The sequence below is a fragment of the Helianthus annuus genome, chromosome 10 (genome assembly GCF_002127325.2).
Source record: "Helianthus annuus cultivar XRQ/B chromosome 10, HanXRQr2.0-SUNRISE, whole genome shotgun sequence".
NCBI lineage: Eukaryota > Viridiplantae > Streptophyta > Magnoliopsida > Asterales > Asteraceae > Helianthus > Helianthus annuus.
Genome location: NC_035442.2, coordinates 45,251,958 through 45,324,046, shown reverse-complemented (window position 1 = coordinate 45,324,046; position 72,089 = coordinate 45,251,958). Strand labels below are relative to the sequence as shown.

Here is a 72,089-nt window from a genome sequence, read left to right as displayed (position 1 = left end):
ACTGGTCAAAAGGAAATGACACACATATCAAGGTCATGTTAAGCTCAAGTTTGGTAGTAATAGATTAAAAATTGATTGCAAATTAATTATGAACTACAGAGACACTCATGTTCTAGTTCAAGTAATTAGAAGCAAAATGAGTTGTTTAGTAGTAAAAAGGACTCATCATCTGGGATGCTAAACCACTGTCTGAAAAATAGACAGATGGTAAAACCTTGAACAAAATTTCTGAAGATAACTGCTGACAATTTAATCTTGATATTATACATCTAAAATGTGTGGTGTTAAGAATAGCATTTCTGGTACTCAACAGATGATAGACAAGAGATTGTGCTTTTACAAGAACAAATCATTTTCTACATCTGAACAAACATGTGCTAAAAGTTTTTGTCAAAAGTCAAAACACTGCTGCACAAACAGTTGTTAAACATATGATCCTCATTGGTTTTTATGCACTGTTGTATCTAAAATGTTGTTGTGCCTTAACATCTGCTCACTAAAATCTGTCCACTGCTAAGTGTCAACCTCTGTTCTTCAAAAACACTGATGTTTAAAATCATTGTTTCATCCACTGATACGTCCACTGTTTCTTTTTATTACCGTTGTAACTACTGATACTTGATCCATCAGTAGTTGTCAAAACAACTGTCCTCCATTATTTACCATTCCATCAGATGTTTGACACGTGGTCAATTTTTAGCCTTCAGATCAAAATAACCGCTGCCACATCAGCAATCACTTTTTCCCTAAATAAAACCCTGATTAAATCCAAACAGAGGATTACACTGTCGAATTGAATTCCAAACATTCTCTTCACAAAGCAGTTTCCCTCCTATAACTCCAAAATCTTCTTCGATCTTCTTCATCTAAAATGACGAAACCAAAATCGAAGCCATCTGCAAAACCAAAATCAAAACCATCACCTTCTTCCACAACAACAGAGGCCACTCAAATGGCTGCTGTAACCACGGAGATTCGTTACAAAGCTCCACACAACTATGTAGGTATTCTCACAAAACCTACCGATAACCACATTTTCGACTCCATCCTTGACATCCTTTCTGCATCAAAGTACAAAACTTTGATAACAGCAGACGCTCCTATTTACCTTGATACCCAGAGAGAGTTCTGGAAAAATGCCACCCTTGAAAAACAAGGAGATATCATCGCCGCCATCAACTCCTCGATACAGGGTAAGAAGGTACAAATCTCACCAAAATCCATCTCTAAAACCTTTAAACTCGATGATTTGAAAGGAAAAACCTCATTTACTAAAGACGAGTTGGTAAAGGATTTCATGAACAGGGGCTATGCAGAACAACCAAATAGGGATACCCTACAAAAGGGTTACTTCCCTTCTGCACCCAGATTTTTATTCCACACACTGCTCATGTGTGTTTCTAATAAAACAACGTCTTTTAATGAGATACCAACAAAAATCCAATGCCTGGGGTATGCAATTTTAAATGATAAAAACTATAACTACTCCCAGGAAATATTTGATGATTTGGTAAAGAACGTTGATAATAAAGCATTTCTGCTCTTTCCAAGATTTCTAAGCTACTATTTTGAACAACAATTTGTTGAGAAAGATGCAGACTTGCCCAAACAAGGTGTCTCATTCAAAATAAACTGTTTAACAATTGAAAAATTTTCAAGAATGATGGCACCAATAAAATTAAAAACAAAGGAGGCTGAGCAGGTTTTAGAAACTGCTACTGATCCTCAAGCAACCACTGCTGAGCCCATTGCTCCAGGTGATCAAAGTAGCACACCCACTGCTTTGAAACCAACATCTGCCACCAAAAAGACCAAAAGAAAAACATCCAGAAAACCCACCAAACCCACACCAAAGGCAATTCTGGAAGATGAGATCCCAGAGTCAATGCCAGTGACAACACAAAAGTCACAAGAAACCACTGCTGCTACTTCCTCACAGCAGTTGGAAGAAAGATCTCAACCCCAACCTAAAACTCCTCCTGCATCCTCACAAAAGGATCAGGTTGTAAGCACAGGGATACCAAATTATAAAGCTCTGTATCCACTCGGATCCATCTTCCACAGTTCTGATCCCAAGGACATGTCTCTTTCAACACCCATACCCTCACCAATCATATTGCCACAATCGATAATACCCCTGTTGCATGCAGTTGATATGGCACAGACACAAACCAGTTTCTCTCTATCACCTATTACTAAGAGTATACCTCCACAAGTGACTGGGTCTGATGCTCATACCTCTGTTACCCCTGTAACAGCTGAGGAGGTTACACCCCCTGAGTTACAAGTAACTCTTGGTGGTAGTTCAAGTGGAGCAGCAACTACAACTGATGGATCAACAGATCTTCAGTTGGACAGTTGTTACATTACTAAGACTCCCTTGAAGGCAATTTCTTCCATGACAACATCGGTAACCACCAGTGAGTTAACTTTAACCACCGGTACCATCAAAGGTTTATCCGTTGCTGAAGAAAGAAGTCCCCAATACCAAGAAAAAGGGGCATCAATGGATGATTTTTGGGACTCTGTTCCTAAGTCACACATTGATACAACCACTGCTGGTGGGGATTCAGATGATCCTGTTAATTCAGGTGATGATTCAAAATATAATGAATTGACGGCCAGAGTTGAAAACCTGGAATCTTCAGTCGCAGAAATAAAAGATATGGTGCAATAGCTGTTAGAAGCTCAAAAAGCCCAATCATCTGCCCCTCCTGCTCAAGCACCTGCTCCACAAGCATTTGCTGCAAATGAGCTTTGGAATATCTTCCAGCCCATGCTTGAACAACAGCAACAAATGGCTGCTAAAAAGCATGCTAATCAAGTACAAATGCTGACCAACATGGTAGAATCTTGGTTCAAAGACACTCAAGCAGATATCAAAGCTATAAAGGCTAGCATACAACAGAATGCTCAAAGTGAGAAAGGTCCATCTACCATCTTCTTCATGGATACACCCCTGGCAGATAATGCCAAAAAGGGGGAGAAAATCAAGCTGAAAAAGAAAGGTATAGAAGATGGGTTGTACATTGAACCAGAGAGACCAAAAACCTCAAAACCTTCAACTCAAACAGCTGATACAACAGCAGTTACAAAAACTGCTGTCAGTAGCCAAACAGCTGCCATCTCATCAACACACACACCACCAACACACACCACCACAACTACTGTTCCACCACCACCACCTGTGTCCACAGCACAAAAACCTTCATCAAAACCAAAAACCACCAAACCATCATCATCTAAAATCATACCACCACTGCCTCCTGCCATAAAGCAGAAGATAGCAGATGTTACAACATCTGTTGTAATGACAACAGTGATTGAAACACCAGTTGTTTCAACCACTGTTAGTCAATCACAATCACAAACCACTGCCATCAAATCTCAAACCACTGATCCACCCAAAAAATCATCAACCTCTCCTACATTAAAAAGGAGAAGGGTTCTCATTCCTGATGATGATTCACCACCACCATCACCATCATCCCCTGCTCAAAAGCAGAAGACATCTGCTGACATATCAGCAGTTGTAATGACAACAGTGGATGAAACACCAGTTGTTTCAACCACTGTTGGTCAAAAATCCACCACTGATCTCATCACTCCAACACCACAACCTACAAAGCTTCTCAAAAGAAAAAGAGAAACAGCACAGGCTGCTGATGAAAAGTATGATCCTGTTGCGGCTAAGTATCCATTGGAATTAGAAGCTGTGAAAAATGAGATGAAGCAGTTTTACACCATAGATGATTTTACAAAAAGGAAATTTCCTTCTCTCATAGGTTTCATAATTCCAGAAAACATGAATGAATATCTTGAAACAAAAGCAAGACAAGCAAGGATAAGAGCCAAAGTTGAATGCAAGGATCAAGGCGATGAAGCCATTCTGGAAAGAAGGGAATTCCTGCTCAATGAGGTCAAACAAATAAGTGAATTGAACAAAGAGGTGTCAAGCTTATTTCCTGAAGCAGAACAACGAAATGAATTAAGAAAGGAATATCTTGCATACATAATGAAAGAAAAGTTATATTCTGCTGAAGAAACATAGTTCAAAGACTGGCCATTCATTGCATTGAAGCTTGAAGCTGACAGAATTGAAAAGATTAAACTTGATCCACGGAAGAAAAAGACAGCTCCAAATTGGAATAAATACAACAAATTCATAGCTGATCTTATTTCCGAGCATAAAAGGAAGAAGCAGGAGTTGGTGGATGGAAAGGTGGATACTGCGGAGGCCATAGTAAAATGGTCAAAGCAGCAAATTGATGAAGCTTATGAAAGGCTTGAGAAGCAGAGGTTGAAAGCCTCTAACCCTCCCAAAAAGTCTGACTACAAAAAGCTGCAGGAGCAAGTCAAAATTTTTGAAACACAGATCAGCACAGCAGAAGATTTTGTCACAAAATTGAGAAAAGAAAAGAAAGAAATGCTATCTGCTGGAGTAGAAAAGAACAAAGAAGCTGAACAGATAGAAGAAGCTATGAAGAAAATAGCTTCAGATAAAGAAAGATTGGCAAAACTACAAGCCCTTGCCAAAAAGGTCAAAGTAGTAAGCCAAAAGTCATCAGCAGGTGTCACAAACAGTGAGCTGATTGACAAAGAAGTTGAAGCAGACATAGCTGCAGCCAATAAGATTATTGAACAAGCATTCATACGAGTGTCTGAAGCTCATAATACTGCTCTGCACTTCTTTTCCAGGCCAATCATTTCAAGTTCATCAGTAAATAAACCTCTCCCAAGAAACCCATTTGGTTTTAAAATATTAAAGTGGCTCTCTGATCAAAAGACCCATGTATTGACTCTGATCAGAACCAATGGAGAAGTGAGACATATATCAAGGAATCAAGCACTAGGCCTAAGTGTTGAAGATCTACAAGATCTCTTTGAGCTCTCACTGTGCAGGGATGAGGATGATACAAGTTCCAAAGAATTTGAAGAAGAATTTAAAAGAAAAGCAGAGGAACTTCTGATGAAGAATAAAGATCCAGAATAAAGACATGTTTTGGCATTATCTGTTCCAGGGGGAGATTGTTGGGATTGAACCCTATCAGAGGAATAGATAATGTAAAGCCAAAACCTGATCACAAAAATGGATTCACTATAAGCAGAAGTTTACTCTAAACTCTCCCCTTGACAGTGGTTATCTAACAGCTGATGGATCTTAAGTGCTGCTCAACTACAACAACTGATAAACCAAACTCTGATGATTATCCAACGACTGCTGAAGACAAACACTGATGCTCTATCTACTGCTGTTTCCTAAGTACTGCTGAAAACTCAAGCACTGCTCTCTCAAAGACTGATCACCTTTGAAGAATGCACTGAAGATTCAACATCTGTGCTCAGGCTACAACAGTGGAACGTGAAGCAGTAGTTTTCCTTAGTTTTGCTTTTTACTACTTATCAGATGCTACATGTCAGTAGTTTGTATAGAACAGTGTTTATAGTTTGTTAGGTCGTTAGATGTCACTATCATGGTGACGTCAGCTGAAGCTCATCAGTAGTTTGGTTTGCCTATAAATATGACAGTATTCTGTACTGTTATACTTGATCGTTTTGAGTGAATTCTTCTCCTCAATTCAATCCTTTCATCTTGTGCAACCAACTCTGGTGTATCAGGCTGAGGGGGAGTTTAGATTGTAAGCTTGCATTGTAATCTTTTGCTCTATTGTAAATCTTTTGACTCAATGAATAGCAATAGTTTATCAATCTATACTTTCCTTTGATTATGTTTACAAAGTTTGCTACTCATTTCCGCTGCACTTATTATTCGTTTTATGCAAACAAACACAATCATGATGGCCCCAGATCCTAACACTTGTGTCCTTGGACGACGTCGGTATCTTACCAACGCTATACTATGCTCACGATGGGTGCACTTGCCCATATGTATGTTTAGTGTTAGTAAAATATCGTGTTTTATAAATTTAAAACTTGACTAAAGTGTAAAAAGGGCTAAAAAATATACATAAAAATATACGACACTCACACGCATCAAGTTTTTGGCGCCGTTGCTGGGGACCCAAGGATTTTAAGAAAGTTAGGAATCAACGGCCTAATCTTTTTTTTTTATTTTTCTGTTTTTTTAGGATTTTTTATAAATTTTCAGTTTCTGCAGAGCTCAGCACGGGCCGTACCTGGTCGGACACGGGCCGTGCCCAGCGTTGTTACTGTCAGTTTTTATTTTCCGAGTTACAGAGAGTTGAGCACGGGGCCGTGTCGGTGCAACACGGGGTCGTGTCGAGCTCCCCAGTAACGGGGATCAGGAAAACAATTACTGTGTCTCCGACCACGGGCCGTGTTCACCTGAGCACGGGGCCGTGGTGAAACTTCTGACCAACATTCTTTTTTGTTTTTTATTGCAGGACTTGGAACCCAGGCGCCACATCTGAACTTTCTACTCAGTGTATGAGCTCCAGTTCTAGTAGAGACATAAAAGAAGCTCTAGACGAACCCGAACACTTTCTAAGAAAAAGGCTTAAAGCTAAAAATCAAGAGAAAGTTTCGGGGGACCCACTTCCAATAGCGGATCAACGTACCCTCATTGTAACAACTCTCACTAAAATTACTACTTAGGATGTTAATTATCTAATAAGAAAACTCTAATTGAGAAACCCAAGTAATTCTGCATAAACCCTAAAATTTTCAGAACAATCAGAATCAGGATCAGGGCCCCTAAAACTCAGGGGGGGTAAACCCTAGCTGACGATTATCTTCATAATTTGCTGTAGAATGTAAATTTCGTCGAATATTGACTCACTAAGGCTATGTTGGACACGAACCTACCCTACCCTAAAAAGTGACCCGTCGCGCCACGCGAAGGAGACAAGTCTCCCTGTCGCGACACGCGAGGAAGTCGAAATTTCAGTATAAATAGAGGAGGTTGGCACTTGAATTCTGGTGTTAGTTCGACGTAAAAACTCAAAACGTACACTGAGATATAGTAAGAACAGTCCAACAACACACACGATTCACGAAGTGCTGCCACAATACAGGGTAATAACTCGATCGCTGTTATGATTCAACGTCCGATCGATTGAAACTATCCAACGAATGTTTAAGTGCCGCTCAAATTGAGTTTATACTTTGTCATTTGTTATGAGGGTTTTAATCTCGTGAATTGTCGTAAATGTTGTATTAGTTACTAACCCGGTTCGTGTGCATTGTTATTTAAATTAGGTTAACAGGCTAATCAGTAGATTAAACTCCGCCCGCATAAATCTGCAATGTGAGTTATTCTCTTTTTATCAACTGTTTTACAAAACTCCAAGTTATTTTCAAAGTTATAATTACAGGGATTAAGTCTGTGTAATCACCAAATTACAGCCGGTATGTGGGGTTTTGTATACATTACTTGATAACCGTCACCATTGGACAAACGGGTTAGCCAAGGGGTGATATAACCATAGTCACAAACACCATTGGGCACAGGCTACCGATGGTTGGTCGAGTGACACATACTGTGGGTAGTTGGTTGATAAACAGAAACATTGTAATCGCTCTTAATACTGTATATTATAACAATGCGTCGTTTTAAGTAAAACGAATGATTCACTCAGTATTTTCCGCTGATAAAACCTTTTTCAAACATGTTTCAGGTGATCTGTTGTGATCCAGGAAAAGTGCCATGAAGCACTACAAGCTTAAGGAAGTGGCTTAAAATAAATAAATAAAGAAGCATGTTTTGTAAAATAAAGATTTCCCAGTGAAATCACCTTATTGTAAATTACAGGGTTTTATCCCTAAATTATGTAATAAAGTAAAACAGGCATTTTTAGTAGTAAAAGATCCTGTATTAAAGACTTCCATTGTCGCCTAAATTAATTACCACGGGGTTCCTGTTCCGCGGCTCTGGACCGGGTCAAACCGGGGCTAGGGCCCTGACAGGAAAAGGTGGTATCAGAGCCACTGAATTAAGCAAATTAAGTATTCAGCAAAATACTTAATTTTACTGATTGCTATTCTGTGATTATGTGTTTTATTAACTGATTATTTGTTAGTTACAGTATGGGTAAACAAAGACTTTCGGCTATCTATCATAAATTAGATACTTCACCTAAAGAAAAAGGAACTTCCTCAAAATACCCATCAGAGATGGATGAAGGAACATTTGTCCGTAAAGCCCAGTTTGAAAAGCCACTTTCTCCTAATAAAAGAAGTTTGATTATTAGGAAAAGTCAGGAGGAAGGAAAGAAATCACAACCAAAGAAAGTGAGGTTTAATCCGGAAACCCAGGAAATAGGCAGTAATCCACCTTGGGAAGACAAATTAGATGAAAAATGGGCAGATCTTTATATGTTAGCAATGGTAGCAGTAAATATCAACCTGTAGAAAGCTATCAGTACCCTGAACCAGTATTAGCACCTATGTTACTTACAAGCTAGAAACTCTAAAGAAAAGTTATCCAGTAAATAAATAAATTACAATAAACCCTAGTGTGTTTCGAATTTCAGTTGTCCTTTGTATTAAATTAGTCATATGGTATGCAATAATACTTAAATGTTTATTTGTAAAATTTTGTTATGAAATTTTAACTTAGCATTTTGTGCATTTTGCATATATGCTAAACAGCATGAATGAGTTATCTAAAGCCCTTTAGAATCACAATCTATATCCTGTACCAATAGAAGTTTCCAACGACTTCACTGGTTACATTGCTGATTTGGAGGAACCTATGGAATTTCAAGTTCCACCTCCAGAGAAAGCAAAGCTTAAGAAAAGAAGAAGATATGTAGGATGGAGGAAAGTGCGCAGAAGGAAACCAGCAATTAGGAAAATTCCCAAAATAGAAAATCCCATGGATAAAGGAAAAGGGATCGAGACCGGAGAGAGTTCTAGGTAAGCAGGGATAGAAATTGGGGGAAATTCTAGGCAATTGGGAATGGAAATCGGAGAAAGTTCCAAGCAAACTCAAGAATTTACATTCCAGGAAGAATTAGATCATCTATTGGCAAGCTGTGATCTCATTAGACCTATCACCAATAATCTCTACCCTTATCCTGCTGAAACCCAACTTCAGATGAATTTAGAACCAGCTATTCCAGACCCTCTAATCCACACCCGACCTTTAGGAGAAATGGATGAGTGGTGGACTAATGACTGGTAGTTTCAAAATCTTCTTAATAATCCTTATGACTTTTTCCCTCAGTTCGACCCAGAACCTATACCAAACCCACCGATGAGTAATGAGAACCTAGCCGAACTCCGCCATTTTGGCGAAGAGCTGATAGGCATAGGGAATAGGATCCGGGAAATGGGAGAACAAATCTCCTGGAAATACGACGAGAGGGAACGTCACTATTAAAATGCCAGTTGACAAAGGAATAGAGGGTTGGGAGACTGTATTTGTATAATAACAGTAGTAACAAAAATATAACTCTGTAAAATAGCTCAAGAATAAAACGTTGTAAGATAAACAGTGTGTATGGATGCCTAATATAATCTATAAAAAAATGGAAGTCGAGAAATCGACAATTTTGGTTATACGTGTGTTGTAAAAGTTGTGTGGTTATGTGCAATTATTTTATTATGTTTGATTATTGATTATTTGACACTAATAAATTATACCTATAATAATTACCAGATGGAAAATGCTGGTAATGAACCAGTTAATGAAGTAAATCAATCTGAGCAAAATCAGGAAAATCAATTTATGACTAGGCAAGATATCGAGAATATCGTTGCTCAAGGGATAGCCAATGCTATTCCAGCAATCCTGGCTGCTGCTAAAAAACCTGCTGAACCTCAACAGATTATTCCTAGTAAACGTACTCCGGAAGATAACGGCAGTAATAGCATAAATGGAGGTGGCAATCATGACGATAATAATCCACGACAAGCCCCACTTCCTAAGAAAATGAAAGCTGCAACGCCTGGTTGCACCTACAAAGAATTTCTTGCCTGTAAGCCAGTAGAATTTGCAGGAAATGTAGGGGCAACTGCAACACTGCGCTGGTTAGAGAAAACCGAACCAGTACTTGCGATAAGTAAATGTGCCGAAGAAGATAAGGTGATGTATGCGTCGCACGTTTTCAAAGAAGGGGCGCTAGAATGGTGGAATACAGTACTTCAAGCCAAAGGAAGGAATGTGGCTTATGCCATGAATTGGGAAGAATTTAAGCAACTAATGGAAAGGAAATTCTGTCCCGAATATGAAAAAGAACAAATGGCAAATAAGTTCCTAAGCCATCGTATGGTGGGTGTAGATTGTCGAGGATATACTTCGACATTCTTTGAATATGCGAGCGTGGTACCAACCCTGGCTTTGCCAGAACCGGTGCTTATTTCCCGTTATATTTGGGGATTGGTTGGCGAAATCCATAATATCGTTAAAGCTGCGAGATCTCGCACTATAGACGATGCGGTAGAATTAGCTAACACCCTAACCGAGGAACTGGTGAGTACGAGAGAAGAAAACCGGAAGAAAGAGTTACTCAGAAAATTACCCAAGGATTCCGTATGGGTAATAATAGCAATACTAAGAAAAGAGGAATGGGGCAATCCTCAAATCTGCCTTTCTGCAGGAATTGTAGAAAGAAACATTTTGGAAGATGCAATGTAACCTGCAACTTTTGCAAAGCTGTAGGACATCAGGAAGAAGACTGCAGAAAGAAAACAAGAATCTGCTATAACTGTAGAGAAACTGGACATTTCCAATCAGAATGTCCCAAAATGGTCAAACCAGCCGACAACAAAGCCAAGACGACCGACGGAGCTACTAAGAAGAATGCCAGAGCATTCCAGCTAACTACTCAAGAAGCAGAACTCATTCCCGATGTGATATCTGGTACGTTCTTAGTTCACGACGTGTTTGCAAAAGTATTATTCGACTCTGGTGCAAATTAATGTTTTATTAATACTTCATTCTGTCAAGCTCTTAATTTACCCTTAAACACCCTTAGGCAGATTTTTACAGTCGAAACGGCCGATGGAAATTCTGTTAACATAAATAAGGTTTTGCGAGAAGGAAAGATAGAATTATTAGGCCATAAGTTTTCTGCAAACCTGTTACCTATGAAGTTAGCCGGATTCGATGTTGTGTTAGGAATGGATTGGTTAGTAACCAACCATGCTCGAATCCTTTGTGATAAGAATTCCGTAGAAATCCAGACACCTACAGGAGAAGTAATTTCAATTACAGGAGATAAACCTCGAAAGCCACTGAAATTCATTTCAGTAATGAAGTTGGCTAGTTATTCAAGAAAACAAGAAGTAGTGTATATGATCTCAGTAATCATTAACACTAAGAGTAAGGAACTTCAGGAAATCCCAGTAGTATCAGAATACCTAGATGTCTTTCCAGAAGAATTACCCGGGTTACCACCTGATAGGGAAGTAGAGTTTAGGATTCATCTAATTCCTGGAACTACACCAATAGCCAAAGCACCTTACCGGCTAGCACCCACTGAAATTCTAGAATTAAAAAAGCAATTAGATGAATTACTAAGCAAAGGATTTATACAACCTAGTTCATCCCCTTGGGGAGCACCAATGTTGTTTGTGAAAAAGAAAGATGGATCGATGAGAATGTGTATCGATTATAGGGAACTGAATAAGGTTATAATTAAGAATCGATACCCATTACCTAGGATTGACGATCTTTTTGATCAACTCCAGGGAGCTAGGTATTTTTCTAAGATAGACTTACGCTCCAGATACCATCAATTGAAAGTACAAGAAGAAGACATACCTAAAACTGCTTTCAGAACCAGGTATGGTCATTATGAGTTTACAGTCATGCCCTTCGGATTAACAAATGCTCCTTCGGCATTCATGGACATGATGAATCGGATTTGTAAACCATACTTGGATAAATTCGTAATTGTCTTCATCGACGATATACTTATTTATTCCAAAAGTCAGGAAGAACATTGTGAGCACCTGCATGCACTCTTAACTTTGTTAAGAAAGGAAAAGCTTTACGCTAAATTCTCGAAGTGCGAATTCTGGTTGCAAGAAGTGCAATACTTAGGACATATGGTAAATCATGAAGGTATTCACGTAGATCCTTCTAAAGTAGAAGCAATTACCAAATGGAAGGTCCCGCAAACAGCTATGGAAATTAGAAGCTTTCTAGGCTTAGTTGGATACTATAGACGATTTATTAAGGATTTTTCTAAGATAGCTGTACCTTTGACTACGCTAACCTGTAAAGCAGTTAAGTTTGAATGGGGACCTAGACAAGAAGAAGCTTTTAAGATTTTAAAGAAAAGATTGACAAATGCTCCAATTTTAGCCTTGCCAGAAGGAACTGAAGATTTTGAAGTATATTGTGATGCTTCAAAATTAGGATTAGGATGTGTGTTAATGCAACGCAAGAAAGTAATTGCGTATGCTTCCAGGCAATTGAAGAAGCACGAAGAAAACTATACAACTCATGATCTAGAGTTAGGAGCCGTAATATTTGCCCTTAAGATCTGGAGACATTATCTGTATGGAAGTAAGTTTACTGTTTATACAGATCATAAAAGTCTAAGGTATATATTTGGGCAAAAAGAGTTGAATATGAGGCAAAGAAGATGGATGGAAATATTAAGTGACTACGACTGTGATATTCAATATCACGAAGGAAAAGCAAATGTAGTTGCAGACGCTTTAAGTCGTAAGTATCATGAAAAGCAAAAGCGAGTCCGTGTTCTTAGATTAAATCTGCAAATTGATTTAATGGAACAATTGATGAAAGTTCAAGAAACAACAATCGAAGACGATGCTGAAGGAATGAAAGGATACATAAAAGAGTTAGAACAAGGAAAAGATGGAATTTGGAGATTCCACCAGAAAAGAATTTGGGTACCTAAGCAAGGAGAATTAAGAAATAAGATTTTAGAAGAAGCCCATAAATCTAGGTATACCATGCACCCAGGTAACAATAAGATGTACCAAGATTTAAGGAATAATTTCTGGTGGATAGGTATGAAAAAGGAGATAGCTGAATACGTATCTAAATGTCTTACTTGTTCACAAGTTAAAGCAGAACATCAGAAACCTTTGGGACTACTACAACAGTTAGAAATGCCTGTATGGAAATGGGAACTCATAACAATGGATTTGTTACTAAGTTACCCAAAAGCAGAAAAGGTAATGATGCAATTTGGGTAATCGTAGATCGATTAACCAAATCAGCTCATTTTCTACCCATGAAAGAAACCTTTAGCATGGAAAGGTTAGCAAAGTTGTATGTAGACGAAGTAGTATCTTTACATGGAGTTCCACTCTCCATTGTATCAGATAGGGATAGTCGTTTCACTTCCCATTTCTGGACTAGCTTTCAGGAAGCAATGGGAACCCGACTAAATTTAAGTGCTGCATACCATCCTTAAACAGACGGGCAAAGTGAAAGGAGGATACAAACCCTAGAAGACATGCTCCGAGCATGTGTGATAGATTTTGGTGGTAATTGGGATAACCACTTACCCTTAATTGAATTCTCCTATAACAATAGTTATCATTCAAGCATTGAAGCTGCCCCATTCGAAGCACTGTATGGACGTAAGTGTAGAACTCCAGTTTGTTGGGCAGAAATAGGAGAAAGTCAGTTATCAGGTCCTGAAATTGTACAAGAAACCACTGACAAGATCACGCAAATCAAAGGAAGGCTGAAAACGGCTCGAGATCGTCAGAAAAGTTATGCAGACAATCGCCGCAAGCCGCTAGAGTTTCAAGTCGGAGATAAAGTACTTTTGAAAGTTTCTCCTTGGAAAGGAGTAGTACGATTCGGTAAAAAGGGAAAACTGAGTCCAAGGTACATAGGACCATTTCCAGTAATTCAACGAATAGGACCAGTTGCTTATCGTTTACAACTACCAGAAGAATTAGCTGGAGTACATGACGTATTTCCTGTATCCAATCTCAAGAAATGTTTATCTGACGAATCCCTGGTAGTACCTCTTCAAGATATCAAAGTAAATGAAAAACTGAAATTTGTAGAGAAACCACTACAGATAGAAGATAGAAAGATTAAGTTTCTCAAGCACAAACGACTAGTGTTAGTCAAAGTCAAGAGGGATTCAAAGAGAGGACCAGAATACACTTGGGAACTGGAATCAGAAATGAAGCAAAAATATCCGCATCTATTCCAGTAAATCTCGAGGACGAGATTTTTTATTAAGGTGGGGAGGATGTAACAACTCTCACTAAAAGTACTACTTAGGATGTTAATTATCTAATAAGAAAACCCTAATTGAGAAACCCAAGTAATTCTGCATAAACCCTAAAATTTTCAGAACAATCAGAATCAGGATCAGGGCCCCTAAAACTCAGGGGGGGTAAACCCTAGCTGCCGATTATCTTTATAATTTGCTGTAGAATGTAAATTTCATCGAATATTGACTCACTAAGGCTATGTTGGACACGAACCTACCCTACCCTAAAAAGTGACCCGTCGCACCACGCGAAGGAGACAAGTCTCCCTATCTCGACACGCGAGGAATTCGAAATTTCAGTATAAATAGAGGGGGTTGGCACTTGAATTCTGGTGTTAGTTCAACGTAAAAACTCAAAACGTACATTGAGATATAGTAGGAACAGTCCAACAACACACACAATACATGGTAATAACTCGATCGCTATTACGATTCAACGTCCGATCAATTGAAACTATCCAAAGAATGTTTAAGTACCGCTCAAATTGAGTTTATACTTTGTCATTCGTCGTTAATTCGATGGATGTTTAAGTATTGCACTTTGTCATTTGTTGTGAGGGTTTTAATCTCGTGAATTGTCATAAATGCTGTATTAGTTACTAACCCGATTCGTGTGCATTGTTATTTAAATTAGGTTAACAGGCCAATCAATAGATTAAACTCCGCCCGCATAAATCTGCAATGTGAGTCATTCTCTTTTTATCAACTGTTTTACAAAACTCCAAGTTATTTTCAAAGTTATAATTACAGGGATTAAGTCTATGTAATCACCAAATTACAGCCGGTATGTGGGGTTTTGTATACATTACTTGATAACCGTCACCATTGGACAAACGGGTTAGCCAAGGGGTGATATGACCATAGTCACAGACACCATTGGGCATAGGCTACCGACGGTTGGTCGAGTGACAAATACTGTGGGTAGTTGGTTGATAAACAGAAACATTGTAATCGCTCTTAATACTGTATATTATAACAATGCGTCGTTTTAAGTAAAACGAATGATTCACTCAGTATTTTCCGCTGATAAAACCTTTTTCAAACATGTTTCAGGTGATCTGTTGTGATCCAGGAAAAGTGTCGTGAAGCACTACAAGCTTAAGGAAGTGGCTCAAAATAAATAAATAAAGAAACATGTTTTGTAAAATAAAGATTTCCCAGTGAAATCACCTTATTGTAAATTACAGGGTTTTATCCCTAAATTATGTAATAAAGTAAAACGGGCATTTTTAGTATTATAAGATCCTGTATTAAAGACTTCCGTTGTCGCCTAAATTAATTACCACGGGGTTCCTGTTCCGCGGCTCTGGACCGGGTCAAACCGGGGCTAGGGCCGTGACATTCATGGATTACCTACGGCCCACCGTAGGTAATCTCGGCGCCAGTATCAATGCACCGAATGTCAAGGCCAACAACTTCGAACTTCGGCCGAATTTGATACAAATGCTCAAAAACTCTGCAACCTTCCATGGGCTTGCGGACGAAGATCCCCATTTACATATCACTAACTTCTTGGAAATATGTGATACTTTCCGGATCAATGAAGCATCAAATGACGCCATCCACCTTCGAATGTTTCCATTTTCACTAAAAGACGGAGCTTAGGCTTGGCTAAATACCCTCCCAATTGGCTCGGTAAACACCTGGGATGAACTAGCCCAAAATTTTTTATTTAAGTATTTCCCTCCTGTTAAAACGGCTAAATTAATGACTGAAATTAACACATATTCACAAGAGTACGAGGAATCCTTATATGAAACTTGGGAAAGGTTCAAGGAGCTACTAAGAAAGGGTCCTCATCATGGTCTTGCGGTATGGCAACAAGTATCCACTTTCTATAATGGGTTGTTGCCACACACAAGACAAACACTTGACTCTAGCTCCGGGGACTTTTAGGTAATCGCCGCCCAAATGAAATTTATAATCAAATTGAGGAAATTGCTCAAACCAATTTTCAGTTGCACACTCCCTGAGGCACGAAATTTATTGCGTCGGGCGTCCATAAGGTTGATGAGAGCACCTCCTCGCAAGCCCAAATCGAAGCTCTTTCTTCAAAAATCAAAAAGTTAGAAATGGCAAAAACGCTTCAGTTATGGCTTGCGAGGGGTGTGGTGGGCCACATGAAAATTGGAGTTGTATGAAAGAAATGGATAATCAAACAGAATCGCTAAACTACATTGATGAAGGACCTAGGCCGTCGGGTCCTCCAACGGGTACCTAGCGTAACCACCCTAACCTTGGTTGGAGAGAACCCGACAATAGTAGTGGCCAAAAAAATCTAAACCAATGAACAAACTTTCAACAACCAAGAAACGAGTCACAAAATTTCTCTCAATAACAAGGGGGACGAGAAAGGCTTGAAGATACCGTATCTCGCCTCATCTCCGACAACGAAAAGAAAAACTCGGATCGATTTCAACAACTGGAATCGAACTTTAGAAATCAACAAGCTAGTATTCAAAACATTGAAAAACAAATAAATCAACTAGCTCAAAATTTCTCCGAGAGACCACAAGGCGCGTTACCAAGCAATACCGAAACCAAACCAAAGGCGCAAGTGCATCTCATCACATTGAGAAACCATACCGTGGGTCCCGAGGAGGCTCCGTTACCTCCAGCTGAAAAGAGACGATCTAGCCAAACCACAACTCCACCGATGCCCCAACAAGAGACGACTCCTCCACCAAATCAAGAGCCCACCAAGAATCATCCAGTTCCGTACCCCGGTCGGTTAATTCGCCAAAAGACCGATGAGCAATTCAGAAAGTTCGTAAATTTACTAAAACAATTGCATGTTAATATTCCATTTGTTGAAGTCCTAACCCAAATGCCTAAATATTCAAAATTTATGAGGGACTTACTCACTCACAAAAGGAAAATTGAATCACTGCAATTAGTTAATTTAAGCGAAGAATGCTCCGCCTTGCTACTCAACAAACTCCCGCAAAAGAAGATCGATCCTGAAAGCTTCACAATCCCTTGTTCGATTGGGGAATCTCCCATTCGCAATGCACTAGCCGACCTCAGGGCTAGTATCAACCTTATGCCCGCATCAATGTTCGACCGACTCGGCCTAAGGAAAATAAGCCCTACAAAAATGAGCATACAACTCGCCGATAGGTCCGTCAAATATCCACAAGGTGTCACTGAAAATCTATTGGTTAAAGTCGGCGAATTTGTCTTCCCAGCCGACTTTGTCATACTAGATATGGAGGAAGATACCAAAGTACCACTCATCTTAGGGAGGCCATTCCTAGCTACGCCCATGCAGTGGTAGATATAAATGGTGGAACACTAACATTGAGGGATGGGGACAAGGAAATGAAGTTCGGAGTTGGTAAGAGAGTAGAAGAAGATGACCCGGTCAATTACATGAAGGTCATAGACACAAGTTTGGATGATGCTCTCCGACGGTGCAACATGGGATGCAAAACATCCCACTTGGGTAACATATGATTGGCTTTGGGTCTAGCCAAGGACCCTTATAAACGTGGCGCACCACGGAGGCATTCCGCGGAACTATCCTTAGTTTAGTTTAGATTAATTTTTTTATATATGCTTTCTTGTTTAGTTTTAATTTTCAGGATTAAAACACACTCGGGATGGTGAAGGATACTAAGAGAAACTTGAACCAGCACCCCATGCACAAAAACAGAGTCTCCCAACAATTTTTCTTCATTACAGCAAGTTCGGCACGGGCCGTGTTCATCCAACACAGCCCCGTGCTGAAAGGTCTGCAGAAAATCGCCCAGTCCAGGTAACTGGACACGGGGCGTGTTCGTTGAACACGCCCCCGTGCCCAGGCTTCTGTTACTTTCTAAAGCGAACACGCCCCCGTGCCCAGGCTTCTGTTACTTTCTAAAGATTTTTGTTACTGGCAACCTAAACACGGGGCCGTGCCCGGACACCACGGGCCCGTGTCCAGCTGCCCAGTAACATAAAATTTTGTTTTTAACTCACCTTTTACACATCCAATCAACCTAAAAACTTATTTTTGGGACACATTAAGGACAATGTGTAATTTAAGTGTGGGGGGGGGATGCTAAAACCTTGAATTTTGCAAGTCCTAATTACAAGCCTTACACAAAACTCTATTGGAACCGCTAAACACTCCAAATTTTTTTCAAAAAATCTTCATTTTTTACTTGTCTTGGTTTAATTTGGGAATTACAAGTTCTAAAAAGGTTATATTTTTACAAATTTACAACCAATAGCGTCGTGATAAAAAGAACCAACATAAGAAAATTATGAAACGGCATGATAAATCTAGTTAAAATTTGATTATATATACTTGATCACAAAACCCATTCCTACAAAAAGGGAGTTTTGAGCCTTTATTGAGCATACAAATACACATCTTTAAACTAAATGCTCATTTTTCGTTTCTTGTGTGAATAGCCGCTTGGTTTCTTACGACTCTAGAACTTGCCATGACGATACATTCCCGGTCCTTACCAACTTAAACCCAAGTAAGTAAATGATGGAGGCATTAGGACTAACCCTTTTTCTTTCAACACCATTATTTTTCTTTTCTTTTTTTACCACCTACTCAAAATCCCCATAGTTAACCCGTTTGAGCCTAAACCTTTTCATTTCTTAACCCACAAAACAAACACCCTTTACCCACCAAAACCTTTTTTCATTTTAAACCCTTTATTTTAGTAAAAAGCTCGGTTTTTCATGTGACTTCCTTAAAAAATGATGAATAATGAAGCCAAGAAATAAAACAAACAGGTTCATCAAAAAGAACTTTGTTTGAAGAAATGCTTCATTAAAATAAAAAAAGTCATAAAAATAAAAAGTCTTACGAAAACTGATGCTTTTTACGCCTTTCGCCCATTTCTAGTAACCACTAACCCAACCACCTACCTTTAACCAAAGCCTAACCCTTCCCCTAAAGTCCTCTTGATATTTACAAAGGTGTATAGTTAAAAAAGGAGGAGGATTGATTGTTTGGCAAACTTATGGTAGAAGTAAGTTCCATGCCGCTCTCGAGTGTTTCACAAAAATACATTTTTGGCCGAGTGTTGAGTGATCTCCCGTGAGGTATGTGAACTTGTATATAAATGGAATTTTAAAGAGGCATGTTATGCTCAGATAAGTAATTTATCTTATGTAATGTTCTAAATAAATCATGACGAATAGGATTATAAATAACATAAAAATAAAACCTAATAAAAATCTTGGAATCCCGACACTCAAGACAAGCCCAAAACCTTCTCTTCTACCAGTTCCATTTGGGAGTGTAAGCCACATTATAAAGAGTTTTGCTTGAGGACAAGCAAATATTCAAGTGTGGGGGTATTTGATGTGTGCAAAATGCAACATATAGATTACATCAAATGAGGCATAAAACTAACCCTTTTTTAGTACTAATGTTGGAAAAGTGTGCTTTTGTCTTCCTTTTGTATTTTCAGGGTTAAAAGAGCTTAAATGAACAAAAGAAGCAAAAATGCGGCTAAAACTAACAATAATACAAGAAAAGGAATAAACGTGGCATACTCGACCACTCGACAGCATCTCCCCAAGCAAAAATAAGAGAATAGAAGGCTGAACACGCCCCGTGCTCATTGAGCACGGGGGCGTGCCCAAGTGTCTGCAGAAAAGACAAAGTTGTAGAAGCTTTTATCACCCAACACGGGGGCGTGCCCACTGGACACGGGGCCGTGGTCAACGCTAAGATTCGCAGAATCCAAGCAAATCTTGATAGTACAGATACGCTTCTGCATAGAGGGTCGTGCCCAGCAGACACGGGGGCGTGGTCAACTAATGCAGACAAACTGCAATTAATGAAGACAGAGAAGATGGGTGGACACGGGGCCGTGTCCGGGCTACTATGCAGGCTATAAATAGGGGTGCTTGGCTCACTTGCAAATCATCCCTTGGCAAACCACCTCTCTCACACTTCACCCACTCACCACTACCATCACAACCCACATCCACCACCATCATCCATCATAGAGTGTGTGTAGTAGTATGACGAGTGCAATATGGATTTCTGGATGAATCCATATCCGTGAAGGTGATGGTGGAGGTAGTAGTAATAATAATAGTAATAATATAATAATATATGATATGTGTATATGAGAAAAAAACTACGGATGCCTATTACTAGTAGTGTAATTTTTATTTCAGTTATATTGTAATTTTAATTTCTAGTTTTTTATTAGATGCATACTATATAAAAAAGAGTAAGTCGCAATGCTCGACATTTTTTATGAACATGCGTGTTGTGTGATCGGTTATATTAAACATTATCTTGTGATATTAATACGTGGTAAATGTTTAAAATTGAGATGGACAACAAAGTGAACCAGGAAAACCAGAATGATAATAACCAGAACGACAATAACTCGGATAATGAGAATCTGAACAACAATAACAATGGAAACCAAGTGGATAATAGTGCCATCCAACACATAGTGGCACAAGGAATTATAGATGCAATGCCATTTATTATTCAAACTATTAAGGAAGTTGATAATAAAAGTAAACATAGCAGTAAACGACCAACTGAACCCGAACACAGTGTAAACAATGAACCCGTACTTCAAGTGCCCATTCCCAAAAGAAGAAGAACCATGTCTTATGGTTGTTCTTACATGTAATTCTGGTCCTGCAAACCAATAGAATTCTCGGGCAATGAAGGACCTATTACAGCTCTACACTAGATAGAAAAGACTGAGACAGTCTTGAAAATAAGCAAGTGCGCGGAAGAAGATAAGATAATGTTTGCTTCCAATCTGTATAAGAACTCAGCCTTAGAATGGTGGAACACTATCCTCCAGTCTAGGGGAAGTGATAGGGTTTACATTATGGAATGGGAAGAATTTAAGAATATGGTAGAAAGAAAATTTTGCCCTCCCAATGAAAAAGAACATATAGCAAATAAGTTTTTAAACCTTAGAATAACTAGAGTAGATAGTAAAGGGTACACTACATTATTCTTTGAATATGCTAGAATAGTACCAACCCTTGAATCACCCAAACCAGTATTAATCTCCCGATAGATCTGGGGATTAATTGGGGAGATTAGGCATGTAGTCAAGGCAGCTAGACCCCAAACCATAGAAGAAGCTGTAGAACTAGCCAATACCTTGACAGATGAATTAGTTCGTACTCGAGAAGAAGACCAGAGGAGAAACCTAGCTCAAAGGCTTACCCAAGAATTTCGTTATGGAAATTCCAATCGTAGGAATATAGGTTCTACCTCTACACCTTACTGCAAGGCTTGCAAGAAGAAGCATTCGGGAAAATGCTCCACTTACTGCAATTTCTGTAAGATACCAGGACACAAGGAAGAAGATTGCAGAAGAAAACCGAACAATGTAATGTGCTTTAACTGCGGAGAAAAAGGTCACATCAATGCGAATTGTCCGAAACTAGTTCCAGCCATGGACAACAAAAACACTAAAAATGCTTGTAGGATCGTTCGCATGACCAAACAAGTCGTTCAGAAGAGATCTCATCCAATATAAGAGGCGGAAACAAACATATCGGAGTTATTTCAACTGAATTACACAAGAAATCACTTTAAGCTGTCTCTGTATTGATATCAGAACGTTTTACAATGCTGGAGACACTTCGGCAGAGCTTCGCTACCGGAATCGAATCGTTACAAATGACAAACCCAAGGCACCTATTTATAGACTGCTCATTCCGCATGAAACAATTTCACACGAAATGGCATTTCGTGCGAAATGGTTTTCTCTCCATTTCGTACGAAATGGATGCTCCATTTCGTGCGAAATGGCCATATCACCATTTCGTGCGAAATGGCCTATTCTACATATTTCACAAATTTCTCGTACTACGTGCCCTGAACTATCTACTCTATTACAAGACTCGATACAAGACGAAGTCGACAGACATATGCACCAACAATGCTAGAGCATTTGTTCTGACGACAGATAAAGACAAGATGATTCCGGACGTGATAGCAGGTACGTTTCTAGTTAATGATGTTTTTGCTAAAGTATTATTCGACTCTGGTGCGAACCAAAGTTTTATTAATACTTCATTTTGCAAAATTCTTAATCAACCATTAACTAAACTCCCACAAGAATGTCTAGTAGAGACAGCAAATGGAGAAACTGTTAGGATTTCTGAAATCTTGCAAGGAGCAAGAATAGAATTTTTAAACCAAAAGTTTATTGCAAACCTTTATCCAATGAATCTGGCAGGATTTGATATTGTATTAGGAATGGATTGGTTAATAGCCAATAAAGCCAGTATTTTATGTGATCAAAAGTCAATTCAAGTAAATTCACCAAAGGGTGAAAAGATCACAATTAAAGGAGATAAGCCATCTAGATCCACGAAATTCATCTCTGTGATGAAAACAACAAGTTACATAAGAAAAGGATCATTAGTGTATTTGATTTCCATAATCACTAACACTAAAGGAAAAGAACTAAAAGATATTCTGATAGTATTTCAGTTTTCAGATGTATTTCCAGAAGAATTACCAGGACTACCGCCAGACAGAGAAGTTGAATTCAGAATCCATCTGCTACCAGGAACAGCACCAATTGCCAAAGCACCTTACCGTTTGGCACCAGCGGAAATGCAGGAACTGAAGAAACAATTAGACGAATTATTAGAAAAAGGATTCATACAGCCGAGTTCATCACCATGGGGAGCACCAATTTTATTCATCAAAAAGAAAGACGGATCGATGCGAATGTGCATTGACTACCGTGGATTGAACAAGGTCACAATTAAGAACCAGTACCCATTACCGAGGATCGACGATCTGTTTGATCAACTACAAGGAGCTCGATTTTTCACTAGAATCGATTTAAGGTCAAGATATCATCAATTAAAGGTTCAGGAAGAGGACATTCCTAAGACCGCATTTAGAACAAGGTATGGTCATTATGAATTTACTGTCATGCCATTTGGTTTAACCAATGCCCCAGCTGCATTTATGGACATGATGAACCGAATATGTAATCCATATTTGGATAAATTCATAATTGTTTTTATAGATGATATTCTTATTTACTCTAAGAGTAAAGAGGAACATCCAAAGCATTTGCACGCACTTTTAAGTTTATTAAGGAAAGAAAAGCTTTATGCTAAGTTTTCCAAGTGCGAATTCTGGTTAGAACAGGTACAGTTTCTTGGACATCTAGTCAATCATGAAGGAATTCATGTGGATCCCACCAAGATCGAAGCGATTACGAAATGGAAAGCCCCTGAATCGCCAACCGAGGTTAGAAGTTTCTTAGGATTTGCCGGTTATTCTAGAAGATTTATTCAAAATTTTTCTAGAATAGCCATTCTCTTAATTAAGTTAACCTGTAAATCCATTAAGTTTGAATGGGGACCAAAACAGGAAGAAGCCTTTAGAATTCTTAAGCAAAGATTAACCCATGCACCCATACTAGCGTTACCAAAAGGAACTGAAGACTTCGTAGTCTATTATGACGCTTCTAAGTTAGGTTATGTTAGATATTTTAGTGTAATCGGGGGATTGACCTGGTGATCAAAGCGAATTATCCTACACATCAAGCAAGTTAGGAGGTGCGGGAGTGCACGCTTGTTTGAGTTATTATAATTCGAAGTGTACGGGCGGAGCCCGTACTCTACAGGGGTTCCAAGGGGGCAGCGCCCCATTGGCGGGGGTCCGGGGGCAGCGCCCCTGGGAGCAGGGTCCAAGGGGCGGCAGCCCCTGGCGGGGTCCAAGGGGCGGCAGCCCCTGGCTGGGGTCGAGCTGTATCAGAAAAATTTATTTTCTGGAATTTATCACGTTTTTTAAATGATAAAAACGGCAGTTTTTGGGCAAATTTTGTGTGAAAAATAGAGGTAACTTCCTAACACCAGTTACAACCCCAAAACCAAATTCGTAGACAGTTTTGATCATTCTCTTCTGGTTCATACAATTTCACGAAAAACATACCCTGGTTCAATTTTCTCAAAATAAGAGTTGTATCCGATTGAATTATTCGGGTGAACCACGGAAATAATTTGATCTGAGAGTGATTACACGCCTCTCTGATCGTCCGGTTTCTGAAATTTCCCCAACAGGTTATGGATGTGTATTGATGCAACGTCAAAAGATTATAGCCTACGCATCTAGACAACTTAAGAATCATGAAGAGAATTATTCAACCCATGATTTAGAATTAGGAGCCATAATTTTTGCCCTGAAAAATTGGAGACATTACCTTTACGGTAGTAAGTTTACTATTTTAATAGATCATAAGAGTTTAAGGTATGTTTTTGGGCAAAAGGAGTTGAATATGAGACAAAGACGCTGGATGGAGATACTTAATGATTATGATTGTACTATCCAGTATCATGCAGGAAAGACAAATGTAGTGGCTGATGCTTTTAAGTCGGAAGTATCATGAAAAGCCAAAAAGGGTACGTTTTCTTCAATTAAATCTGCAAGTAGATTTAAATGATCAGATTAGAAAAGCACAAGAATTAGTCATCAAGGATGATACTGAAAGATTAAAAGGAATGACTAAGGAATTAGAACAAGGAACAAATGGAATTTGGAGATTCCATAAGAAAAGAACGTGGATACCCAAATTAGGAAACCTACGCCACCGTATATTAGAAGAAGCCCATAAGTCTAAGTATACGATGCATCCTGGAAGTGATAAGATGTATCATGTTGGTGCACTACATCTGTCGACTTCGTCTTGTATCGAGTCTTACATTGTATTGTATAGATTAGGGCGCGTTTTATGAGAAAATAGGAGATTATATGTGTTTAGTGAGCAGGTTTCGCTCATAGGGTCATCTAGGAAGAGGTTACGCTTATGTGAACAAGATAGGTTTCGCTTATCTAGTCATGTAGGTTTCGCTTATGTGTACCTGTACATAAGAGCGAAACCACAAGGCCTATATATAGGTGTTCATTTGAGCGAAACCACAACGATTGTCTTGTATTCCATGCCGAAGTGCTGCCGGTGTGAAGAACTGCGTGTAATCGATTGTTAATCAATACAATTAGCAGTTTTAGTGCAGATTCAGCTGTTTCTACCTCTGTTTCTTGTTATTCCGCACCTGAAACGAAGTTGAACACCTCTGAACGACTCGTTTGGGTCAGAACATGATCCTTCAAGTGGTATCAGAGCACAGGAGGAGGAGTTCTGCAGAGAATAGCTAGAATTTATTGAGATTTCTTACTTCTACACCTTTTTTCATCATTTCAGAAAGTTTTACCGGTCAAAATTAGCTCAAAATTTCACAGATCATAGATAATTAGACATTAACAAACCCTGAAAAGTTTCGGACCGAAATACAGAATAAAAATGGACCAAATTAACCTCCGATTAGGTTGCGCTTATTCAAACATGTTGGGGTTTCACTCTTAGGAACATCAGTATTTCGCTTTTGTGTCACATATTGAGGGGTTTCGCTCAAAATTACCTTGTAATTTCGCTTTTGTGAACACAGGTTTCGCTCCAAGTACAAATTAGGGTTTCGCTCATTTGAACTTAGAGGTTTCGCTTCAAAGGACATCAAGGGTTTCGCTCTTTTGTCATCAAATAACTAGTTTCGCTTTTAAGGACTTCTGGGGTTTCGCTCATTGTGCACTATCACTTGGTTTCGCTTATTTGTCACTGAATTTGAAAATCGTGCTAAGTCATCATGGATACCGAGTTCTATAATGCGTTTGCAACACCGTCTGGTCCATCTGCTATTGTACAAGCCATGAGTATAGAAAACGAGACGGGAACTACCCAAAAGCCCCCTAAACTGATGAATATCGAAGAATACTATGGGTGGAAAGATCGATTCGAGAACTGGGTTCAGGAAAACCATCTTAGATCTTGGGAATGTATCTTGAAGAAATACGTGTTGCCTCGAACATATTTACAGGTTTTAAAAGAGTTATCTGAGTTTATAGATCAAGAACGGGTGATGTACAAAGCTGAGAAAATGATGATCAGTCTGTTGCAACAAGCTATCAAAGAAGACATATTCATATTGCTTCAGCACGACAAAACTGCAAAATCAATCTGGAATGCACTTAAAGTCAAATTTGAGGGTAGTGAGAATATGATTAAAAGCAAGAAGGCGCTGCTAAAGAAAGAGTTTGATCTGTTTAGCAGTCTACCAGGTGAAGACACGAAGAAGTTGATCGAGCGTTACTGCCACTTAGTGCGATCAATGTCGATGTTGAGTATTACCAAAGATCGTGAAGAGTGGGTAGACAAGTTAGCCGATGCGTTACCGCAGAAAGAGTGGGGAACGTATTTGATGATTCTGAAGAATACCGGTGTTTATGATGGGCTAACGATTTCTCAGTTTATCGAAAAGATCGAGAGTCAGGATCTGGAACAGCAGAAGATTGCTAGGATGAACAGTCCGAGTGGTCAACAGGACATGAAGATGTACTACAAGGGTAGCATTCCAGTTCCAGAAGCTGAGAGAAGTCCGAAAATCCAGCTGCGTTTAGTGCTGGGGATTCTACAGAAAAGATTGATCAGAGTTTAACTAAAAGCAGCAGTGGATTCTCATCATTTCCGAGTGTCAATCCTAAAGAGTCAAATATAAGCTTTCAGTCTCAAGGCACAAAGACAGGAAATGGTTACGTGATTCAGTGCAACATCGCTCTAAATCTTCCAGAAGGTCAAAGTTTTTCTGAGGAAACTGCAAAAGACCACATGGCTCTACTTGGTTTGGTATTGTTATCTTATGAGGGTCTTGTTGCTGGTCGGATCGGAAATCCTATGCCAACAAAGGAGGATTACGATCAAATAGACGCCGAAGAGATGGAATTAATGGATATCAAATGGTGTCTAGCTAGTGTTCTTAGGCGTGCTGAAAAGTTCAAGACAATTACCGGGAGAAATGACTTTCTTGATGCTCATGTATCTACTTTAGGTTTTAATAAATCTAAAGTTACTTGCTTTGGTTGCAGGGAGAAAGACCATTTTAAGCGGGAATGCAAGAACAGGGAAGCTAGTGGTGCTCAGAATCCGTTTGGAAAAGACGATTACTACCGGAAAGCCATTTATCAGCAGGTTGGTCAATCACAAGACTCACAGACGGCTCATGGTAGAAAATTGAGGATTCTAAGAGAGCGTGTCTGGTAGATTTCAACTGGAGCAACTACATATCACCTGAAAGCAAAGCATGTTTAGTCGATCAAGATGATGAGAGACTACCTGAAGGCTTCAGCTGGGATATGTTTGTTGATGAAAAGGGTGATTTCAAAGCGTTTATTGCAAAGATTGTCAAAGAGCCAGATATGTTTACCACCTGGATGAAGTCTATTGGTGTGACTGTGAAGAATGTGAAAGAAGAGTCTGTTACATCTGATGAAAGTTCAGAAAGTGATGATAAAAGTTTTCAAAGTTCAGAAGAAAGTGTACAGAATGATGTTAGTTCAGAAAAGGAAGTTGTATTTGATCAAACACCATCAGATTCTGGTGTATCAGATGCTGATTTTGAAAAATCAGTACAGTTTGATCAGTCACCAGTTGATAGTAGCAGTGATGATGAAGAAGAGAAACATATAAATGTTGCTAAATCTCATCTATCTCCTGAAAGTTTTCATTTCTATTTTGCAGATCGCATGGAGAAATTGAAGGAGAAAAGAGCTGCTAAAGAACATCAACAAATGAAAACTGAAGATGTTGTTCAAAATGAGAAAGTTGAAAAAGTGGCTGAGGAGATTGCTGAAGCTGAGAAGGTGAAAGAAGAAGAGAAAGTAGTAGAAGCGGTAAAAACAATCGAAGTTGAAAAGATTGTTGAAGTTGTCAAGCCTTGCGCAAAACGTTTGGAAGCATGCAAGGGATGTGCAGCAAAAGACGATATAATTGCTGAGTGTGAGAAGAAGAAGGAGGAGTTGCTGTTCAATCTCAACTATGTAAAAGAATCTTACGATGTCTTGAACAAAATTGTAACTGGTCTCCAAAAGACAAATTCAGAAAGAGAACAAGCATTAACGATGATGAATGTTGTTATGATGACAAAACAGAAGGCCATAAACTTTTACATCGAAGAGAGTGCTAAATGGAAGCAAGAGTTGGAGACAGAAAAGATTGAAAATGAGAGAATTAGACGTTTGTTACAAAGTTATTCTAGTTCTAATTATCTCATTGATCGTATTTACCCAACTGTTGCAGGTATGGAAGTTTTTCAAGATGAGAAGCCAAAGAAAAAGAAAGATAGTGGTAAGAAACCGACTGTTAGCTATAACAAGTGTCCACCTCCGATTTGGGAAGGGTATTCTCCTAGAAAACCAAACGAGTAGCAACTTGAAAAAGCAGTCAATATAAAGCTTAAAACTGACACAACTGATGAACTACCAGAAAACATTGACGTCACGTTTACCTCGTCCGATACTGATCATGAGTCTGTGTTAATCAAAAAGGTGGTCGATCAGGTGTTGGATAATGATGAGGATGAGTCAAAGTCTGAGTCTGGAGGGTCAAATTCGTCAGTCAGTCAAAATTCATCGGTTAAACGGTCTTATAGTAAAAAATTTTTATTATCAAAAGTAAATTTGGATGATGAAACATTTGAAGTTGCATACACTTTGAATGATTCGGACAAATTATACTTTGATAAAGAGTTTCCAATAAGAAGTGTTCGTTTTGATCTGATCAAAAAGGTTTTCAAAATGACAGAAATTAATATTTCTGAAATAAAAGATTTAAATCTTACTGGAAAACCTAAAAAGTACACTTCAAGAGTTCAACAACGTCTAAACAAGAAAAAGGGTTACAATTCTGGTTCGGGTTCTCAAAAGAAACCAAACCAAAATCGTAGCTACAAAAAGAAAGGACTTGGTTTTATTCCTCCAAAAAATCATAAAAATGTGAAAAATTCTAAAACAAAAACAGAATTTGTGTCAGGTGGAAGTTCAGAAGAGGAACAGAAGAAACCATTCTGGAGATAGTCAAACCAGGAGTTTCTTGCTGAAAAGAAGAAGAATGGAACTGAAGTGTCATATCCAAGAGAAACTCCAATCTGTTACAGATGCAATGAAGTCGGTCACATTGCATGGAACTGTCAGAAAAAACGCTAAAACAAAACAGGGAGTTTCTCAGAAATTAAAAGATAAGGTTGTTGATGTTGAACCACCAACCGAAAGACTTAAAATTTTTGAAAATTCAACGTATGAGGTTGGTGAGTGTTCTAAAAAGAATTTGTATAAAAAGAAAGAGAATGATAACCAAGTGTGGGTTGTTAAGAAGGTTGATGTGAATGTTGGCGATGAATTTGGTTCCACAAAGCCAGAAGAGCCACAAGGTGGGGTGAAAATTTCAGTGAATGATGAAGAGTTTCCATCACTAAAATTTGAAGAGGTTAAAAAGAAGATTGGGAAGGTTGATATCTCGAATCAGTTTTATAATGAAAAAACAAAGTTTGGTGTCGAGAAAACATTCAACGGGAGTGTTAAAAAGATTTTTGGAAAAATGCTAAATGGGAAAGCGAAGGGGGTTAAAGATTTTTATGCTACTAAAAAGGCAACTTACAACCCCACTGCGCAAGAACTAAAAGCCATCAAGTCTGAGAAGACTTGGATGGAAGTTTGTTTCCCATAAGGTCTTAGGACTACGCTGGAGATCCCAAGTTTTTATCGTGGATCAGGAATCGACATCATTTATGTTTTATGAGTTTGTATGAAAGTTGTTAAAATTGTTTGAATGATTACAGGTGAAAGGACTACGCCGGAGCTTCCAGGTTGGTAAGTGTGAAGCAGGAATCAGCATCTTTGTGATCAATCCTACAAGTGGTAAAATGGTGATGTAGACGTAATATTCCTACAACTGGTATTGCTTGGTTGTGCCTACAAGTGGTATTGTGTGTTTTTACTAGTGGTTATTTTTACAAGTGGTACAGAGGTTGCTGGACTGCAAATGGTAAATCAGGGACATTAAGTTGTACTTGATTTACTACATATGATAAAATCTGACAAGATGATGAACCATATCCCCATACTTTACAAGTGGTAAACTTACAAGTGGTAAAGACAAAATCATTTTCCGGAAAAATCATTTTGATTAAAACAAACTTAAGTGTTTTGAGATCTAAATGAGAAAATGGTTTGTGATAGGGGGAGTTTAGATTGTTTATGCCTAGTGAATGGCGATTTGATGTGATTCGATGTCAGTTGTCAAGATTTGTACAGTTTGTTTAGTTTTATGTTTTAAGTGGGTCAAGAGTGTTAGTTGTTTTCAAATTTCCGTTAATGTGTTTGTATTTTAGGGGGAGTAGTAAATTTTCAGAAAATCCAAAAACATTAGAAAATTTGAAAAAGACAAAAACATGATAAAATCAAAAATGAGTTTTGTTGTATAAAAGAGGAAATGATAGTACATCAGTGGGCGGTCACAACATGCTAAAGAAATGTAATGGTAAAATGTGATAAACAATCTCACTGCGGATGTGTCAGTAGGTTTTTTACACACCTAGTAAATTGTGACGAGATATAAACCTAAATTTCAAACTTGCTTGTTCTGTGGGTTAACAACTTCTTGGATATATAGGTAACCCCTGAAATCTTGTTTGAAAGGTCCCTTATTCTGAGATACTAGGTCTTTATGCTCAGTGATATCTGGGGTATTATCCTTGGACTTCTGCTGTATGGAAGTACTGACCTAGTCCCCGGATAATGCTTTCTGCAAAAGCTTTGAAATATAAGCTCGCCCTTAGCATGCTGATGAAACAATAAAATTGATAGTCGTTGCTGTTGTAATCAAAAGATCCTCTAAAGGGGACACACCAAAAGTCGAAGCCGTCATCTCTTTGCGTATACGGAAGTATCGACCTGAGCTCTCACGGCCCTCGCATCAAACCCCTGAACAGATATCATCTGTGGTATACTCACCTGTAAGACTAAATATTGGGATCTGGATACTGGAGTATATTCAAGAAGTAGGACACTTGAATAAATTTAAGTGTTTAAAACATTAATTCGTATCTCGAAACAGTTGAAATTTGTGTGAAAATCTAAGTGGACAAATATACTGACAATCTAGGTGATTTGTTTAGAACTTTGTATGTAAACAGCTTAAAGGTGTTGGTGACATGTCTCATAAACTGATATGATCCTCTTGTACAAACTCACAAAAATATTGTTTGTAAATATTTCAATTCTGCATTCTGTTGTTTTTACAATTGATGTCAGTTTTTGTGTTTACAAGTGGTGTCATTTACTTTCTTTCAGAAAATCCAAAAAGATTTTGTGTGTGTTTTAGCATAAACTTTTGAAAAAGTCAAAAAGATTTTCGACAACTGATGTTGGAAAGCTGATTTTCAAAATTCCGAGTGCTAAACATGATGACATTCTTGTGAGGGGGAGTGTGTCTTAATTGTCAAAATATGTTTTTAAATCAACAAGTGGTTCATCATGTGTTTGTGATCTGAGGGAGAGTTGTTGTTTGTACATATGTTTATGATAGAGAGTCATCTGTTTATTTCAGAGTGTTGGTGCATTCAAATTGTTAAATTTTAGAAAATTTATTTCTAGGTTAAGAATGTGCAGGAATAGCCAGGTTTCGATCTTAGACCTAAAGATAAAGAGCCAGGTTACAATACCTGAGGACTCTGATTAAAGAAAGCCAAGTTTCGATCCTGGAAATTAATTGCTGTGAATAGAGATTGAGCCAGGTTCCAGATTCTGTGGACAAAGCTAAAGCCAGGAATCAATGTTGAACCTATGAAAGCCAGACAATGATCCTGAAGCAGATGTTGCTGAAGAACAAAGAAATGCCAGCAAATCGAGAGGGGGAGTCTGAAGATATTCAAGCAGAGATTGCTTAAAGGGGAGTCTGTTGATGAAGAGAGAGAAAGAGAAAAGCCCAGAGACTGATCAAGACTGAAGATGTGAAGACACAGCATTGTCGTGACTCGATAGTCGACTTGTCAACATCTGAGGGGGAGTCTGTTGGTGCACTACATCTGTCGACTTCGTCTTGTATCGAGTCTTACATTGTATTGTATAGATTAGGGCGTGTTTTTCGAGAAAATAGGAGATTATATGTGTTTAGTGAGCAGGTTTCGCTCATAGGGTCATCTAGGAAGAGGTTTCGCTTATGTGAACAAGATAGGTTTCGCTTATCTGGTCATGTAGGTTTCACTTATGTGTACCTGTACATAAGAGCGAAACCACAAGGCCTATATATAGGTGTTCATTTGAGCGAAACCACAACGATTGTCTTGTATTCCATGCCGAAGTGCTACCGGTGTGAAGAACTGCGTGTAATCGATTGTTAATCAATACAATTAGCAGTTTTAGTGAAGATTCAGCTGTTTCTACCTCCGTTTCTTGTTATTCCGCACCTGAAACGAAGTTGAACGCCTCTGAACGACTCGTTTGGGTCAGAACATGATCCTTCATATCAGGATTTAAGAAAGAATTTTTGGTGGATAGGAATGAAAAAGGATGTAGCAGCTTATGTTTCTAAGTGTTTAACTTGTTCACAAGTCAAAGCTGAACATAAAAAACCCTCAGGTTTATTGCAACAGTTAGAAATGCCTGTTTGGAAATGGGAATTAATAACAATGGATTTTGTTACCAAATTACCCAAAACAAGAAAAGGAAATGATATAATTTGGGTGATTGTAGACAGGCTAACTAAGTCAGCTCATTTCCTACCAATGAAGGAAACTTTCAGTATGGAACAATTAGCTAAATTGTATGTAAATGAAATAGTTTCATTGCATGGAATTCCTTTATCAATTTTGTCTGATAGGGATAGTCGTTTTACCTCTCATTTTTTGGCAAGTTTCCAAAAAGCAATGGGAACCAAGTTGAATCTAAGCACATCTTATCATCCTCAAACGGACGGACAAAGCGAAAGGACAATTTAGACAATGGAAGATATGCTTAGAGCTTGTGTAATTGATTTCGGAGGTAATTGGGACGATCACTTACCATTGATAGAATTTTCTTATAATAATAGCTATCACACAAGTATCAATGCTGCACCATTCGAAGCACTTTATGGACAAAAATACCGAACCCCAGTTTGTTGGGCAGAAATTGGGGTAAAGCAACTTTCCGGACCCGAGATAGTACAGGAGACAACCGAAAAGATCATCCAAGTCAAGGAACGACTGAAAGCAGCACGTGATCGACAATAGAATTATGCTGATAACAGACGAAAACCGTTGGAATTTCAAGTAAGAGATAAAGTGTTATTGAAAGTCTCTCCTTGGAAAGGAGTGGTAAGATTCATCAAAAGGGGAAAGCTAAGTCCCAGGTATGTTGGACCTTTTGAGATTATTAGAAGAATAGGACCTGTAGCTTATCAGCTACAACTGCCAGAAGAAATGGCAGGAATACATGATGTATTTCATGTATGCAATCTCAGAAAGTGTTTAGCTGATGAATCACTGGTAATACCTCTTAAGTACATAGAGGTAGATGGACAACTTAAATTTGTAGAGAGGCCTCTACAGATTGAAGATAGGAAAGTTAAGAACCTCAAGCACAAGAGATTAGTTCTGGTCATAGTGAAATGGGACTCCAAAAGAGGACCAGAATACACATGGGAACTTAAATCAGAAATGCAAAGGAAATATCCACACTTATTCCTGTAGATCTCAAGGACGAGCTCTAAAACAAGGTGGGGAGGATATAACAACCCTCCAAAATATTTTCGACGCCCTAAAATATATTAAAATACCCCAATACGTCCTAAATTATACCCCGTATGTGAAAACCGAGCCCAAATACCTTTATTTTAATAAAAATTAAATAAAAACAAGTTTTTATGGTCTCTCGCGAGGCGCGTAGCCTTTGGCTACTGCCTACACGGGCCGCGACAACTCAACCACCAGGTCGCACCCCGTGCTGCCACGTGGCACAACGCGTGTGAAGGCTAGTGTGATGACTGGGCCAGGCTAGGGCCTACCCAGCCTACTACGCGGGCCGGATAGACCTTGGCCGGAGTTTACGCGGGGCGTGACAAGACAAGAATCAGGCCCTATATAAAGAGGTCATCGGCCTTCAGTTCAGATCGCTCATTTCTTTTCTCTCTCACGAATTTCCACATAGATAAAGTAATTCTCGGGCATAATACCCCCTTAATTAACGAAGTTCTGCCCCTTTGTAAGTATCATAACCCCGGTTACATATTAGATACGCCACCCGATTGATCCAGGGTTTCGTAACGGCTGTCGTGGTTCTGCCCGACGTAGTCTTTGGAATGCCGTCTCGGGGAGGGTATTACTAATGTAAATATTAAGGGTTATTATACTAACGCATGTGCATTTGTGTAAATTATAGATAATTACCAGGAATCCCTTACAGAAAACCTAAGACAACAATGTGAGTAATCTCCTTTTTGCAAATTGTTTTTACAAAACCTCAGTTATTAAGTATTTGCATTCTACAATTTTCGTCGGTATGTTGGGGTTTTGTATACAAAATGTTGTTACTGCTTTACGAGGAGTAACATGACCACAAGTCGGGTTGACAGTACCGTGGGTGGTAATTGAATAGATGGAAACAAATGTAATTGAGCGACCGCCCTCAATACTGTACAATGGTCTTTATTAAACTTGATTAAACTGGGATTCACTCACCAGTATTTCCCACTGACAAAATGTTTTTAAACGCGTTTCATGTAACAAAATGTGAAAGCCAACTAGAAGCCAGCTGGACAGCACTGAAGGCTTGGAAAAGTGGCAATAAAGTTACCTAAATATAAAGAGATGTTTTATTAAATGAAATAGGGTTTACCCCTATGAAAATGTGTGTACTTAAAACTTGGGATTATTCCCACGTGTTTAATATTATGAAAGTGTGGTATTTTACTCTGATAAAATATTTCCTAACTATGGTCCTGATGTAATTTCCGCTGCCAAAATGGATAAAAACAGATACCACCAAAACTGGCTGCGGCCGCCCGTTCCCGGGTTTGTTAGGGGACGGGGGTTGCGACAGTTAACTTTGTTGCGAACTCATAGTAGAGGCAAACGGGTCAAAACTTTGTTAATGGAAAGATTAAATCATAGACTATGGAGGTCGGGATATGTGGACTAATCATGGGATGAATTAGGGGCTTGAGTAATGCCATTTCATGTTTTGGGACTCTCGGGATGCGCGAGTGGGGGGCTAGAACGAGCAAAAACCAAAAATCTAGGCGCCGGACCTACAGGTGGCGTCACCGACGCACCTGCAGGCCGTCGCTGACGCCACAGAAAGGGCCTACGCCATATCTTGTTGTCTACATGGTAGGGTGACGCCAGACCGCGTCAGCGACACGGCTAGAGGCCGTTACCGACGCTGGTTGACTGAGAATTTCCGTTTTTCACGTTCTAAGCTTCCAGAACCCTTAGACCCATTCCTAAGCCCCATTAAGCTTCTGAAACACACCCTGACCTTAGCGAAGAGTTTGTGAGAGGTGCGGTGGGTATGAACCTCGTATATGTGTAGGTAAAGGAATCAAATTAGTATGTATGCATGTACGTATAGTTTTAAATGGTAAGTTAATAGATGGAAACTAAAAAGGGGCATGATTAGGAGTGAACGTTTACGTGCGTTTGTATGTATAGGTTTTGTATGCATGGATGTATGTGGTTAGGATTCGTACGTTGGAACGTGTAGGATGAAGATTATAAATGTAAATAAATAAAAAGGTAGGTATACACGAAGTGATTTTCTATCGTATATGAGCATATAAGACTTGACACATGAATATGTGGATTGTAATACCTATAGCCTTTAATAATGCTAACTATATTGTCTTGACAATGGAACAAAAGTGCATGTATGCTATTGTTGGTCGTTGAAGCTTCGACGCCTGAATGCAATGAATGGATTCGAGAGGATATTCAAATGGATTATCACCGTTGAGAGAATGCGATATGTTGTTTAAACTATGTATGTTTAACTTATGTAGGATGCATAGGCGGCTCTTATGGTGTGCGGGGAGGACTTCCGCACAAGGCCCGTGATTTCGAGGGGCATAAGATTTTAAAAAAAAATCGATATATATATATATATATATAATATGTGTGTGTGTGTGTTATTTAAAAAAATTGTAAACACATACAAATCCAATATAGAGACCCATTATCAAATACCTTTTTATGCTTTATAATTTACCCAACTCAACATTAGGTTTATTGGGCCCAACCCAATACTAATATGATTTTAAAAAATAAAAATAAAAAAAAACAATTTTCGGTAAAGCATATGGGCACATTTTTCGAGCACAAACATGGTACGTGAATTCTCAGAGACGCCACTGGTAAAATGTCACCGATTGCTGTTAGAACTGAGTTTGATACATGTAAACAATACTGATTATCAACAATATAATTCACAAGTAGAAAGTAATCATCAACGATTGTTTTTCAGTTATAATTCAAAAGATTACAATATGTTTTACAAATGTTGACACTACAGACTCCCCCTCAGCTGATCACTCAACAATTTTGTTCGTACACAAGAAAAGAGGATGTCCGTGATAAATAGATCACTAACAGGTTTGATCTATTTATATTAAGTAAGAAAGCACTGTTGTGTGATTGACTTACATCACCCTAATAGTACCATCTAACATTCCTAACAGAAAAGATTCCACAGAGGTTGCAAACAATTGTGCAAATCCTATCATATGTTCTAACTAGCCTAACCACTGATACAAGATAAATACCGTTACATTGGGAAACCACTGTCTAGCCTATCCTATGTTGATGAGAACCAAACATCTGTTTAGCCCTATAGATATTTGGTCTTCTTCATCAGACCTTTGGCTTCCATTCGAGCTTTGGTCTTCAACAGTCTTTAGCCTTCAACAGATGTTGTTTCTTCTTGAACAGCGGTTCCAAGTCTTGATCAGATGTTTGCTTTGTTCTTTAACAGATGTTCTGAATAGGTTTTCAAGATTCACTATCTTTGGGGAGAGACTTGTTCAATCTTTTATTTATTTCTTGATCAGTTATTCATGTTTTGGCTTTTAACTATCATCTTTTCTTTTGTAGGTCCAACAATCTCCCTCTAGAACAGATGATGCCAAAAGAAATGTTTATTAGATCAATTTTTATTCTTCTTCATCCTGCTTCTGATTTGGGCTTTAAATTACCTCTCATATCTTTCAGAAAGCATGTCATCGGCATCCTTTTTGAGTGGAAGATTCAGTAGGTCTTGCAGATCTTGAATTTTTAAGCTCATCATGTCACACCCCAACCGATGGCGGAAACATCGGAGTGAGACGAAATAGATTGCTCATTACACATAACACTAAAATTGCGACAAGTATTTAAATAATGAATTTCATTTCATTGCTAAAGAGTCAATTACATAGATTGAAATCAAATACAACAACTTGAAACAAAAGAATTACATTACATTAAGAATACAAAATTTAAAATGTGTTTCTAGGCATCCTACTAAGTTCCATGCATCATTAACATCATCATTAAACCTGCAACATGTTTTAAAAGCATAGTTCAATACAAACGTATTGGCGAGCACACTAGTTTTAGACACATGGCATAAGTATAATTTCTCAAATCCAACATGGCAATTTGGTATACAAGGTTGAACTAGCATACATAACTAAAAGTCAAACCCAAGTGTCCACAAGAATTATATGTGTCCCTCGCCACAAAAGTGATGAGACTGATTATGAATAATAAGAATGACTTAACAATACCCCGACGGGCGGCGTGCTACTCCTATAGCGTTATAATTGTTAAGGTGGGCTAGCTAAGTTAATGACAAGTAGCATGTATGAATCTAGCATGAACCTAAGCATAACAAAAGCATGTATAACGGATTGAGAGATTAAAGTAAGTTCGTGTGTATTTGTGCATTTTGTAATTTAACATGTCACAACCCAAAGTGTGTAAAAAGAAAATGGGGTTGGTAATTTAGTGGGTAATTGGTATAGTTTAATGAATTGTTAGGTTGCATGGTTATTATTAAAGACTATCTCTAATCGTTAATCAAAGTCATTAAATCCAAAGCCATGTCTATATGGTGTTTGAATCAGTAAACGGATTTTTTGCGTTAAACTTGTAATAGGGATTCCGGTTGGGGGTTACTTCTTCTCAATTTGATAACACTTTTCTTAAAAATTTGCGTTTTTGTTTCACAATCAATCAAACAACCCCCCCCCCCCCCCGATTTAGACAAGGGTAGTCAATTAGTTGAATCACTAAACACTGACCATAAATGCTCTATGAATACAACCTGACTTACCCGTACTAATATTGGTATTTAAGCAAAATACTTTCTATTGATTAGCCCACGACAGCTACATCACTATACTAATCCATAACTCGAATTAACTGGCCCAACCTAAACCTCATTATTCGAGATTGGCCCAACCCACCTCACAGGCTCGAGGATGGGAATTATTTTCAACAGAGATTAGGTGTTTTCTTAATTAACTTTTTCTTTTAGATCAAAAAAATAATAGTATTTTTAAATCACTCATTTTGATAAATATTTTAAAAAGCAGCTATGGTAATAAATATTTTTCATAATAACACTCTTTTAAAAAATAAAAATGTATGTTGTTTTGTATCGTATGCTATAGGGAGTGCTGATGTCGTTGCAAAACGAACGGATTTCAACCAAACGATATCGGTATCGGTAATAGTATTATCAGAACCGTTATTAATATTAGTTTTTATAGTTTTCAGTCGATGTAAAACACGTGTCACTGACCTTTTGGTTGTTATGACGAGCGCCAGTATTATACCAGTACCATAACCGAAACGATACCAACCAAACAACACGTGAAGGAATTTCATTGGTATGTCTTTTAATTAGTGAGTGATGATTGAATACAATATAAATATGAATATTATTAAAAGAAAAGTGGAAAAGATGCGATGTAATCTAATTCGATGACATTGTGACGAGGCTTTCAACAAAATGGAACATGATGTTTATGCATTTGAGTGACTAGATAAAACACTATAAAATACATCTTTTTATATTAGATGATGTTAGATTTATTCAAAATTTTGTTAATAGGTGCTCTAGATACATATTATATTAGATGATGTTAGATTAATTCAAAATTTTGTTAATATGTATTCTAAATACATACAAGTTAGTATAAGTTAGATTAATTCGCAGCCTTTAAAAAAAGTATACAAGAATATTATAGGTGCTTCAAATACATATACAAGTTATTATAAAAGAATATTGTATAAGATTAAGTCTAGAGATGAGCATTTGATATTAGGTATTGGTACCGAACCATATTGGGTATATTCAGTATTGATACTGATTCTCATTTTCTTTGTTTTTTGGTACCAGTACAGTACTGATATTTACGGGTAAAACACCTGTAAATACCAGTACCGTATCAGTACTGATACCAAACTAGTATATTGGTTACCGGTAGTCGGTACTGATACCACTTTTTCTGTTTTCTAATACCGGTACTTTTGGTACCGAAAGTATTGTAGGTGCTCCAAATACATATACAAGTTATTAAGTACATGGTTTGATCTCCAACGGGGCATAACGTGGATTCATAGTATAAATAAAATAAAATAAAAAGAAAAGATAATATAGAGAAACGTGACGCAACTCATCAGCACCTTCCCTCTCACATTTCCCAATGCTGTCTTTCTCATATTCATATTCTCTTTCATATTAAATAAAGTTTTGCATTAACTTTTTCTGCTCTGGTCGGCGATGGTCTCCGGCGATTCCAAATCCGACATTTCATTCCCAGGGATCTTCGCTAGCAGCGCTTTCGCCGCTTGTTTTGCTGAGGTATATCATACATACGCTTTCATTTCATTTCATTTTTTTACATTTGGGTATGCGAATGTATGTGTTGCTTTGATTGGTGTTACTAAAGCTCTTCAATTCTCCCCAGTTTCAACTCATACACGAGTCTAAGAAAAATATATTGCAAGCAGATATCTAAAACTCCAGTCCACTCGATTGGGATAATTTCAATTTTACCCACATTTTTAAGTAACTTGTCTTTCCAATGACTTCTCTTCCTTCTACCATCGTAATTGGAAACAAAACCTATACTTTTTCCTTAAAGTTTAAGAATTACACTTCCCCCTCTTCATGCATTGACCAATAGGAGGAGATCAACTCACTATAGAAATGGTTGACTCGTATGTGGATCAGTGGAAATGGGGAGTGGAATAAAGAAACTCCCAAAATAAATTCATCAAGAAAGCTTTTTTTTAATGATTTTGTTTTATTTTATTATATTTCTTTTTGTCAAGTATAGAATATTAGGGGGTTGGCAACTTCTGAATGGTTAAGTGCTGAACCAGTAAGTCTGAACCATTAGCTGCTGAACCATTAAGAGACAGTATAATGCTTAACCGTTTAGAGGTAAATGTCTGACCAATTCAGATTAGAGGTCTGAACCATTCAGACTTAGTATAATACTTAACCATTCAGAGGCAAATGTCTGAACCATTCAGACATATGCTCGCGAAACAAACAGTCGGAACCATTAAATGCTGAACCAGTAAGAGGTCTGAACCATTAAGAGCCTCATTAAGCGGTAAACAAACATCCCCTTAGTCATCTAACCCAAGTTAATATTTTGTTTACATTTTCTAGTTCATTTAAGCTCATTGCTAATGAGCCCGTTACCTTAACTGAACTTAAGATTTTGCTAACCAGAATCGCCTTTAATTAAGGGTCCTTTTGTAGTGTTTAGACCATCCGTAAACGGTTAATGCCCCCAAGAGGCTTTTTCCGCCACATCAGCATCATAACGCCCCATAAAACTGTGTAATGGTTAACGCCCCTTAATTCCCTTTCAATCATTACTTTCCAATTTTTTTCTCTTCGTTTGGCGTTATACTAGAAACGTCCATCCCTCTTCTTGCCCCTATAACGCCCGGAGGGCAGTGTTGGGGGTCTTATCAAGCCTCTTCACGCCCCTATAATGCCCATTACGCATGGCCTTAGCGATAACTTTGATATACAATAATAAACGTTCTCCCACATGGCTTATATCAACGTTTGCTAGAACATATACAACTTATTTTCCTTTGTCTTGCATAGTACGCGACGGTTTGCAGTTCAGTCCTGGGTCACTTTTTTCATTTGTCTTCTTTAAACTTTATTTCCTTGTCTTGAATTTGAAGCTTACTTATGTTTTAAAAGTTATAACGTTCGTTCTCTTGCAAACTCGACCGCAATTGGCAAACATAAGAATAAATGTAGTGATTGATATGAATTTATTGCTTCGAACAGGTGTGTACAATTCCGTTAGACACTGCAAAGGTGAGGCTTCAATTACAAAAGAAGGCAGTTGCAGGGGATGGGATCGGTTTACCGAAATATAAGGGAATGCTTGGTACTGTAGCTACTATCGCAAGAGAAGAAGGCCTTGCTTCTTTGTGGAAAGGCATTGTTCCTGGTTTACATCGTCAATGCTTGTTTGGCGGTTTACGAATCGGATTGTATGAACCCGTACGTATTACGCCATCTTTATTTCCCGTTATCCATTTCTTCCGCATTTGTAACCGTATTCCGTTCCATTCTTGCCGAACAGATAAAAAACTTGTATGTGGGTGAGAACTTTGTTGGAGACGTTCCTTTGACCACAAAAATACTTGCTGGGCTCACAACCGGTAAGAATATGTTGATGAATAGTTAGATACTCTGAATCTGTTGAATTTCATATATCGTGTATTGATGATCAATTATTATTATTATTATTCCCCACAGGTGCTGTTGCTATATCTGTAGCGAATCCTACCGATCTAGTGAAAGTCCGCCTTCAAGCTGAAGGTAAACTGGCACCTGGTGTGCCAAGGCGTTACTCCGGTGCTTTAAATGCGTATTCAACGATAGCGAGACAAGTAATGCACCAGCTTCCTTACGCTACTCATTGGTTGCTATTATTTACGTTTAGCTTCTAATCTATAATTATATGTACTTCGTATAGGAAGGGATTCGAGCTCTATGGACTGGGTTGGGCCCAAATATTGCCCGTAATGCTATAATAAATGCTGCTGAATTAGCAAGTTATGATCAAGTGAAGCAGGTTGTTATACGTTGTGAGAATCAACAAGTATTGGAATTTGAGGTGTTATTTTTTTTAACTGTTTATTATTTATATTGCATTGCAGACGATTCTGAAGATCCCTGGATTCACTGATAATGTCTTCACCCATCTTTTATCGGGTTTAGGTGCAGGATTTGTTGCCGTTTGCGTTGGATCCCCGGTTGATGTGGTACTTAAACATTGTTTAGTTTGTTCTTAAATCTTATGCCAAATCCATTCAACAAGAATAGTAATAGCGAACCCACCCGTCGACAATGTTCATAGATTAAACAAACAAAACACTATGTCTTTTGGCAGGTTAAATCAAGAATGATGGGAGATCCAAGTTACAAAGGAACCATAGATTGTTTTGTGAAGACACTCAAGAATGATGTAAGCTCTGACTCATCTGTGGGCCCGATATCTATCGACCCAAGTTTTCTTTTTGAATTTGAGAAGAATCATGTGTTCACTTAAATCGATCAGTTTTAGTATCCCATTACTTTAGTAATCTTGTATAAAAAAAGTGATTTTGTACGGCCTTTAAGTTGGGTTGGTTTTTATATCAGGGACCATTTGCTTTCTACAAAGGCTTTATCCCAAATTTTGGAAGGTTGGGTTCCTGGAACGTCATCATGTTTCTGACCTTGGAGCAGGTATGTATTATTGGAATATATATGAATCGGATTAGAGTTTCTAGTATTGAGCTTTTAGTACTCTCACCAATTTTGATATCGAAGACATTTATATAATGGTTGAACATTGTTGCATATCTCAAGAGACAGATGTGCTTTGTTACATTAGTTGTGTGTATATAACTAACTATATATACATATATTAAATATCTAACTAGCTCTGATATGAAACTTTGCTCTTGATACACATGTTTCTCTTTGCACTTATATGATGGAGTTTTCATATAATTTATTACTTTCTAATTGGTGTGTTGGACTGGACAGGCGAAGAAGTTCGTTAAGAGCATCGAATCTGCTTGAATACGATACATCTGAGGGAAAGTACAAAATTGCCCTTTTGTCGTTGTCATCTTCTGCACTTGAATAAATTTATCAATGTAAACAAGTCATTGGAATGGAAATGCATATGGGTTCTTTTCCCATTTTCCAAATAACAGGATTGTAACAAATATATATTGTTGTCAACAGAATGAATAACTTATTTGAGTTAGTTATATATGACCAACCGGCCCTCCGTATTTATCGACATAAACTTTTCATGTATTTATTTACAACTTCTAATACCACTCTCATGTTTTTATATCATTCTTGCAAAGTTTAAACCCCACAATTACATCATGTTTTGTATCATACCGTTTATTCACACACTTAAAATACATGCTTTCCACTAGAGAGACTTTGGTCTACAAGACAGTAAATAATCACTTTTGTAGCAGTTGACACTTTGTAAATATATAGTAGTACAAACGATCGATGGTAAGACACGCCTGCTTTTCATCTCATGACATCTACGATTGCAGAGTAGTACCTCAGTTGTGTTAATCTTGGTTTAACAAATATTGCCTCAGGGCCTTTAGGCAACGCCTCGGAGTGCTTCACGCTTTTTAAAACCAAGGTGTTAATCATCGTAGGCCTGTTCGTTCATCCTTGGTTTTCACAATCCTTGAAACTAATCCATCAACATGATTGCTGCACCATGTCCTCCATCTCCTCAAAAGAACAAGTGGACCGACAATCATCACAAACCCCACAACAAATCCGATTCCAATACTAACATACAGATCACTTCCATCTTCGTCTGTTTCTCTAGGAAATTCCCCAGTAGCATTAACATTACAGCTCTTGTTCAACGGCATACCACATAACCCTTGGTTACCCATGAATGACGAATCACTAAATGTATCAAACTGTGAGCCGCGTGGGATGCGACCCGACAACTCATTATATGACAGATTTAAGGTTGAAAGAAATGAAAGACTTGAAAGCTGTGGTGGAATGCTTCCACTTAGCTTGTTTACCGAGAGGTCCAGTGATTCAAGATTCGTCAGTTTTCTAATTGGCACAGGGACCGGACCCGATAGTGCATTGTGGGATAGGTTGACGAGTTTAAGCAATTTTAGATCACCAACTGTTACAGGTATACTCCCTTGGAAACCGTTGTTGGAAAAATCAACCGAAGTGAAGATGTTGAGAATTTTTTCAAGCTCCCTGTTTGTTCCCTTGACAACCACACTCACCGAATCTTGATAATATATCGCACTATTCAGTGGATGTTTGAAATACAGGTAGCCGAGGTTTGATCGAGTTTCATCGATGATTCCTTTAAAACTTGTGAACAAAGTTGGAGGTAGAACGCCAGAAAACCTATTGGAAGCAATGTCGATGATTTGAATACTGTTGGATCCCAGTCCGAGACAAGTAATGTTCCCATGAAATCTGTTGGACCGTATGACAAAAACATGCAAGTTGGACAAGTTATTCAGCCAACATGGAAAATTATCCGTTATCATATTATGACCGAGATCCAAAACCGTGAGATCTTTGCACTTCACCAAAGATTGAGGAAGGGGTCCTTGAAGATGATTGGTACTAAGGTCTAGTGTTTGCAGACCACAACTCTCTGTAAATACATCTAAAACATTGCCGGTGAAGTTGTTTCCTCTGAGATTGAGTACTTTAAGAGTCTTGGTAGCCAAGCATGAAGGTAGTGAGCCATTCAGACTGTTATTTGATAAATCAAGTACAACGAGGCTGCTGGCGTTGCATATTGATTGAGGGATGGGTCCCACCAAGTTATTGTTGGAGACGGAGAAGAAGAAGGTGGAGGTGAGTACATTGCCAAAATCAACCGGGATTGAAGATCTGAAGTTGTTGCTCGAGTAATCCAGAATATAAACTCGTCTCGGAGGAATGGGGATTTCACCGTCCAAATGATTAGAATGCAGGTCGAGAACGTCAAGTAGGAAAGGAAAGGTATATGGTTTTTGCAGACTAGAAAACCTATTGTGTGATAAATTTAGAGACCGGAGAAAGCCGTTTCCAACTTCCCAAATCCAGTTGGGTATTTCACCGCTTAGTTGATTATATGAGAGATCAAGATTTAAATCAGGAAAATGTTGCATGTAGCATGAAGCTAATTTGAGTGTGCTGATTTGAGAGAGTGATGCCGATGCTGATTCTGATCGATCTACACTGACGGTAAGATTGTTATAGGAAAGGTCAAGTGCCTGAAGCTCCTTCAACCTTCCAAACATGTGTAGGTCCACCCTGCCAGTGAATTTATTTGAAGAAAGTTTGAGAGTCGAAAGGGCTGCAAGTTTGAAGATGAATCCAGGTATTGGACCTTCAAATTTGTTGCTACTCAGATCCATTGTATTCAACTTATAATAAGAAGAAACATTTGAAGGGTCGTTAATGTTTCCGGAAAAGGAGTTGTTGGACAGATGCAACTCTCGAAGTGATTTTAGTGTTAAAAAGGACTCCGGAAACCTCCCAGTCAAGTAATTACTAGCAAGATTAAGGTACTCAAGCGTATCGAACCCTTCCCAGTGAGAAGAAGGGATTCCACCAGTCAAATTGTTTTGGTAGAAATTTACCCACACCAAATGATTCTTAGACAATTGAAACGATGGAATTGGACCCGTGAAGCGATTAGCAGACAGATCCAGATATCGTAGACTGGTAAGGGTTTGCATTGAGTCTGGAATCGGTCCACTGAATCCACAGCCACTAAGATCCAGATTCTCAAGCTCAAGAGCACCCACAGAATCCGGAAGTGCACCTTGAAGCATTTCATTTCCAGAAAGATCGATTGTCTTCAAAGTGGGCACCTGAAAGATTTTAGATGGAAGCAATCCCGTAAGATCGCATCCAGGTAGACTCAAAACAGTAAGATTTTGGAGGTCCGCCAACGACTCAGGGATTCCAGAAGAAAAGTTGTTTCCGTCTAGAAGAATAACCGAAAGGTGTTTGAGGTTACCAAGCGAGGAGTCTAAAGAGCCTCGAAGCCCGCAGCTCGTCAAGCTTAAAACCTGCAAATTGGGCAAGGAAGAAGATATCACCCCGGCCCAATTGTTATGTGCCAAAATGTTGATATAGTCAAGATAGAGGTGTCTTAATTCGGTAAGGTTCTGAACTAAGTTTTCCAGATGATCAAGATAAACCATATAAACATTTCTAGCAGCTAAAGACAGATCAAGGGTGACCAAGCTTGTGATCAGGGAGAAGTCAACAGGAAGCTGACCTTCAGAGTATGCATTGGACAGATTCAAATAGGTGAGACGTTGAGTGAGCTTACTGAATCCCAACAGCGAGTCGAAATCGTTGTAGGCTAGGTTGAGCGACTGAAGAAACTCGAGACCGAAAAGACTAGACGAGTCGTTGATGGAGCCATACACATTCTGGCTGCTGAGATCCAGTCCTGTAACATGACCCTCTTTGTCGCATGTAATCCCACCCCAGTCACAGCAGTCTACACTTGGGTTCCACTTGGCAATCTGGCTTGAAGGATCATAAACCAGATCGTTTTTGAATGCTAACAATAAAGACTGTTGGTCCTTGAGGCATTGATTGTATGCAGGTTGAGCATGTAAACCAATCACAAGGAAAATCCAGGAAATCATCATCATTTAGGTGTCTTGCAACAATAATAATGATTATTAACTCATAAGCTAGTAGTAGTTTGGTATTATATGCGTATGTTTTTATATTTTTTAATATATGTAGATTAGGCGTGGCAGGTGGATGAATTAAAAATACACATAAAAAAGAGCACTCAAGTAAAGCATGGACGGGATTAAACTCTTTTCTTTTCAATTAAATAATATTTTTTTATACTTTTATTATTACATTTTTTCTCTCCTTCACCCACTATCACTTTCAAAAAATATTAAAAAATTAAGTACTGCCATTTTGGTTCCTGTGGTTTGGTCAATTTTGCCACTTTAGTTCAAAACTCAAACTTTTTGCATCTGGGTCCCTGTGGTATCAGTTTTATTGCCATTTTGGTCCAAAAATGAAATCAGGTCATATTTGTCTTATAAAATCCTGTTATTTTGTTATTTTCCGCAGGGGCAAAATGATCATTTCTTTTTTATAAATAAATACCATATTTTATAAGACAAATATGACCTGATTTGCCCCTGAGGAAAATGACAAAATTGCAGGATTTTATAAGACAGGTATAACCTGATCTCAATTTTGGACCAAAATGGCAATAAAACTGAAACCATAGGGACCCATATGCAAAAGTTTTGAGTTTTGGACTAAAGTGACAAAAATAACCAAACCTCAGGGACCAAAATGACAGTTTACTCTAAAAAATTAAAAATGTGAACAGTATCTTCTCCAAATTTAATAGTAATTTTTTCTTTTTTTTCTCTCTCCTTCACTCACAACAATTTACAAATACTTTCAAAAAAGTAGAGGCTACACTCATACGAAAATAAATAGAGGATCCATTGTCAATGCTCAACGTAAACAAAACCCTTACTAGCAGGATGGTAGGAGCAAATACATTTACAACATATAACTATTGATATTAAAGTTACACAGCAAACGACCATAAAACCCTATTTTTCACCCATAAATCCAGCAACCGACCATAAACCCTATTGTACATAGAGCAATGCCTCATGTACGTGAGGCTCTCGCCTCATGCCTCACGCCTCGTGCCTCGGCTTTTGAGGCCTAAACATCTCGGAGCGCCTCACGCTTTTAAACAAAGGTGTTAATCAACGTGAGCGCGTTCGTTCATCCTTGGTTTTCACAATCCTTGAAAGTAATCCATCAACATGATTACCGCACCATGTCCTCCATTTCCTCAAAAAAACAATTGGACCAACAATCATCACAAACCCTACTACAAATCCTACTCCAATACTCACATACAGATCACTTCCATCTTCATCTGTTTCTCTAGGCAATTCTGAAGTAGCATTAACGCTACAGCTCTTGTTCAAAGGCGTACCACATAGCCCTTGGTTACCTATGAATGACGAATCTCTAAATGTATCAAACTGCGAGCCGCGTGGGATGCGTCCCGACAACTCATTATATGACAGATTTAAGACTGAAAGAAATGAAAGACTTGCAAGCTGTGGTGGAATGCTTCCTCTTAGCTTGTCTACAGAGAGGTCCAGGGATTCAAGATTTATCAATTTTCCAACTGACACCGGGAGCGGACCCGATAGTGCATTGTGGGATAAGTTGACAAGTTGAATCAGTTTCAGATCACCAACTGTTACAGGTATACTCCCTTGGAAACTATTATTGGAGAAATCAATGGAAGCGAAGATGTCGAGGATTTTTTCAAACTTTCTGCTTGTTCCCTTGAAAACAACACTTGCTGAATCTTGATAATATATTGCACTATTAGCAGGATGCTTGAAATAGAGGTAGTCGAGCTTCGATTGAGTATTGTTGATGATTCTTCCAAAACCTGTGAACAAAGTTGGAGGTAGAACGCCTGAAAACCTATTGGAAGCAATGTCGATGATTTGAAGACTGTTGGATTCTAGACAAGTGATGTTCCCATGAAATCTATTGGACCTGATGACAAAAAGATGCAAGTTGGACAAGCTATTCAGCCAACATTGAAAACTGTCCGTTATCATATTTTGACCAAAATTCAAAACCGTGAGATCTTTGCACTTCACCAGAGATTTCGGAAGGGGTCCTTTAAGATGATTACTACTAAGGTCCAGCGTTTGCAGAGTACACCTTTCTGGAAATACATCCAAAACATTGCCTGTGAGGTTGTTTTCTCTTAGATTGAGTACTCTAAGAGTTTCTGCTACTAAGCATGAAGGTAGTGTGCCACTGAGACTGTTGTTAGATAGATCAAGAACATCGAGTCGGCTGGCATTGCATATTGATTGAGGAATGGGTCCCACCAACTTATTGTTGGAAATCCTGAAGAAGTGGGTGGAGGTGAGCACATTGCCAAAATCAACCGGGATTGAAGATCTGAAGTTGTTGCTCGAGTAATCCAGAATATAAACGCGTTTCGGAGGAACCGGGATGTTTCCTTCCAGATTGTTAGAATGCAGGTCTAGAACATCGAGTAGATAAGGAAAAGTGTAGGGTTTTTGCAGACTGGAAAACTTATTGTGTGACAGGTTCAGAAACCGGAGAAAGCCGTTTCCAACTTCCCAGATCCAGTTGGGTATTTCACCACTTAGTTGATTATCTGAAAGATCGAAGCTCTCCAGTCTTGACAGGTTGACTGCTTCTGACAAGTGTAGGTCGGTGAATTTATTTGCAGAAAGCTTGAGATACGAAAGGGCTCCAAGTTTGAAGATGAATCCAGGTACTGGGCCTTCAAATTTGTTGCTACTCAGATCTATGGTACTCAGTTGATAAGAAGAAACATTCAACGAATCATTAATTCTGCCAGAGAAGGAGTTGTCGGAAAGGTATAAGCCTTCAAGTGATTTTAGTATTAAAAAGGACTGCGGAAAGCTCCCAGTCAAGGAATTACTAGCCAGATTAAGGTACTCAAGCTTATCAAAGCCTTCCCAGTGAGAATAAGGAATTCCACCGGTCAAATTGTTTTCACTCAAATTTACCTGCACCAGATGATTCTTAGACAACTGAAATGATGGAACCGAACCCGTGAATTGATTAGCGGATAGATCCAGATATTGAAGACGGGTAAGGTTTTGCATCGACGCTGGAATCGGTCCGGTGAATCCACAGCCACTGAGCTCTAGCCTAGACAACATTTTAAGACTACCGATAGAATCTGGTAGCCTCCCCCCAACCCGTGTGTAGCTAAGAATCAGATTTTCAAGCTCAAGAGCATGCATAGTATCGGGTAGAGGACCTTCAAGCAATTCATTGCTGTAAAGATCGACCGTCTTCAATGTAGGCACCTGAAAGATTTTATACGGAAGCAATCCACTAAGATTGCATTGTTGTATACTGAAAACAGTAAGATTTGGGAGGTCTGCAAATGACTCAGGGATTACAGAAGAAAAGTTGTTCCCGTCTAGACGAATAAACGAAAGATTTTTAAGCGTAGCAAGTGATGAGTCTAGAGGACCCGAAAGATTGCAACTTGTCAAGCTTAAAGTCTGCAAATTGGGTAAGTAAGAAGATATAACTATAGACCAATCATACCCATGTGTGAAAATATTGATATTGTCAAGATAGAGATGTTTTAATTCTGTAAGGTTCTGAATTAGCATTCTGAGATCTGGATTTTCGATATAAAGCGTATACATAAGACCTGAAGAGAGATCAAGGGTAACCAAATTTGTCAACAGAGAGAATTCAACAGGAACCTGACCTTCAAAATTTGCATTGGACAAATTCAAATAGGCGAGCCGAGTGAGGTTACCAAATCCTGAGGGCAATGAAGCAGGATCAAAATTGTTGTAGGCCAGGTTGAGTGACTGGAGAAACCCGAGACGGAAAAGGCTAGACGAATCGAGGGAGCCGTATATACTCTGGCTGTTAAGATCCAGTCCTGTGACACGACCGTCTGTGTCGCATGTAATCCCAGTCCACTGACAGCAGTCAACACTTGGGTCCCAGCCTGCTGCAATCGAATGATCATTTTCGAAAGCTAACAGTAAAGATTGTTGATCGTTGATGCACTGATTGTATACAGGTATAAACAATGAGGAAATGAGTATAGACAGAAGAAGCCACAAGGAAAGCCTGATTTGAGCTGGCATCATGATTGAAATTGGATTCAAGAAACAGGAGTCATTCACATTGAGATTGTGCTGAATAAACGTGTAAATTTTTTTAATCCTATACCATGAAAACTTTTAGTTAAATATAATAATATATTGTCAGTGGATGAGTTAAAAAAGTATACAATTAATTAATTAAAGAGAGAACATATCTCAAGAAACTGTTAAATAAATATATAACCTGTCTGCTTCCTCTAAGACTGGAAGGTATGGGGGCCGGCTTGGCCCGGCGCCGGACCCCCACACCGCCTCCCTGGCCCGGCTTCCATCTCAAACGGCTACCCAATGCCGGGTCCGCCGAGCCTCTTTTCAAAATTTTGACCGTTAATCAACGGCATTTTCCATAAAAAAAAAATTCATTTCCCTTTTAAATATATACCACTATCTAATCCATTTTTATACCATTTTCTCTCATTCTACTCCCATTCTTCTCCTATTCTCATCCTTTTTTATAAAAATACTCTATAATTTTTATAACATTCTCTCCCAAACATGAATCCATTCAACCCAAACAACCCCAACCCAAACAACCCCAACCCGAATAATCCCAATCCGAACCAACCTAATTTTTTTTCGAGTCCCGCTTACACTCCGACTATGGATCCTTCGTGGGGGGCTTCGCAATTTCCGTTTTCGGGTTTCCAACAAACACCCAACGCCTTCTCACAAATGTCTCAACTACAACAAGTTCAACAATATCAAGCGCTCCAACAAATCATGCAACGCAACACGTTTGAACAACTCCAATCGCAATCGCAACCCCCGGTTCAACTTGAAGATGATGATGAAGAAGTCGTCCCCGAATCACCACCGCAAGAGCTCACGCGCAAAAAAAAGAAGGGGAAGGGAAAGAATGTTGAACCCGAAACCGCGCAAAAACCGAGAGCAAAGGGGAGACAATGGACGAAAGTAGAAGAGGAGGCGCTAGCTATGGCGTATGCTAAGGCCTCTACTTGCCCGATAGTCGGTATAATTTTTTTTATTTTTATTTTCGCTTTGCTATTTTTTTTATGAAATTTAATTTTTTTTTACTAATGCACTATTTTTTAAATTTTAGGAAACAACCAATCGGGTAGTAGTTTTTGGAAGAAGACAACGGATAGGTTTAACGCGATTATGGAGCATGGTCCGGCTCGTGATGTCGAATCCGTCTCGGGCAAGTGGCGAAAAATGATCAAGGTCGTCAACGCCTTTAATCAAATTTATAACCAAATTTACCTTTCTCCTCCAAGCGGGAGTAACGAGCAAGATATTCTTAACCTCGCTATCGCCAAGTGGGACTCCCAAAATTCAACGCCTTTCCCGCACTTCCGAGCATGGAACGTTATAAGGAAAGAACAAAAAATGGAAGCCGGTTCCAAATGAGGTCGCAACGGCCAAACGCACTAAAACTTCCGAGTCCGGAAGCTATAGTGCGGGAGGCTCCACCGCTCGATGTCAAATCGACATAAACGACGACCCGGAAGATGACGAGGATGTGTTGCCCGTTCACGAGTCGGAACGTCCCCCCGGGAGGGACAAAGCAAAAAAAGAAGCGGCCGGAAAGCGAAAAGTGTCCGGCTCGAGTGGAGGTGGCGGCTCGAGTGGAGGTAGAGGCGAGAAGGCATCGTCAAAAATGGACGACTTGATAAACGAATTCCGTTCGTTCAAAGAGTTCTCGACCGAAAAGTATACTCACAAGAAAACCGTGTCGTCCGACTATGCTCGAGCGGAAGATTTTAGGATTATGCGGTTGGATCTCGACTCGGTTCCGGAGGATGAACGCGAGGTTTATCGGAGGATGAAGGAAGAGGTGAAAAAAAAATGGACGTCGTAGGTTGTAGGAAACGTAATTTTTTTTTATTTTTTATTTTCGGTTTCTTTTTTTTTTTTAGGAAATGTAATTTTTTTTTTATTTTCGGTTTCTTTTTTTTTTAGGGAATGTAATTTTTTTTTATGTTATGAAATGAAATTATTTATGTTGTTTTATGTGGTGTTCTTTAAATTTTATAAAGTTTTTATTAATTTGGTTATTAAATTAAACAATAGGAAATTATAAAATAATGAGGTGGGGCCCCATCCTCCATCCCCCTCCATCCCTCATTTGGCTCATCCCCCACGAGCCGTCTACGTGGCGCCTACGTGGAGGCTCATCCCCGTGGGGATGAGCCGAACCATACCCACTAGTCTAATGTTTTTATATTATTCTTGCAACTTTTTGTTTTGTAAACAGCCTCGTACTATAATACTTATAATAAAAGTAAGGCTTTAGTAGTATAAATGTAAAAACTAAAGTTAAAACATGCCTTACATTTTAAAAAGAGTTAAATGTGATTTTAGTCTCTGCGGTTTTTCTGTTTAGTTCAAAGGTTTCATTTTTCGCATGTGGGTTTAGAAAGGTTTCACCATTGCTATTTTAATATACTAGGTTAACTTAGAGGTGTACAAAAAACTGATTATCCAACCGAAACCGGAAAAAAACCGGAACTAAAAACCGTTTTTTTTTTCTGTAACCGGTTTGACCGGTTATAAAGCGGTTAGTATATTTTTCAACAAAATCGATTTTAAAACCGGTTTATTAAAAAACCGGTTATTAACCGAATGAAGTGAAAAACCGGTTAAAAAACTAGTTAACTGATAACGTTATAAAAAAACCGGTTAAAATAACCGGTTAAACCGGTTTTTTTGTGCCCAACGAGAAAAAACGGTCATATGACCGTTAGAGGCTGCTTATAGCCGTTTTTTTTGTTTTTTTGTTTTTTGACCAAAACTCATCTCAAACTTAGTATAAAAGGGTGGTGGGTGTTTAGGTTCAATCACACCACTCTCTAACCTTTAAAACTTCTAAAAAAAGCTCTCATTCTTGTTCGATAACTCACAAAAAACTATGGCAACCTCTAGTGCCTATGATTCGGTCAATGTTGGCGAGTCTACAATCGATTCGGTGATTCGTGTTGTTCCAACGAAGCGCAACCCCGAGGTTTAGTCACATTTTGATTTGTGCGAAATAGCCAATGGTAAAAGAAAAGCGCGTTGTCATCATTGTCAAGGCTTTTATGCCGAAACCGCAAACTCCATCTTGAAACAACACATCGAAAAACCATTTTGCAAGGCGTTGAAACAACAACACGTTAGTGGTCAAGCTTCCATGGCAAGTGATGGCGCTAATATTTTCAACTACAATTTCAATATGGCTAGGGAGGAAATGGCGAAGTTTGTAATCCAAGAAAGTTTGCCGTTCAACCACTTCGACAACCAACGCTATACAAAGATGGTTCAACGAACTCTCCAACCATGATACACCCATATAAGTCGTGCTACTCTTAGGAGGGATTGTTTAAGATTGTGGAAAAATACTAAACTAGAATTAATTTCTTATTTTGAAAAATTAGAAACCGGTGTTAACTTGACTAGCGACGTTTGGTCTGCACCGCACGGTTCACCCAATTCGTATATTTGTGTCACCGCCCATTGGATCGAACCGACGACGTGGCAAATGATGAAACGCACGATTTTGTTTAAATTATTCGATTACCCTCACACCGGTGAAGCTATATATAAAGTAATCGACAAATGTATTACAACATACACATTGGAAAAAAAGGTTCTTTCAATATCTTTTGATAACGCCTCAAACAATATGAGTGCGGTAATGCATTTAAAATTAAAATACAATCCGATTTGTGAGGGTATTTTTTTCCATAGTCGATGCGTTGCACACATCATAAATTTGGCCGTTCAAGACGGTTTAAGAGTTATTGAACTGTCACACCCCGACCACGTGAAACATCAAATCGTGGCGGAAATGTCGGGGAGTGTTGTAACAGAATTATTGTTCCACAACCATGGTAATTAAAATTACATTTTATTCATCAACCAAAGGTGGAATACATTGTTTCAAAACAAGAACCAAAGAGTACATAACATAATTAAACTAGTTCTATCTTTATTTTATGTCACTAAGGCCCAAGTCCACCCTAGCGTGTCACGAACATCCTATGCATTAGCTCCTGAAACACATGTGAAAATAGGTATGTCAGCATAAAAATGCCTGTGAGATACATAGGTTTTGTAAAAATAGGATTCATGACATAAGTTTAAGAAAATGTTTAATAAAATTCAGTCATGAACCTTGTAAATTGTTTTGTTTTGTAAATCATTTGAAAAGCGATAAAATCAGATGATATGTATAAGTAAAAGAATAATGTATGGTTAAATGAATAACCAAGTAAAATAAGTTGTATAAAATAAACTGTTTTGTAAAACGAAGTCTTGTGAAAAATATGTTATTTGTGTAAAAATGTATAAGTCCAAATTGAATGATTTAAATGACGCTACGATATGTAATATAATACAAGCACTTATATATAGGAGGTACCAGCGGCGTATCCACCATGCTTGTATCATACTACACACGTCTCGTCATTTAAGTTACTTAAACAAACCACCAAGTATAATGTTCATGTTTAAACCAACCATCAAATGTTCTTGTATAAACCAATGTCAAATGTTTAAAAGTCAAAATGTAGTCATGTAATGTGTAACCAATGTTATGCATGGTAAGTAAAGTGTAATCACTTAAACCAAATGTAAAAATGTAAAAATGTACAAAACAAAGTATTTTGAATATATCAAAAAGTTGTGTTTTGCAAAGTAAATGCATGTTTTACTGATACAAACATTTATGTGGTAAGTTAACGCATACATCCAAGCCTTGAGACAGACGGATAACTCTAAGTCAAGGTTATCAAAAGAAATGTTATCGGATTCAGTCATTCCTTTCACCCAAACATACCTAGGATGTCAGGAACGGGATTTGTCAAGTCCTATGGTACCATTACTTACTACCGAGCGGCGTAGCTAATGTTAATGAATGTATATAAGTCCCGTTTGTGCAAACCAAATGTTATACCAAATGTAAACATGTTATATGAAAATAATGTACTAAGTATGCTAAGTTAACATACAAAGCAGAAAAGTCATGTAAATCAAGGTGCTAGCATGCTCAGTCTACATACATAGCAGAAAATGTAATGTAAAACAATGTGCTAATATGCCAAGTAAACATATGTAGCAAAGCAATGTAATGTAAATCAATGTGTTAGCATGCTAAGTTAACAAACATAGCAAAATAATGTAATGAAATCATGTACTATAAGTGTACGAAAGAACATAGCAACATATGATGTGAAAACATGAAAGCACGAAAGTAACAAGTAGGCATATGTGTTTCACCCCAAAATGTTTGGAAAACAGTAAAAGAGGGGTACTATGTACTCACTTGAGATTGCTCAATAGACTTTAGATATCCACCAAGCAAGCTAGAAGATCACGGATTCAAACGACACCTAATATAGGTATCTACATTAATAAACGGACCTATCGGAGGATCGGGTAGTACGAGGGTTTGTAAACCAAATAAGTGTGGGAACTTATGTAATATGGTTTGACAAAGCCTACATACTAAAACGAAACTTATCCTAAGTGCTTTTGACCCGTTACGACCCGTTTAGGTAGCTTATGCTACTTTAACACGTCGTTTGCGTAAAACGTGTTCGGACCGCCTAACTAGTCCTATGACAAGTAAGATATGCCTTAACATGTTTAATATTGTTGCTAAATCAGTTTAGATGTCAAAAGTTATGTTACTTATGCTTAAAATGAATTCTGGCGCAAAAAGGGTATTTTGGTAATTTTCCTAAGGCATGAGAAATACTTATCATACAACTACTTAAACGACGTGACCATAAGGTATAACCTCGGAAGGTTATTCCCTATACAACTATGGTCACCTAAAGTGTTTGGTCGAATCTTAAAGATCGACCAAAGGGGTCGGGTTCGAAAGCATAAGCGATTGTTTAGATCGCTTACCTTACGACCCTATATAAGCACTAAATCTAAAAGCGACGAGCTAAACATGCTAGAACATGTTTAGTAAAGTTAGAAAACAGGTTTGGTATTAAAACAAACGGTTTTAATACCCTAGAGTAGTTTGGTTACAAAATACGTGAGAAAACGCATTTTGGCCGAAACTACGACTCGTCACTGAGCCTAGATAACGTGGTAATTAGTAGGTATAGTCACTAGGGACTATAACCATCGTGATTACGCTCACGTTATGAAGTTCAAACGAACTTCGCGTTGACCATAAACTGGTCAATGCAGAAAGTCAAACGCAGTTTGACTTTAATGCTAAAATGAACGAAAAACGCGAAAGAATACTTACAGAAAGTCCCCGCAAGATTTGATTCCGATTCTCTCTCAGGTAGGAAGCATATACTGTAGGATCGATATTGACGATCTAATGAGTCAATCAGAGTCAAAATACCACTGTTTATGTGGCGGAATCACACAAACAGGTTGAATCAGAAAGAAATGAGTAGAAAACAGAATAGTATCACTTTTAACACTTGTTTCTCATTAAAATTCACGTGGAAAACCGGCAAGAGTTTGGCTACAACTTTGTAATTCCGTGTCAAATGAGAAACACAACTTGACTATATATAGGCTTGCTATTCCGCTTGAAATGACACAATGTCATTTCTAGCGGAATCACTAACTTCTGATTTCCCTTGAAATGACACAATGTCATTTCGAGCGGAATCACTAACTTCTGATTTCCCTTGAAATGACACATGTCATTTCAAGCGGAATCACATTAATTCTGATTTCCCTTGAAATGACCATGTGTCATTTCAAGCGGAATCACATCAAAATAACATAAATTTACATTTAGACCCCTATACAAGCTACCGACATGACCTAAGACGAAGTCAACAGACATATGCACCAACAGTCTCCCCCTTGGATGTTGACGGAGTCTTCAGTACGAGACTTTAGTACATCAGAACTTCAGTCTTGATCAGTCTACTCTCTCTTTCTCTTCAATCACCATCATCAGCTATTCTTCAGACTCTGAGTCTGGTTCTTTCACTTTTCAAACTTCCCTTTGCTAACAGACTCCCCCTTAAGTTGTTCTGGGATCGTAATCTGATATAGCACTCCCTATCTTCTTAGCATTAGCAGCTTTCACAGATTCAGGACCATCTCTTGGCTTTCCGTAGTAACAAGATCAGGAACCTGGCTTTTACGTCTACAGACTCCCCCTTTCGACAAGCTGGGATCGCAGTCTGAAATTCACTAGCTGCATACCTGCATATACTCTATCCAACAGTAAGATTTGACTTTATGCTTATCACTTGTATTTAAAATGATTAAATTGGTTTCAAATTAAGAGCCATTTCGTCATTTCAAAAACAATTTATATTTCCAACAAACTTTCCCAATCCTCTGTTCTTCCTGTTTAGCACTTGAACTTTGAATATCAGCTCTCCAACATCTGTTGTCGAAAATCTTTTTGGATTTTTCAAAATTTCTGCTAAAACACATTCTTTTTGGATTTTTGATTTTAATGAAAAACAGTAAAGAAATATTTACAGACAATATTTTTTGTGAGTTTGCGTAAGAGGATCATATCAGTTTTTGAGACAAATCACTAGCACCGTTAAGCTTTAAACATATTAAGTTCTAAACGATTCACGTTGATTGACGATATATTTGTCCTCTTAAGCTCAATCTAAAAACTTTCGAAAATGTTTACCGATATGTTAAGGTATATTAATTTTGCACTAAATTCTTATGGACCCCACGATCTCAGCATATCCCCTCATCATGTAATACACTAACTCAAGTAATGCCTTTAAACTTTCATCAACTGTGATTTGTGCAAAAACAAAGCAGAATGTTTAAACATTAACAATCAGGTCGATACTTCCGTATACGCAGAGAAAGTCCAATGTTTAAACAAAATAAGAAAATAAAACAAGTTGAACTTGTTTAGGCTTTAACCACCAGGTCGATACTCACGTATACGCAGAGGTGATCCAAAGCTTAAACGAAACACCAAAGAAACTAAAGCAGAACGTTTAGGCAATAACATCCAGTTCGATACTCACGTATACGCAGAGGATGTCCAATGCTTAAACAAAATAAAGAAATAAAACAAGTTTAAATCTTTGCAAAATGAAATGCACAATCACAGTGACTTTTTTAGCAAGTTGTGAAAGTTCACAAACTGACCGGTTTTTATGCATTTTTAGCATTCAGCGATTACTGAGTAGGCACACAATCAAGAAGGATAAAACTAAGTACTATGCTTTCAATCATGTTTCCCACTAGAACCAGGCTTTTTCATTTAAGTTTGTATCGTTATCGCAAATCTACTAGTCTAGCTGAGCCTATCGTCACATCTTTTTGTGAGACCGTTTATCACATTTTACTTTCCAATTCTTTAGCGTGCTGTGATAGTCCACTGATGTACTATCATTTTCTCTTTTTTCACAACAAAACTCGTTTTTGATTTTTAATGTTTTTGAATTTTTCAAATTTTCAAATTTTTTTAAAATTTTTCTACCCCTAAAATCAAAATATATTTCAATTTTGATTTTCTGGGAAAATTTGAAAAACAAAGCAGTAAACTGTACAAAGTAAAGTGACAACTTGATGAGAATTGCTTCAATTCTCCATCCACTTGGCGTAAACAATCAGAACTCCCCCTGACAACAAACTATTTTCCCATTATGATTTCAAAACACTTAAGTTTGTTATAATCAAAATGGTTTTTCCGGAAAATTAGCTTTGTTTGCCATTTCACAAACATGGGGTTTTATCATCACATTGTTTTCAACCATTTGTAGGTTTATCACAAAACAATTTTCAATAATCATACCACTTGAAAGATAGTTAAATCAAATACAACTTAATGTCCTTGATTAACCACTTGTAGGTCGAAATATCACAGTTACCAACCTGTGAATTTCTCAAGAAAGATGCCGATTCCTACTCCCCAATTACCAACCTGGGAGTTCCGGTAAGTCAGGCTTTTCATTTAAACAGTTTCACCCAAGCCTAACGGTCCTTGGGTGTATTTGAGCTATTTTCACTCGGGGTTTGAACATTCCTTTTTGTTTCATAAAATTCTTTAACCCCTTTAACCTTTCCCTCGACCATTTTTCCAAAAATATTTTTCACTTTTTCATTGAACGCCTTTTCGACATCAAATCCTTTCTTTTCAGAATAGAATTGATTCGAAATTTTCACCTTACCAACTTTTTGTTTAAAATTTTTAGTCCGCAATGGTTGAAAGTTGATATCAACCATTGGCGAAACTAAATTTTCTCCTTTTTGATCAACAGATGGCTCCTCTGATTTTAACGAATCAGATTCATTGCCAGAACGTGGCTCATCTGACTTTGACAAGTCAAATTTATTGCCAACACATGGCTCCTTTGCTTCCGAAGAAACAAATTCATCGCCAGGAACTTTTTCTTTCTTAACACTCCATTCTGTCCTCAGATTTGCATCTGATGAATTCGTTTTGCTTGATTTGTCATTCTTTGGAGAGCAAGACGATTTATCAGAACTTTTATCTGATTTTCTTGTTGTATCCGAGGACAAAATCCTTTCAAGATACTCTCGAGCTTTCTTCCTTTTCTTTCTCAGTCTGTCTTTTTGCCCTTGTGAAAGTTTCACCTTCGGTTCTTTCACTTCTTGTTGTTTCTGTGTTCTGGGCTTTTCATCGACTTTGACTGATTTTTTCTTCCCTACTTTCTGAGATTCAGCCCTCGATCTTTCCATTGATCTCATTGGGCAATCTCTGGCAATATTTCCTTTGATTTGGCAATTATAGCATCTTCTTGTCTCAAACATCTGACTCTGGCAGTTAAGAGCAATGTGTCCTTGAAAACCACAAGTGTAACACACTCTGTTATCGTACTATTCACCACTTTCATACCAAACTCTTAGATCATAGCATTGTCTGGCTTTGTGGTAATCATCATTCCTCATGAAAGCTGGATTTGGCTTTGAAGCACTGTGGCCCAACCTGCACCACATATTACCAACTGTTTTTGAGTTTTGATTTTTCATTTTTTGTGGTATCTTATCACGATTGGATGATTGAACTGATGAGTTTTTAATCTTGTTTTGAACATTTTCTGATTTTTTAACTTTTTGTTTCTGTTCCACTTTTTCTTCAAAGGTTTTTGCGTAGAGCATTCACCCTTTTCAGTCGATTGCAGAACAATTCCTTGAAAATTTTCTTTTAGTTTCAAAAAGATTTTCTTTTTCTCATTTTTTTCATTTTCATCATCAGTTTTCTCATCACAATCTGAATTGATCGGTTTTGGATATAATTGATCAATCCTTGCTGAAGTTGTCACAAAACCTTTCAATTTCTTCTCAAGCTCATCTATTTTAATTCTTGCACTCTTAGCTTCATTTTTAAGCTGATAGATTTTCTCAAGATGAGACTTGATTACCTTTTCATCTTCAATTTTACTCTTTTCAAGAACATCTAAAATTTTTATTTGTTCTTAGAATTTTGCTTCATTTTGTTTCAGATTTTTATTTTCAAGCTTTATCCAGAGATCTGCATTTTCTAAAGATTTAATTTTGCTTTCAAATTCTTTTTCTTTTTCTTTCAAAATTTTGTTTTCTAATGTCAAACTGTTCAAACCACTCAACAGTTTGACATTTTCAGATTTCAAATTCTCAAAACTTTCCTGCATTTCAAGAATCTGTTTATCATCAGATTTCTTCTCATCCTTCAAATTTTTGATTTTCAATGTCAAACTCTCCAAATCCTTCAAGAGTTTGGCATTGTCTGATTCAGATTTTTCACAGTTTAAACACTTCTCTCCTGAATCAGACTTCAATTTTCTAATCTTTTGGAACTCAAGTTCTTGAGCTTGAATCTTCTCGACGAACGAGCTCAAATTGAAACTATAATATTCACCGCCTTTCTTCCAAGCTAACAAATACGTTCCCCACACATCATTTGGTAAAGCATTTGCCAACTTATCAACCCACGTCTCATCCATTTTGTCAATGTTCAAACGCCTCATCTCTAAATGCAACTTGACATACCTATCGATCAATTCTTTTGTAGATTCTCCCTTGATACCTGTAAAACTATCAAACTTGTCCTGTGCAATATAAAACTCAGAACCCATGTTTCGGTAATGAAAAATTCATAACAACAGATTTTCAAACAATACAAAAATTCACACAATCAGATGACTATCCGATTGAATAGCAAAGATCAGGCGACAACGGATCGGGTGAGGATTCGCTCGTGTGTATTCGATGCTTGATAAATACCTCGGATCACCTGCAAATAAACAAATAAACGATTAGTTCAAACCGAACTAAAAACGTAAAAGTGTGAGTTTGATGAAAACAATCTAAGACTCGTGTCGAAGATTTGCGAACTCGTTTCAATGTTGTTCAAGTGAATTTACTGAATGAATGGGCCTGATCGGATCTAAATGGATTTAGTTGGGCCAATTACTATCAATGAACGGTTTTTCACAAGTGAACCTTGGGCCGACAACTTAATTCAATACATCTCACATGCTCATATAAGCCGACAAATCAGTTAATTCATCATATATCTAATTGGGCCACTTACATGCAAATCTCAGTCACAGTTCAATCAATTAATATTTGACCTGTTTTACTTTTCAGTAAACACACATGGGCCGACAAAGCATTAATGATAGGATCAGTTGATAGAACAATTCTTGTGAACTTGTAAGTCTTTTGAATTCACTTTGTCACTGTACCGCAAGTCTTGATTAATGAATTGATTAATGAGATCGATAATTGTGATTGGGCCTGTATAATATGGATTCACGCTTTTAATTGGACCGTTTATTTAGTGGACAGCTATGAGATTAATTCGTTCACATGGGGCTGACAAATCTGTTATCAAGATTCGATTTTAATTGGACCTCTAATGTTAGTGGATCTGATTAATTCAATTATCAATGTATGATTTGACCGAAAAACCACTAGTTCGACAACTTCAATTCATGATGTTTCTCATTGACCAACACACAACTTAGCTCTCATTGGACCTCAATATGCATGACCGACAATTTAGAATCACAAGACACTTTAATTGGGCCGATTACTGAATAATCTTTTCAAGCGACACTAAGTTTTAAACTTCAAGCGAAATCAGTGACAAACTGGAGCGGAATCACAAGATTACTCAAGCGGGATTACCAACTCGAGCGGAATCAAGTTATCCTCTCAAGCGGAATCAGATACACAAGCGAAATCACTGATTTCGCTTCAAAAGTTCAAGCGGAATAAGAACTTTACAAGCGGAATCACAAATTTTCAGGCGAAATACCTAATTTCGCTCGAAATTCAAGCGGAATCAACCAAATGCTCGTTCAAGTGGAATCAGGTTTCAAGCCATTTTTTTTACCACTTTTAAGCCGAATTTTAAGCTCATACTTTCAAGGGTTTGTTAAAAGTCACTTTTACACAATATATCAAAAACTCAGTCCATTTTTCCCGTGGAAATGTCCAGAAATCGAAAAAATGTAGGTAAAAAGCTCTGATTCAGGTATTTTAGCTCATAACTAGCTCTGATACCAATTGTAGGGTCGATACCACTGTTTATATGGCGGAATCACACAAACAGGTTGAATCAGAAAGAAATGAGTAGAAAACAGAATAGTATCACTTTTAACACTTGTTTCTCATTAAAATTCACGTGGAAAACCGGCAAGAGTTCGGCTACAACTTCATAATTCCGTGTCAAATGAGAAACACAACTTGACTATATATAGGCTTGCTATTCCGCTTGAAATGACACAATGTCATTTCGAGCGGAATCACTAACTTCTGATTTCCCTTGAAATGACACAATGTCATTTCGAGCAGAATCACATTAATTCTGATTTCCCTTGAAATGACCATGTGTCATTTCAAGCGGAATCACATCAAAATAACATAATTTACATTTAGACCCCTATACAAGCTACCGACATGACCTAAGACGAAGTCAACAGACATATGCACCAACATATACTTCCACTTAGAGAGCTTGAATCAGATCAAATGTGAGGAATGAAGGGAAATGGGTTGGGTTTATATAGGCATGGCACAACCGTTCGGATCGTTTCTTGGAGAAGGGGGCACGATCTAAGTCGTACATTTGCCATATCCTGATTGGGTACCTTGATGGGCACACAAACCAGCCCATAGAAACCCAAAAACCATGTGCACAAGTGGGTATTAGCTGGAACAAGCTGGAAACCACTTTCTGCTATTCTGGGGGTTGCTTACAGACCGTAAGCAGGTCCATACGGTCCGTAAGGACCCTGCAGACCAGCATAGTTTGCATTTTGACAGCTTTGGTCCCTGTGCGCGTATGGTCGTGTTTTGGCACTTCTAACACTCGTCAAACCCATTTCTAAGCTCCACAAGGATGTTAAAGTATAGAGAACATGAAACATGCTCAAAAATATGCCGGATGTCGGTTCGTTTGGCCGTACGATTGCGTTGTTCGGTTAATTACGACGGAAGTCGTAACAGACGCAAAAACGGTCCAAATTGCGCGACGAATGGATTTTTGACAAGCCAATCACTAAAACATAATATTTTAATGATTACATAAATTTTTGGATGTCCGGATGTAATCAGAACGTAAGTTATGCGCGAAAATACAAACTTATGCACTTTTTGATGCTTTTAGTCCCTGAATGAGCATAAAGTTTATTTTAGCACACCGAACCCCTCAAAGCCTATTTCTAAGCTATGTAAAGGATATTTAGGGTGTGTTTAACTTATGATCATGTTCCGGAATGTTCGTTATAGTTCAAATTGGCATACTTTCACAGTTTGTCGATTTTAGTCCCTGTAAGCGAATTAACTAGATTTTGCCATACCAAAGCCTTCAAAACTTATTTCTAAGTTATGTAAAGGTTATTTAAGGTATGTTAAGCATAAGTTGATGTTCCGGAGTATTTGTCGCGTTAAACTGAGTACGTTTACGCACCAGTTTGCGTATAATTCTCCAGAAAGCGATAAAGAGTTTGAAATTGAATGAAAACCAAAACATGAAAAACATCAAACATAACTGTGACACCTGTGTCACTTCAACCGTCAAACAAATGCCAAACCAATGAAATTTTGTATTTCATACTTGGGATTTGTATAAATATGTGTATCGTTTGCACATATTGATTCTTGTTCGATTTCGGGCCTTAAATCGCTTTCTAGAAGGTTATACGCGATCTGATGCGTAAATATAACCAGTTCAATGCAACAAACACTTCGGAATAGTGAAATAGGCTTAACATACCTTAAATAACCCTTACATAACTTAGAAATAAGTTTTGGATGGTTCGGTATGCCGAAATCAAGTTTATTCGCTTACAAGGACTAAATTCGACAAACTGCGAAAGTATGTCAATTTGTACTGTAACAGACCTTCCGGAACTTGATCATAAGTTAAATATGCCGTAAATATCCTCTACATAGCTTAGAAATAGGCTTTGAGGTGTTTGGTGCGCAAAAATAAACTTTATACTCATTCAGGAAATAAAAGCGTCAAAAAGTGCATAAGTTTGCATTTTCGCGCATATTTTACGTTCTGAATACTTCCGGACTTCCAAAAATTTATCTAATCATTAAAATATTATGTTTTAGTGTTTGGCATGAGAAAAATCCATTCGTCGCGCAATTTGGATCGTTTTTCGCGTTTATGCGCATTCCGTCGTAATTAACCGAACAACGCAACTGTACGACCAAACGAACCGACATCCAAGATATTTTTGAGCACATTTTAAGTTCCCTATACTTTAACTTCATTTTAGAGCTTTGAAATGGGGTTAACGGGGCTTAAACATGTCAAAAATGCATCAAATACCAAGTTTTGGGGCTGCAGGGACCAAAACTGTCAATTTTGAAAGTTGCTGACCTGCAAGGTCCTTACGGTCCGTAGGGACATTTGCTTACGGTCCGTAAGCATGTCCCAGATCAGCAGAATTGGTGTCCAGCTTGTTCCAGCTGTTCCACACCTTTGCTAATGGTTTTTCATCAATCTATGGGCTATTTTTGATGGTTTTTAAGTGCCCATGGTATCCAAATACCATGTGCCCACTTGTACGGCTTAGATCGAAGCTCAATCTTCGAGAAACGATCTTAACGGCTCTTGAATTCCTACAAATACCCACCCTCATTCATTCCTCCAACTCACACTTGATCTGATTTTGGCTCTCTAAGTTGAAGTTTATGCTTCATACCTGAGAGTAAATCGGATCAAGAGCTTGCGTGGACCTTCTGTAAGTATTCTTTCGTGTTTTTCGTTCGTTTTAGCGTTAAAGTCAAACTGCGTTTGACTTTATGCTTTGACCAGTTTATGGTCAACGCGAAGTTCGTTTGAACTTCATAACGTGAGCGTAATCACGATGGTTATAGTCCCTAGTGACTATACCTACTGATTACCACGTTATCTAGGCTAAGTGACGAGTCGTAGTTTCGGCCAAAATGCGTTTTCTCGCGTATTTTGTAACCAAACTACTCTAGGGTATTAAAACCGTTTGTTATAATACCAAACCTGTTTTCTAACTTTACTAAACATGTTCTAGCATGTTTAGCTCGTCGCTTTTAGAATTGTGCTTGTTTAGGGTCGTAAAGGTAAGCGATCTAATCAATCGCTTATACTTTCGAACCCGACCCATTTGGTCGATCATTAGGATCCGACCAAACACTTTAGGTGACCATAGTTGTATAGGGAATAACCTTCCGAGGTTATACCTTATGGTCACGTCGTTTAAGTAGTTGTATGATAAGTAGTTCTTATGCCTTAGGTAAATTACCAAAATGCCCTTTTTACGCATAAATTCATTTTAAGCATATGTAACTTAATTTTTGACATCTAAACTGATTTAGCAACAATATTAGACATGTTAAGGCATATAATACTTGTCATAGGACTAGTTAGGCTTTCCGAACGCGTTTTACGCGTGCGACGCGTTAAAGTAGCGTAAGCTACCTAAACGGGTCGTAATGGGTCAAAAGCACTTAGGATAGGTGTCGTTTTAGTACGTAGGCTTTGTTAAACCATATTACATAAGTTCCCATACTTATTTGGTTTACGAACCCTCGTACTACCCGATCCTCCGATAGGTCCGTTTATTAATGTAGATACCTATATAGGTGCCGTTTGATTTCCGTGATCCCTCTAGCTTTGCTTGGTTGTTGTTCAAGACTTCTAAGCACCCTCAAGTGAGTATATAGTCCCCTCTTTTACTGTTTTCCAAACATTTTGGGGTGGAACACATGTGCCTACTTGTTACTTTCATGATTTCATGCTTTTATATCATATACTTGCTATGTTCACTAGTACACTATTAGTACATGATTTTATTACGTTTTTGCTATGTATGCCCAATGTGTGCATATTTAGTACATCGTTTTACATGACATTTTATGCTATGTATGTTTATCATACTTAGTACATTTTACATCACATGCTATGTATGCCCATTGTGTGCATATTTAGTACATCGTTTTACATGACATTTTATGCTATGTATGTTTATCATACTTAGTACATTTTACATCACATGCTATGTATGCCCATTGTGTGCATATTTAGTACATCGTTTTACAAGACATTTTATACTTTGTATCATGCTATGTATGTCCATCCGTCGCATACTTAGTACATTGTTTGTGCATTCTTACCTATGGTTTAGTTATTACATATTTCACTTGCCATACATGACATTTTGTTTACACATTACTTGATTGACATTTGACAATGGTTTAGACGTGAGCAATTTACATTGATGGTTTATGTGGGTAAGTGATTTGAGTAACGAGACGTGTGTAATGTGGTACAAGCATGGTGGATACGCCGCAGGTACTTCCTATATATAAGTGCTTGTATTATATTACATGGCGTAGCGTTATTTAAATCATTCATTTGGATTTATACATTTTTACACAAATAACATATTTTTCACAAGACATTGTTTTACAAAATAGTTCGTTTTATACGAACTCATTTTACTTGGTTATTCATTTAACCTTACATCATTCTTTTTAACTATACATATCTATCATCGATTTTCAAACGTTTTATAAAAGCAAACACTTAAACTGGATTCATGACAAGTTTTTGGTTAAACATTTTCTTAAACCTAAGTCATGAATCCCGTTTTTCAGAAAACCTATGTACTCGCCGGCATTTTTATGCTGATGTATTTTCACATGTGTTTCAGGTACAATAGTTGATGATGTTTGATGATGATATTGATGCATGCTCACATAGGATTGGACGAGGCCTTAGTGACATTAAAAGATGCAAGACTAGTTAATTTTTGTTATGTTTCTTTATTGTTAGGACATTGTAACTCATTTAATTCAATAAAACGAAATTTGTTTAATCCATGGTTGTGAAACAATGATTCTGTTACAACACTCCCCGACGTTTCCGCCACGTTTTGTTGTTTTACGTGGTCGGGGTGTGACAGAAAAGTTGGTATCAGAGCCAATGGTTATAGGGAATTAGGTTATTAGTAATGCTTTGACCTAGACTATAACCTTCCTAGGACCCTAGCGCGAGTTTACTTGCGTTTAGTCATTAAACAATACCGTCACTTATCCTTAAGTGACAACCACAATAAGAACATAAATTTGATCTGCTTTAAAAACTAAGCATCTATTCTAGGATGATTTATTATAAGGTTTCGAACCTTCAAAGTTTTCAAAATCCCGTCAAAGTTTGGATCTAAATAATGTGAACACGTGCAAACTGGAAGAGTGGGTGCCTATACCCTGAGTTTTCTGTCTAAGGCTAGAGTGTTCGTACAAATCCGCAGTATCGGACCAGTCACTCTTACCTGGGAACTCTTGGGGTGAGTGTCCACTTATAGGCGAGCATGTCTTCGCGATACATCATGAGGACCTATTTACTTTGATTCAGCCTTTGTGTGTCGTTTGTTTGCTTCGCGGTTCAAACAAATGACCATCGCCCATGCTTTTGGTCGGCAATTTCCTATTCTTACCCAATGCCGTTTCACTTGTTTCTCTCTCTTGTTTCCCTTTTAGAATGCCTCCACGACGCGACAATCAGATACCTAATGAAGAACTGGCAGCTATCATTACGCAGCAAATGACTGCTGCAATCCCGAACATCGTTGCTCAATGCAATCAAGCTCTCAACAACAATAATGCCCCCTGTAACTTCAAGACGTTCAACTCAGCTAAGCCATCAAAGTTTTCTGGGTCTCAAGGAGCGACTACACTTCTGCAATGGTTCGAGAGTCTAAAGAGCACCTTCAGACATGTTCAATGCCCAAACGAGCGAAAGGTAGATTTCGCATCTAGTGTCTTTGAAAAGCGGGCTTTGACATGGTGGAATGGTGTGATGAGAGATAGGGGTGCCGATGTGGCACTAGCTCAAACATGGGAAGAGCTTCGAGCTCTGATGATGAAGGAATTCTGTCCTCGTCATGAGATCAGGGCCTTGGAAAGGGAATTCGACGATCTTAAGCAAGACAGTGGTGAAGATCGATCCTACACTGATCGATATGAGGAGCTGAGCCTGTTGTGTCCTTCCATGGTTACGCCTTTGGATAAGGCAATCGAGAAATACATTGATGGTCTCCCTGACTCAGTTCAGGACATTGTTACTGGTAGTAATCCTACCACAGTTAGACAAGCCATTGAATTATCTGCTACCCTAACCGAATCTCAGATCAGAAAGCGCAAACTTTTTCGGAAAGGTGACAAGAATCAAGCAGCTAATGTTCAGGAGGAAACCAAGGAAAGCAAAACCGAACCCTCTAAGAAGTGTAAGGCTTCGCAAAATTGTGCAATTGCTGCACAACCCAACCAAAACACCCTCAACCAACCAGCTCAACCTCCTGCAAGGAAACCTTATGCCGGTACTGCACCGATATGCAACAAATGTAATGCACACCACTTAGCATAGCTACAGTGTCGTTTGTGTGCATCATGTGGGCGACTCGGTCACCTGGCAAATGCTTGTCGATTTACCCCAAAACAAGGTGGTCCAAACCAACCTCAAGTAAATCCTGCTCAAGCTCGTTTTCCCCCAGGATCTTGCTTCAACTGTGGCGAAATGGGCCATTTCCGAAGAAATTGCCCAAAGCTTGCTAATGCGAATCCAGCGCAGGGATGAGCATCGGACAACTAGAAGACAACGTTATTTAGAAATAATCAAGCCTTATTTATTATTTTCTTTTGTTGTCAAGGTCCATGAAATAGTTGATTGTTGTTTATAAATAAATCTTTTTATTTTACATTGCAATGTACAAATGTGATGGCATGTATAAACAACGTATCCCCTGCAATACCAACAATCAAGGAGCCGTAATCCTTGAAGAACATACTACCCCCAAAATCCTTCCATTTTATAATCTCTTGCGTTTTCCCACGAAAACCCTAAGTACTCGTTTCTCCCAAAGAAATGAAGTACAAGGCGCAAGTTACAATTCTGTACGGATACCCAAAATACCACTATAAATTCTTAATAGGGTACCCAAGGGTATTTCCGTATATTATTATACCTTAATTCGAATATTGCGTTTGCTTGAAAACGAAATCGAATTTTTGGTAGATCATTATATCTTTATAGATAGATTCTTGATAATGATTAAAGTGCCAGATGAAATCCACGGATTGGATTCCTGGTGTACTTTAAATATCCGCGTCCAAAGATAACAACTTAAAAGTCAAAATTAAACAATTATGTGATTTTGTGCTTATGTGCTCCCTTTTTGTGTTTTTGTGATCCAAATTTTTTGTTATCCAAATCCTCGTAGAATCTTCCATATCTTCGTATAAGGGATTCATAGTAGGATATCAAAAGGTACTACCTTAAATCCTTAATGGGCTTCAATGTTATAGTTAAAACCCTTGGATTGTAAAGTACTATTCCAAAGTTAAAGACATCATCTGTTGATGTAATTAAAGATTCCTCTTGGGTAGTTTAGTTAAAGAGATCATTTTTGATCTAGTTAAAGAGATTGATTCGGCAATCTAGTTAAAGATATCATGCGTTGATATAGTTAAAGAGGCCCTTTGGTGGTCTAGTTAAAGAGATCATTCGTTGATCTAGTTAAAGAGATTGATTCGGCAATCTAGTTAAAGATATCATGCGTTGATATAGTTAAAGAGGCCCTCTGGTGGTCTAGTTAAAGAGATCATTCGTTGATCTAGTTAAAGAGATTGGTTCGGCAATCTAGTTAAAGATATCATGCGTTGATATAGTTAAAGAGGCCCTCTGGTGGTCTAGTTAAAGAGATCATTCGTTGATCTAGTTAAAGAGATTGGTTCGGCAATCTAGTTAAAGATATCATGTGTTGATATAGTTAAAGACGCCCTCGGGTGGTCTAGTTCAAGAGATTGTTTGTTAATCTAGTTAAAAAGATCCTTTGGTGACCTAGTTAAAGAGACTCTATTGAAGTCTAGTTAAATCACCACAGGATTATTGTTTTGATCTTTTCAACTTCATGTTTCAAGCCCTCACAAGTTTCCTCTAAATAAATTTCAGGACGAAATTTCCTGAAGTAGGGGAGATTGTGACACCTGTGTCACTTCAACCGTCAAACAAATACCAAACCAATGAAATTTTGTATTTCATACTTGGGATTTGTATAAATATGTGTATCGTTTTCACATATTGATTCTTGTTCGATTTCGGGCCTTAAATCGCTTTCTGGAAGGTTATACGCGATCTGATGCGTAAATATAACCAGTTCAATGCAACAAACACTTCGGAATAGTGAAATAGGCTTAGCATACCTTAAATAACCCTTACATAACTTAGAAATAAGTTTTGGATGGTTCGGTATACCGAAATCAAGTTTATTCGCTTACAAGGACTAAATTCGACAAACTGCGAAAGTATGTCAATTTGTACTGTAACAGACCTTCCGGAACTTGATCATAAGTTAAATATGCCCTAAATGTCCTCTACATAGCTTAGAAATAGGCTTTGAGGTGTTTTGGTGCGCAAAAATAAACTTTATACTCATTCAGGGACTAAAAGCATCAAAAAGTGCATAAGTTTGCATTTTCGCGCATATTTTACGTTCTGAATACTTCCGGACTTCCAAAAATTTATCTAATCATTAAAATATTATGTTTTAGTGTTTGGCATGAGAAAAATCCATTCGTCGCACAATTTGGATCGTTTTTCGCGTTTATGCGCATTCCGTCGTAATTAACCGAACAACGCAACCGTACGACCAAACGAACCGACATCCAAGATATTTTTGAGCACATTTTAAGTTCCCTATACTTTAACTTCATTTTAGAGCTTTGAAATGGGGTTAACGGGGCTTAAACATGTCAAAAATGCATCAAATACCAAGTTTTGGGGCTGCAGGGACCAAAACTGCCAATTTTGAAAGTTGCTGACCTGCAAGGTCCTTACGGTCCGTATGTACATTTGCTTACGGTCCGTAAGCATGTCCCAGATCAGCAGAATTGGTGTCCAGCTTGTTCCAGCTGTTCCACACC

At 38.1% G+C, this 72,089-nt stretch overlaps 4 protein-coding genes across 4 annotated transcripts; 2 read left to right on the top strand and 2 right to left on the bottom strand.

Moving 5' to 3' along the window:
- The first annotated feature begins 39,610 nt into the window (after window positions 1-39,610).
- LOC110885514 (mitochondrial uncoupling protein 1) lies at window positions 39,611-43,273 on the top strand. The gene is made up of 9 exons (XM_022133214.2): window positions 39,611-39,816; window positions 41,278-41,496; window positions 41,579-41,657; window positions 41,755-41,888; window positions 41,975-42,073; window positions 42,159-42,263; window positions 42,392-42,466; window positions 42,643-42,729; window positions 43,033-43,273. Exons 1-9 carry the CDS (start codon window positions 39,736-39,738, stop codon window positions 43,066-43,068), a joined length of 915 nt encoding a protein of 304 aa, XP_021988906.1. The 5' UTR covers window positions 39,611-39,735; the 3' UTR covers window positions 43,069-43,273.
- Window positions 43,274-43,670: 397 nt separating this feature from the next.
- LOC110882282 (receptor-like protein 30) lies at window positions 43,671-46,676 on the bottom strand. Its single transcript, XM_022130345.1, has one exon. It carries the CDS (start codon window positions 46,674-46,676, stop codon window positions 43,671-43,673), a length of 3,006 nt encoding a protein of 1,001 aa, XP_021986037.1.
- A 1,104-nt stretch (window positions 46,677-47,780) lies between these two features.
- Window positions 47,781-50,732, bottom strand: LOC110882281 (receptor-like protein 7). Its single transcript, XM_022130344.1, has one exon. The coding sequence runs from the start codon at window positions 50,730-50,732 to the stop codon at window positions 47,781-47,783; it is 2,952 nt and encodes a 983-aa protein (XP_021986036.1).
- A 241-nt stretch (window positions 50,733-50,973) lies between these two features.
- LOC110882322 (glutathione S-transferase T3-like) lies at window positions 50,974-52,609 on the top strand. The gene is made up of 2 exons (XM_022130373.2): window positions 50,974-51,717; window positions 51,808-52,609. The coding sequence occupies exons 1-2, from the start codon at window positions 51,243-51,245 to the stop codon at window positions 52,113-52,115; spliced, it is 783 nt and encodes a 260-aa protein (XP_021986065.2). The 5' UTR covers window positions 50,974-51,242; the 3' UTR covers window positions 52,116-52,609.
- Window positions 52,610-72,089: the final 19,480 nt, after the last annotated feature.

What these genes read in the sequence shown, in the direction of transcription:
- LOC110882322 (XM_022130373.2), top strand. Translation starts at nt 51,243, where the DNA reads ATGAATCCATTCAACCCAAACAACCCCAACCCAAACAACCCCAACCCG. An exon ending in CTCTACTTGCCCGATAGTCG is followed by an intron (nt 51,718 to 51,807) that starts GTATAATTTTTT and finishes TTTAAATTTTAG; the next exon opens with GAAACAACCAATCGGGTAGT.
- LOC110882282 (XM_022130345.1), bottom strand. Translation starts at nt 46,676, where the DNA reads ATGATGATGATTTCCTGGATTTTCCTTGTGATTGGTTTACATGCTCAA.
- LOC110882281 (XM_022130344.1), bottom strand. Translation starts at nt 50,732, where the DNA reads ATGATGCCAGCTCAAATCAGGCTTTCCTTGTGGCTTCTTCTGTCTATA.
- LOC110885514 (XM_022133214.2), top strand. Translation starts at nt 39,736, where the DNA reads ATGGTCTCCGGCGATTCCAAATCCGACATTTCATTCCCAGGGATCTTC. An exon ending in TCGCCGCTTGTTTTGCTGAG is followed by an intron (nt 39,817 to 41,277) that starts GTATATCATACA and finishes TGCTTCGAACAG; the next exon opens with GTGTGTACAATTCCGTTAGA. An exon ending in ATTCAACGATAGCGAGACAA is followed by an intron (nt 41,889 to 41,974) that starts GTAATGCACCAG and finishes TACTTCGTATAG; the next exon opens with GAAGGGATTCGAGCTCTATG.